The 72,089-nt window shown below is 43.7% G+C and overlaps 3 protein-coding genes across 8 annotated transcripts in view; 1 reads left to right on the forward strand and 2 right to left on the reverse strand.

Moving 5' to 3' along the window:
• The first annotated feature begins 6,648 nt into the window (after nucleotides 1–6,648).
• slc16a4 (solute carrier family 16 member 4) lies at nucleotides 6,649–26,830 on the forward strand. 6 transcript variants are annotated; one of them, XM_042342154.1, is made up of 11 exons: nucleotides 6,649–6,961; nucleotides 12,865–13,020; nucleotides 14,371–14,589; nucleotides 15,811–15,970; nucleotides 16,595–16,727; nucleotides 16,930–17,073; nucleotides 18,200–18,361; nucleotides 19,534–20,079; nucleotides 24,213–24,424; nucleotides 24,877–24,970; nucleotides 25,387–26,830. In XM_042342154.1, exons 4-11 carry the CDS (start codon nucleotides 15,863–15,865, stop codon nucleotides 25,632–25,634), a joined length of 1,647 nt encoding a protein of 548 aa, XP_042198088.1. In that variant the 5' UTR covers nucleotides 6,649–6,961; nucleotides 12,865–13,020; nucleotides 14,371–14,589; nucleotides 15,811–15,862; the 3' UTR covers nucleotides 25,635–26,830. The 6 variants fall into 6 exon arrangements, with proteins under 6 accessions (XP_042198088.1, XP_007897624.1, XP_007897622.1 ...); XM_007899433.2 differs by having other exon boundaries at nucleotides 6,649–6,952; XM_007899431.2 differs by lacking the exon at nucleotides 14,371–14,589 and having other exon boundaries at nucleotides 6,649–6,952; nucleotides 15,789–15,970.
• An 11,061-nt stretch (nucleotides 26,831–37,891) lies between these two features.
• rbm15 (RNA binding motif protein 15) lies at nucleotides 37,892–45,189 on the reverse strand. The gene is made up of 2 exons (XM_007899438.2): nucleotides 42,242–45,189; nucleotides 37,892–38,394 (listed from the first exon to the last, which is right to left on the reverse strand). The coding sequence occupies exons 1-2, from the start codon at nucleotides 44,714–44,716 to the stop codon at nucleotides 38,380–38,382; spliced, it is 2,490 nt and encodes an 829-aa protein (XP_007897629.2). The 5' UTR covers nucleotides 44,717–45,189; the 3' UTR covers nucleotides 37,892–38,379.
• A 26,310-nt stretch (nucleotides 45,190–71,499) lies between these two features.
• kcnc4 (potassium voltage-gated channel, Shaw-related subfamily, member 4) overlaps nucleotides 71,500–72,089 on the reverse strand; it is a 7,718-nt gene continuing 7,128 nt past the window's right edge. The window contains 1 exon segment of the mRNA XM_007899441.2: nucleotides 71,500–71,624. Within this exon segment, the coding sequence (XP_007897632.2) occupies nucleotides 71,563–71,624 (62 nt within the window). The 3' untranslated portion in view covers nucleotides 71,500–71,562.

The following is a 72,089-nucleotide window of genomic DNA, read 5'->3' on the forward strand; positions in this document are numbered from 1 at the left end:
CAGCTTGTTGACACAGTCGCTAAGTGTACATCTCGCTCCGAGCCTCAGTCAGCCCAGGTCTCAAAAGGTCAGCACTGATCTCGTCTGTAACTTGGATAACGCTTATCTGGTGCTGACTTATTAGTTAGGCTTCTGCACAGTTACTGATAACCCACAGTGGCTCAGTCATTGCTCACTCACTGACCAGCTTCAATCAGCTGATAATCACAATCCCCTGATGTACGTTTAAAGGGGAATTAGGGAAGCCTAATTATGTCTCAAAGTACTTTGTTGCAATTATTATCAAGTGTAGTGACTGTTTGTTTGTAGGCAAACAATTTTCAGGTGGGAGGGCTGTCTCAAGACCTTCCTCTTCGCTCGTGCCTTCGGTCATCTTCCTACCTTGACTCCCCCATTGCCCTCCACCTCTCTCTCTGAACTCGGGGGCAAACCCTTGACTGTCCAGTGCCTTGAGACATCGTCCTGATGTGAAAGACGCTGTGTAAATGCAAGTTGCTGCTGTAACAATTGTAGTGTCAAGTAACTGGCCAGACATTCACCCCAACTTCCCAGAACTCCCCTCCAGCCTTGTCTACATCCCGGGAATGGTTGGAGTCCTAACGCGATTTCTGATCATTAAGAAATAACCCATTTTAGAGCCTGATATATATATATATATTTAATATATATATACATATAAAAGTCAATGGTTTTCGAAAATATCTTATTGGAATACGTACTTTGAGCAGAATTTAACAATCCCCTGGATTTAACATCTCCTTTAAAGCGTTTAGAATGTTAGAATTTGAAATATTCAAACAACCAAATCTCAAATGCGAAAAGCTGATACACACAGAAAGAGGGAACGGTTAAAAAGTTACTGGAGCCAAGTCTGTCCATTCAGTCTTTAGCCGTAGAAGGTCTGCATTGGACAGAAACCCTGGGCTCAGCAGCTCAGCTCTGAATGGATTGGAGACTGAGAGGTAAAGATTATCTACTGGAGAGATTCCTTTACGGAGCGCAGAGCCAGCCCAGCTCAGGAACCAAGGGGGGATTTAAACACTTGAGCTTAAAGAGATTTGGAGACGGACCAGTGAGAGAGACAACAGTGGTTGCCCGAGGTCCTTGAGGCAGCCACTTTTCAGGAGGGCTATGGTGTGTGAATCTCCGCTGAGAACACAAACTCCTCTGGTGTGGACAATCATGTGGTAAGTCCAGGAGATTTTCCCTCGTGCAATGTTTTCTTAAGCGGAGTTTTCCTGCCACGAACTGGTTTTGAGGCAAAGTCCCTTAGTACCTAGTTCTGTGGCGTAGTGGTTAGTGCGCTCGCCTTGCAAGCGGGTTTGATTCCCGGTCGGGGAGAAACCTTAGGCAAGTTTCCTTATTCCACACTCATGTCTCTGCTTACAGCAATAGGTGGGAACTCAGTTGTTCGTTGATTGGTGGATCATAATAATCCCTCCAAAAAAATAATTTGGTCACTCAATCCACGACCGTGTGTGGAATTGGCCACATGTACCCACAAAATGCGCAATCACCACACTTTACAATATATTCTGTGAAGCGATTTGAAACGTCCCAACGATGTGGTAAGGCGCTGTATCAAATGCAAAGATTATTTACTATTATAAATTCTTCAGGATTAGGTGAATGGGTCATCTTTCACTAAGGGGTGTGGGGTTAGACGAGACACAGCGAGAGAAACACCAGCGCAGACCGATTGATAATCAGCGTGTGGCACAAGACATACCTGTCAGGAGGGGAGAGGAGAAGATCAGAGGGAGGCGTCATTTTGGAAAGTTTTTAAACCCGGTTTCGATTTGGGGAAGCCATTTTGTCCACAGTTCTTAAAAGCAGGCGGATACCAAATAAAACGTGTGTTTCAGAACCTTCCACGCTTCTGAGAAAAACAGTCCCAGGCTAAGATGGATGAAATTCCTGTAAGGACTTGTTCTGCCCGTCCGCTCATAGGAATTGTGTTGAGAATTCCTAGTAAAATTGGAGACAGAACATTATGTACGAGGAAGCCTTCAGGCCTCCCATGTACAAAAAGCAAGTGATTGGAGTGGGCAGCGATCATTGCGTGCCACATTCCTAGGCTGTGATGAACAGAATTACATCCAGCGCAGTGCTAGAATCACAGCTGATTTATTAAGCTTAGGTCAGTGGGTTCATCTAATGATGGGGTATAGAGTGGCTGAGCTGAGCCTCTGTCTAACACGAGTTGGTGTTATTTCTTGGCTAATAGCCCGGCCTTTATTGACTTGATTAATAACAAACTTCCTCTCATTTAGACGCAGCTTTCTGTTTTGGTTATGGTGTTGCGGGCTTGAAGACTTCACGCAGAATGAGTTTACAAAATCAGTCACTGAGCTGACAGCCCAGGCTGACACTGGGGGGTGGGGGCTGGGGGGAGATTGCTGAATTGTCACCAGTGCTGTCTTTAGGATGTAAATTTTAAAATAAGTTGTGGAGTCCGTAGTGGTTAGAGCACTCACCTCACAAGCGAGAGGACCTGGGTTCAGATTCCCACACACACACCTCTGTTAACCATCAGTAAGTAGGAACCTGGTTGTTTGTCGATTGACGGATCGCTTTTCCGGTGTAATAATCCCTTCAAAAAAAATTTGGTCACTCAGTCCACGACTGTGCGAGGAACACTAATTGGTTGCCATGTTTCACCCACAAAATATACAGTCATTTCACTTTACAGTATATTCTGTGAAGCCCTTTGAGACGTCTCGAAGATGTGGATAATGGGCTATGTCAAATGCAAGGATTATTATCATTCAAGTAAGCAGAAGAGGTAAACACAAACTGTTTTTTAAATAGATTTGCAGGTAAAATAGTGTAATCACAGAGGGAATTTTCTGCCCAGGGCCTTTGACATTAATTTCTGAATTCAGATTGTGCGGTATAATTGCCCACTTTATTTTTAGGATGGGTATTCCTGGCACCTGCTCCTATGTTTGTACACAAATTGCTTTAGCATGTGTGAAAGCACAGGAACCTTGGAAGAGGAGCAGCCAATTGGCAATCAATTCTGTTCCTCTAAGCGTTCCATACCACAATCCTAATCCCACTTTCCCGCTTTCCTGCTACACTCTGATATTCTTACTTCCCGGATACCTTCCCACCTCTCTCTTGAATCTCTCGATCGATTTGGAAAAGATAAGGCAAAGGCTTAACGCAGAGTGTGGCAGAGTGAGGTGGGAACAGAGTGAGGACTTACAGATCAGGAATTAGGTATGTTGGGGGTGGGGGGGGGGAGTTAAACCAATTAACCCTAAATTGAATTGTATAAAACATGCTGTATTTCTGTCGCTTGACAGTGGCGGAGAACATCGCTGAGTCAGGGGGAGGGGGAGGTGACCTTAGGCACGGTCAAAGAGGAAGGTCTTCAGGGGAGATCCGAAGACAGGCAACGAGGGGACGAGGCGGAGGGATAGCGAAAGAGGAATAATGTGATCATTAGCAAATTACACGTGACAATTTCCACCCATGTTATGGAGTCCTGTAGCTCAGTGGTTAGAGCACTCGCTTTGCAAGCGAGAGACCTGGGTTCAGTTCCAGGCAGAGGGCAAAACCTTGAGCAAGTTTCCTTACTCCACACAGCGCCTAATAATAATCCCTCCAAAACAAAGCAATAATAAATTGGTCCCTTCAATCCACGACTGTTTGTGGGACAGACGCTGCTGTGTGCAGTTGGCTGCCGCGTTTCGCCCACAGATATACAGTCAATTCACTTTACAGTCTATTCTGTGAAGCGCTTTGAAACGTCGAGAAGACGTGAAAAGCATTATATCAAATGCAAGGATTATTATTATGACATTTGCTGTACTAAGTTACACTATATAATTTTTGCCTGAATATACAATATAAACTGCTGTTTATAGAGGTAAAATGGGTTCACCGTGCACTGAGGTTCACCTCGGCAACTGGCCGACAAGAGAAGCCAAGGTTTATTCCCAGTTTATACCTGGATGTGGATCCTTTCCCAGCGTACTGCAAATGATTTCCTGGGAATCTCTGATGACCATCTTGTTTAATGATGAGCACAGTTAACTCTGTACAGCCTGTGGCTGCTAAAAGCGTCAGACCATTTGGTCTTAAAATTTAAGATGAGTTCAAGGACTCCACCTCAGAAACGGGGAGGGAGGGAGCTGACACAGACAGGGTAGGTGTTATTGTTTGGCAAATCAGGAGATGTTTGACATGATTGTTTGTGGGACACTGCTGTGTGTGCAATTAACTGCTGCGTTTCGCCCACAAAACACACAATTAGCCCACTTTACCCTGTATTCTGTGTAGCGCTTCGAGACATCTCAATGGCGTGATAAGACACTAAATTAAATGCAAGGATTATTATTATTATATACTCTGTGCCCGGGATTAAATTCTGCCAAATTTACACAAACCCCCAGACGTGCTTTTACTGAGTCCAAGATAAAGGTATTTAATAAAATATCCCTTTGTTTTTCTTTCACTAAATTAATGACCCGGAACTTTGGTCACCTCACCGTCAGCTGAAGGTTTCAGGGACATTAATTGCTGTTAGCTTTGCCCTTTGCTGTAGGGCAGGTGGTGAAGGGCAATGATCTTTTGACACAAAGTGATTCTCTGATCACAAGACTCCCACCTCCAAGGGGTGACTTAGTCTGTGGTTCATACAATAAAATAATAATCGTAATAATAATATGGTTACTTCAATCCACGACTGTTTGTGGGGACGCTGCTGTGTGAAATTGACTGCCTCGTTTCGCCCACAAAATACACAGTCGATTCACTTTACAGTGTATCCTGTGAAGCGCTTTGAGATATCTCGAAGACGTGATAAGGCGCTGTATCGAATGCCAGGATTCTCATTATTATTATCATCCATAGAGCCAGCTGCACTGCCCATTGGCAAGGGGTTTGAGTGTGATTTGTGCTCGTTTAAACCCAAACACATCTCATGCTGACACAAACACAATCACCAGAGAGAGAGAGAGGGAGGCTCAGATGAACCTTTATTTAACCTATTCAATCTCGTTTTCCACAATACTCACCCCATTGTCCTCCCAGAAAAGCATTGAGCTGTTTCTCGGATGTCTCCCATTGTAACTGGTCTCGACCACCCTCCCTGTTAACTCCAGCTGTTGATTCCTCTCTGCGCAAAGCAACACTTGATCTCTGTGTTAATGTTGCTCATAGCACCCCTGAACCTGTGCCCTCCCCCCAACACCCCGACTTGTTAGCTGCTGAACCTAATGTATTACCCTGGGGTTACATTTTCTGTCGCCTGCAGGACAGTCTGTTTCGGAGAATGTTGAGAGGAGTTAAAGTGTGAATTCGAACCCAGTGAGGGCTCTGATCTCTAATCTGTGATGAAGCCATTTCACTTGGAGCTTTATAATAACAATAATAATAATCATCTTTATATTTGGTACACCACCTTTTACATCAGACGGATGACCCAAAGTGCTTCACGGGATTTACTGTAAAGTACAGTGACTTTTTTGTGGGTGAGCATGATATATATATATATTATATGATATTGTTGGAGCATAAATACGTGTGAAATAGCTGGTCTCGTATATACCATCCTCTGGTGCTCATTAAAGGTTCTGTGATGCTGCTGGAAATCAACAACAACAAATTACATTTGTAGGGCTGGACAGTCCAGGATTTCGACCTGAGCTGGAGGTTGAGAATGGGAGAGAAAAGAGAAGGGAGTTTTTCTCTCCTGGTGTCCTGACCAACAATCTCCCCAAATCAATGAACCATTCATTCACTTTGTGATGTGTCGAATATAGAAACCTGCCTCGTTTGTCTACAAGACAATGACTACCTTAAGATAGAGGACTGATGTCTCCCCGGTCGTGTACACATTCTCTGCGCTGCAGCCTCTCCGTCTGAGTCCAGAGATAAGCAGGTAAATTGGTTTTGTTTACGCCTTGGTGTGGAGTGAGCTGTAGTAACAGGTGCGCCTCACTGCCTGGTGACTTGCTGCGAAGAACTAAAGCTCAGTGACATCCGAGACTGAAGCATAACCGGAGTCCTGTTGCGTAGCGGTTAGAACACTTGCCTCGCAAACGAGAGGACCTGGGTTCAATTCCTGGGTCGGGCAAAACCTCAGGCTAGTTTCCTTGCTCTCTGTTTACACGGTAGTAAGTAGGAATCTGGCTGTCAGTCGACTGATGGATCGCTTTCCGGGAGTAATAATCTATCCCAAAAAAATGTAGTCACTCAATCCGCGGCTGTTTATGGGACACTGCTGTGTGCAATTGGCTGCAGTGTTTCACTCACAAAATACAGTCAATTCATTTTACAGTGTATTTTGTGAAGTGCTTTGAGACATCTCAACGACATGCCATTGTTTTCAAATCTCTCGTGCCCTCGCACCTCCTTACCTGGCTGATTGGCTTACCCCCCACTCCACCATCCCCTCCCTCCCTTTCTTTTCCCCTCGCTCGCAATCAGACTCCACCTCTGTCAAGCACTCCGGGACGCTGCCCGCAGTGAAAGACGCTATATAAACCCAAGCTGTTGTTGTGTATCTAACGCAAGGATTATTATTATCATTAGGATAGGGACCGGCCATCGAAAAGGGCATTTATTTATTTACTCAGAATCGTTTTTCTGGAGAAGCAAAGGTGAAGGAGAAGTCTGGGTTTGGTTACTGACGAGGATTGAGGCACTCCCTGGTACATGGGTGAAGGGTTCAATGTATGTAGTGGATTCTAGGAAACGTTTACTGAGTGCTGAGGTCTCTGGGCCACTCTGTCAGCTCTGCAGATGGAGCAATCACATTAGCAGTGGTTTAGCTCATTTGGATCCCAGATTAAATTTATGCATAAGTTTTTTTTACAGTCGGTTTCTGCCTGTCAGTCACATGGCAGCTGTGAGGGCTATGTTTTTGCTGCAAAGCCTCTCTTCTCTTGTGAACTGAACTGCAGTGCTCAGCGTGTGAGAAGGATTTGCATTGAACAAGGTTGGTCAGGTGTGTTTTTTTTAAAAAGAACGGTATACTCTGCTGTGAGATACATCTGTGCAGTCACGACTTGTTGAGGCTTGAATGGGACTGAGCGGTGGGAGACAGGATTTGGGAACTGTTGGGAAAAAGTTGGGAAGAAACTTCCATTGCCATGAACAAACCCCACTGCCAAACAGTCTCCAGAGCTTCACATCTCCAGTGTCAGATTTGTGTGTGTGAATTGTATGGGAAACATCCTAACTCAGTCTGTGTGTCAGTGTTGATCAGTTAGTGTTGTGTACTCCCCACTCCCCCCTCCGCTCAAATCCGTGGAAGAATTGACAAGAATACAGTAATTTTAATGCGAGGGAATTGGAACAGAGTGAGAACTTAAAGGGGTCGATTTTCTTTCGCTCGGACAGTGGAATGGTGTTGTGTGCAAATGAGATTTTTGCACATTAAATCGGGGGGTGGTATGTGTGGGGGGGGGGTATGGGGGGGTGGGGGTGTGTGTGGGGGGGGGGTGTGGGGGGGTGGTGTGTGTGTGGGGGGGGCTGTGTGTGTGGGGGGGTGGGGGTGTGTGTGTGGGGGGGGGTATGGGGGCGGTGTGTGTGTGTGGGGGTATGGGGGGGGTGGGGGTGGTGTGTGTGGGGGGGTGGTGTGTGTGTGGGGGGGGTATGGGGGGGGTGGTGTGTGTGTGGGGGGGGGTATGGGGGGGGTGGTGTGTGTGTGTGGGGGGGGGGGGGTGGGGGGTGGTGTGTGTGTGGGGGGGGTGTGGGGGGGGGGGTGGTGTGTGTGTGGGGGGGGGGGTGTGTGGGGGGGGGTGTGTGTGTGTGGGGGTGTGTGTGTGTGGGGGGGGGGGGGTGGTGTGTGTGTGGGGGGGGGGGTGTGTGGGGGGGGGTGGTGTGTGTGTGGGGGGGGTGGTGTGTGTGTGGGGGGGGGGGTGGTGTGTGTGTGGGGGTGTGTGTGTGTGTGGGGGGGGGTGTGTGGTGGGGGTGGTGTGTGTGTGGGGTGTGTGTGTGTGTGGGGGGGGGGGTGGGGGGGTTCATAAAAATATATATACTCTGTATGTTTAGAAACGGTGTTAGCAGCGCACTGCGCGAGGCAAATAAAAACGTTATTATTTCGGTTTTTTGTTGCTCTCTCTCGTTGAGCTCAGACTTGTGTTGGCACACTGAGGGCAGGTTGGTCATGGACCTGCCCCTCAGGGCGAGGTGCTGTGCCCACTCCTGCCCAGTGTAGGGGTACCTGCCCAGAGAGGCTCAGTGGGTGGCATCTCAATTTCCAGGTGACGCCAATTTGGGGGGAAATCATGGAATTGAGTAATCCAAAATCCTCGAAAGAGTGGCTGACACATATATATATATATATTACTACTGAACTTTGTCAGTGATCAGCCCACGTGTGTATATATATGTGTGTGTGTATATATATTATATATGTGTGTATATAATATGTGTATATATTATATATGTGTGTATATAATATGTGTATATATTATATATGTGTGTATAATATGTGTATATATTATAAATATGTGTATATATATTATATATGCGCGTATGTATATATTATATTTATGTATATATATATTTATGTGTGTATACATATTATATATATGTGTGTGTGTATATTATGTGTGTGTATATATATTATGTGTGTGTGTATATATATTAAATATATGTGTGCATATATATATATATATGTGTGTATATATATACACACACACACCTGGGCTGATCACTGACAAATAAAGTTCAGTGTGGATAATCGCAAGGCACTGATTGTAAGGTACAGCGGAGGGCAGGAGTGGGCAAAATATGGCCTGTGGGCTGTATCCAGCCCGTCATTGTGTCCAGCAATAGAAAAAATTATAGTTCGTTCAGTCTCAGAAAGGATCAGTTTTAAATGAGTCCCTTTACGTTTCTTACTTTTGTCGCAGTGTCGATGTTTAATGGCTAAAGTTGTTCGTTTTTTTCTCCACGACTTTCGTATTTCAATCAGACCGGGAACATCAGCCAATCACACGGTTTAGTTGTGCGCTCACTCCCTTGCGTGTTGAATCAGGTTGACGTCAGAAATTTACGGATCGGCAAATTTTCAAACACGCGCGGCAACCGGAGCTGACTCACAGTGTCAGCCACGGCACGAGCAGCGTAAAGCCTTACCGCGTAAAGTCCATCTCGGTGCTCTGAAAGAAGATGAACGAATTGCTTACAGAGCGTACAAAACTTTTCAAAACAAATCGCCATTAATACTTTTCACCGAAGAGGGCGTTACTGTGATTTATCCGTTTATTACTCATTTGTACTTTTTGTGCGCCAATTTGGTGTTTACGTCACCCATAAAAACCGTGAATGTTAATTCGAAATGATTTTACCAAAGAAGCGGAAAGTGGACGCTGATGGTTGAATATTCCACAAAGAATGGATTTCTAATTTTTTTTGCCACTGTGGGTGGAAAAGCTGCGCTTAATTTGCAAAAGAGGTGTGGAAGTGCTCAAAGACTACAACTTGAATCCCCATTTTGGGAGCAAACACACTTGCAAATATAAGAACGTTTTTGCCGAAGAAAAAGGAAAGAAAGCTGATGAGATGGTTGTTCGAATGCAAAAAGAGCAAAGCATTTTCACAAAACAATTTTGAGCCAGGACGAGATTACAAGAGCGAGATACGTGATTGCACACAAAATCGCCAAGAACAGCAAACCGTTTTCTGAAGGAGAATTTATAAAGGAGTGTATGGTTGACTCTGCCTCGATTTTATGCCAAAACAAGAAAAAACAGATCGAGCTTGTCAAGGCAAACTATTGTGAGATATGTCGAGGATATCCCTGAGAACCTGTATCCGCAGTTAAATAATAATAATAATATTATCTGCAGTTAAAAAATAAAGTAAGCAATTTTGCATGTTTTTCACTGGCACTCGATGAGAGTTGTGATGTCAAAGACTAGTTGATAATTTTTATTCGAGGTATCACCAAACATTTTGAGCTCACACAGAAGAATTGGCATCAATTAAGTCAATGAAAGATAGGACAACTGGAGAAGACTTTCTGGAGGCAGTAAATAAGTGTATCTTAAAATTAGGAGTGGAGTGGAAAAAATTGGTGAATGTGACCACCGATGGAAGCCGAAATCTGACAGGCAAAAATGTTGGATTACTGAAAAGAATTCAAGATCATGTCAAAGAAACAAATCCAGAACAGTCATAATAATAATCCTTTCATTTGATATGGCGCCTTATCATGTCTGTGAGACATCGCAAAGCACAGGATATACTGTAAAGTGCAGTGACAGTGTACTTTATGGGCAAAATACCATGGTCTGATCAGGCTGTGCCTGGAGTGCTGAGTACAGATACCAGTGAGACATAAGGCTGGGGTCCAGACACTTTGAGTCATGCTTTTGTCAGATTGCTTCTCAGCCACATCCTTGTCAGAGATTGATGATGATTCTCGTAGCTTGGAAGCAGAAGGAAAGGGAGTTTGTGGAATCACAGCCAATTCCTTCCCGTGTCAAGCCCACTCACTCTCTGAGCAGACAGTCTGGGGTACAGAGATGGAAATGTAACTCCCCACGTTTTAGGGTAATGAGCCTCCAATAAAGAGGCGCCATGTGTGTCCTTGTCCGATGTCACGATGTGTGTGCTCGCAATGTGTGTGCTCCCCGAGGTTAGATACACAAGCGGTGAGGACTGACTCCATAAGATACAGTTGCTTCCGTCAGTAAAAAAATTAACAAAAATATTGAAGGTAATGAATGCATTCAATGCTTTTAGAAAATGAATAATCGCACATTTCTCTGTTGTTCTATATATAAACTACCTGAACCCTTATATTAAAATCCAGCCTTTACCTCACTCCCAAAGGATCTGCTCAAAGCAGATCCTCAATCTGAAGGAGTTAATCAACACATTGTCAACGCTTTTGCTAAAGCAGTTGGGCCATATACCTTGCGTTTTGGGAAAAACAATTCGTTCTAATCACCAGTCTTGCTTCAGGCTTGTTAATGTTAAACCCATGTCCTCAGTTTCTGTGCTCATATCCAAGTCAAATAGCCTGCTGTTTTAACCTGTCCAAACTAATATTTTAAGAGTTTTGTTAACAGTCACTTTGTGTTGGTTGGAAATCTACGTCAGCTAATCAATGATCACGTTCAAATCCCTTTCCTACTCCACATCTGCTAATGGGCACAAATGTTACCACTGATTTTACCCATTTGCATTTTGTATTTACATTAGAATGGTGCTGTCTTTGCTGTGCAAGGCTGATTGACTTGGGTTCGCCTGGACCCAGAACTAGGTCTCTGGGGAATACCTCAGTACAGAATGGACTCCATGCTTGGCTGGTTAGACTCCAGCAGTTCCCCAATCTTCAGTCTTGTTTCAGGCCTGTTAATATTGTTGCCAGTAATTCTTCAGATGAATTGTTCATTCACTTCATTGGCAGTTTGTGGGGCACCACTGTGCCTGCAGCCAAGTGTAATGCCTACAAATATACAGTCACTACACTTGGCAGAAAGCCCCTTGAAAAGTTTCACAATTATAGATGATCTATAAAATGCAAGCATTGTTGTTTATTATTATCTAGTGAATTGGTCAAATCTTCTTGAATGCTCGGTATCTCTCTTGTAATAGTCAATTCCCAACGTAACTTGATTTCATCATCACTAAATTTGATAGATTTGGATAGTAAGAGACCTGGAATAGGATCTTGTGGTAATTTATTCATCTTCACTACTAGATGGAGCGGTTTGTGTTTGGACTCAACTTTCTTTCACTTATTGCTGAGCTTCACTCCAATAACAACTTACAGTCAATTCTATTGTGTTTTAACCGTCTTCACAATCCTTGGTGTATAGTTAGGCATGCAAACAAGCTCTCAGTTCCCTGGCATTTGAAGGATATATAAAGGTTTCTGATTATGGTTGTAGAAGGAGTCATATTGGGGTCAGGACACTGGAACTCATTCAAGGAACAACTCAATGGTGTCACAGGATGAGAGTAGAGTATGTACAGTATTTGGGATAAGATCAAATAGGTTAAAGGGCAAAATGGTCTTAAGACTAAGCTTGTTCCTACAATATGTTGGAAGACCAGAGGCTGAAAAACAAATTTCCAATTTTAGACTTGTGACAAACCACAGAAACATTCATCTCCAAAAACATACTGTCTGATTGGGCAAGTGGTCCTAGAACAGTTGAGGTCCCAAATTCTTTTGGTTGAGATATCAAATGCAAGGATTATTATTATTATTATCTAAACACATATCAGCGATCAAACCTGGAGCTTCCCAGTCTCCAGGTGGTTCAGTACCACATCACCCAGTATGTTGACACACACAAAGGCACAAAGAAACCACTGAACACCTTTTTGTTGTGAAAAGCAACGGTCTTGCAAAACATTACCAAAAAGTGCTGTGATATTCCTGACCTCCTCCTCATTGTAATCTTTCAATTGAACTCTCAAGGACCATGGACCTCTGACACATTCAGGATTAGGCTTCCAAATGATACTTAATGATAACAATATAAATCTGCTTTCTTCCTGTTTCACGTCCTCCTGATGTGAAAGGTGCTATACACATTTTGTATTGTATTGTTTCTTCTTTAAATGCCCTCATCTTCTTCCTTAAGCGCTCCGAGAGAGCGTCCTGTGTCAAGGGCACTCTATAAATACAATTTGTTGCACTTACAAACGCAAACTGAAATCCCAGGGAGAACTCCACATCCTCCCACCTCCCCATATTGTGCTGGACTGTCGGCCTAGCCTGTAAGATGAAGACCACAAACTTCCAACTCAGAGGTGAGAATGCTGCTAAGCCAAGCCAAGAACAGAAGCCTTTTCATAAAAGGCAAGAGGGTATCCCACCCTTCAAAATGGAAGGCACTCTCCCTGCACACTGCTCACCTTGTTTATCTTGTTGTGCAGGTGTAAGAGGTCTGGGGTCGGTGTCCCTCTCCGAGGTCTGAGGTCCCATGTTGCCTTGTCTTATCTGGAGCATGAAAAATAATGTGCAAAAGGACGGCAAGTCGAGAAGCTTTGATTAAACTCCCAAACGTATCAAGTCTCGTAGAGGTACAGCAGGTGAGTAAAATCTAATCAGGGAGGCCACTGCACACTGGCGGGTACCTGCACAGAGGAAAGCCTGTGGGAATTGCAACCAGGTGATCAATGACTTGGAGAGCAATGTTCTAGTCGAGGGGTTGAATGTCCCATCCAACCCTGAGAGAGACCACAGCTCTAAAGCCAATACCCAACAAGGGAATGACACCCAGCTATGAGATTGCAGAAGCTGGGAATACTGTACTTACCTTGGAGAAGAAAAAATTGAGATGAGATTTTAATGAAGTCATTTGGACCTGAAGGCTGGAGACAAGCTAAACTCCACTTCCTTACCCAGATACTGCGGTAATCCACATAGCAAGTATCATGGCTTTGACCTCTCCATTGTGCTCTCAAGTAATTCAATATCATTGTCTCAAACTCATAGGGGGGGAAACAATTCTAAACCGCAGTATAGACTAAACATATATCTTTCAATAGGCAGCCTTGAAATGAACAACCAAATTTTGGCAGGGGCATTGTTGGCCAGGGCACTTTATTCTGAATGGCCTTACAGTAATCATTCATTGGGGGCCATCTGAACAGGCAGGCGGGGGCAACAGTTTAACATCTCAACTGAAGGACGGAACCTCTGACAATGCAGCACACTCCAATCCCTGGACAGTAAAGCGATCATGTCGACCCCCCCACCCCGCAATATTACTGCTGCAGACAGGTAGCTTTCTGTGCCGTGACTTATGGTTGCCGGAATCACCCAGTGAGACACAACAGAACTTTTAATTTGTACAGAATTTAGGTGGAGCATTGCACCCCATACACCACGCCCAAGACCCAATTGCTTTGGGTGTAGTGGGTGGGGGGGTTTCTGGCAGGAGGAGATAAGAACAGGTCTTGTGAAAAGATCGTGAGGTCTATTGCGTGTCACGTATAAATGTGTGTGCATTTTATTAATTCTATATTTTTATTAAATATAAAACAAAGGAATTAAACAATTAATGGTCCCTGTAAATCCTCTGTGCACCTGCATTTACCTGTGGTTTACATACAGTTTGCACATGGTAAATAACAGACAACAGTGTTGGCTAGCAATCAAGCGCTCTGGGACATTACCCTGCGTGAGGGGCGCTACATCAATGCAAGTTGTCATTGGCCGCTTTCATTCATGCAGAGGCATTCAATATTCCCCAATCGTTTGTTCCAGCAGAAGGAGAATTGTGTGGCTTTTAGGCAATTTTGCCAATTAAGAACACAAGAATTTGCTATAAGTTGAAAGAAGATCAAGGTACATTTAGTTTGCTTTTCACCATCCTGGCGGTGGCTTGACATGTCGTGTCCCAAACTATATACTGATAAGAACATTGATTCCGGCAGGCGATTTGCGGAGAAATTCACTGTTTCAATCTATGTCTTCACCAAATGACGTTGGTGTTCCTTTGTTGAGAAGTAACAAAGCTGGGAGCTCTTTGATCCAGTACATAACAACTCCGATGCAGTGACGCCTACTCACAAGATTAACCACTTATCGTAGAAGGGACAGGATTGGCTTGGAAAATACACAGCACTCGCTGAGCAACCAAGAGGATCCCCAATGTAAGCAATTTAAGTCAAGTAAATTCCGAGGGAGCTAGGCTTATTTATTTTGGCTAAGAAGTAACGATGAGGCATCTGATTGAACTTTGCAGGAATATGGGAGAGATTGACAATGCGCAGGTGGACACATTTTTCACTGTGGTTTAAATACTGGTTGTTAATCAATTCGCGGTTCACTTTCGGGGGGATAATATTCCCTTTAAAAAAATTGTAGAATTTGGTCGCTCAATCCACCACTGTTTGTGGGGACGCTGCTGTGTGCAATTGGCTGCCGCGTTTCGTCCCCAAAATATACAGTCAATTCACTTTACAGTACATTCTGTGATGCTCTTTGAGACATCTCAATGACGTGATAAGGCGCCATATCAAATGCAAGGATTATTATTATTAAATACAAAGTCGGCCCCACACTTGGTATTCACAAATCCAAAAGACCCCAAAGTTTTTTTTTGTGAAGCTCAATCAGAACTCTAGATATTATAACAATAATAATATTTATTCGATGTCTTCTTGGGAGTAGGACCCACATACAGACCAGTAAAGTATCAGCCTGGTTTAGTTGGTTGCACGTTCTCTGAGTCGGGTTCTGCATTGTTGAGTGTGCTGTCCTTTGAATGAGACATTAAACTGAGCTCCCTTCTGCCTGTTCAGGTAGACGTTAAAGACTGCTTATTCAATGGCTCTATTCAAAAAGAGAAGGGAGTCTCTCTCTCCTGGTGTCCTGGCCAACAATCCTTCCACAAAATAGGAGATGCACTCCATGACTGTTTAGGAGGACCCTGATGTGTGCAAATTGGCTGCAGCTTTTATCTACAAAATACAGTCACTGCACTTTACAGTAGATCTTATCAAGCGCTTCGAGATGTTGTTCCAATGTGAAAGGACCATATGAAATACAAGGATTATTATTTCTTATGTTAAATACCAAGATCAGTCACTGCACTTCAGCCACACATTGTAAATTACCTGTGATGTGTTCTGACATTTCTATGAGTCAAGCGCTATTAAAATGTGGGTTCTTTTTAAAGTTCCTTGGCACTGCACTCGCAGAGGGAAATGGGTCTAGTTGTATGTTGTGTGTGTATGTGTGTGTGTGTGTGTATGTGCCAGTTAACACCAGATGATAAAAGGCCAACAACACAAGGCAGTCCCGCGGTTTTGTTATATGCCATATTTTTTCACTTTGCTTCAAATCGGAGAAATTTCCCAAATTAATCCCAGAGCTACAGAAAAGCACCAATTGGCTCTGGCTGTGTCTCGGCCCTCGGGGAACATGGAGCAAACCAAGGAGACGAAGAGATCCGGCAAGGAGAAGGCGCGGAGGTATGTCGATCCACCCGATGGAGGGTGGGGATGGATGATCGTGCTGCATTTCTTTCTGGTAAGGATTCAGGAATGAGTGCTCCTCAGAGACATAACAATATGGTACATTTACAATGTAGTGCGTCTTATAATTTAAAATGGCTTTTTAGTTATTTAAGAGGAAAGATTCACTGAATGAACTAGACCAGCGGTCACCCCACACAGTGACTGACTGACACTACCGGGAGTGGACGGAGCACTTTAAACCCCAGCTCCTGAAATGTATTTTTTTGTGTGAAAGCAGGACAACATTTTTTAATCTGACAGAAACTGGGACAAACCTTTAAAAAAGATTTTATTAGGAAAATCTGCTAACCAGATCCCGCACAGCCCGACACAAGCTGGCACTTAGCAAAGCCAAATGAATCTTTAAAAAGTGTCTTTTTTTAATGATTCTATAGAGTGAAAATTCAGATTTTTTTTATTGTGTTAATCAATCACCGATGGATTGAAAAGTGACTTTATTATAAATGAATACATTGACTGACCTCAGAATTGCTGGAGGGAGACATTCCCCCCCCCCCCAACAACATCTGAAACTCAACAGTAAGAGCAAAGCATTGTGCCTAAATTGAAACCAATGACTGTACTCTCATCCCAGTTCATTTCTTTCCAGTAACTCCTTATTCTTCACTTCTTACAGGTCAATGTGCTGGTGATGGGAACCCTCAAAACCTTTGGGATTTTCTTTGTGGCTTTTCAAGAAGTCTTTGGGGGCTCCTCAGAGCAGATCAGCTGGATGGGGTCCATCATGTCCAGTCTACGACTGTCTGCAGGTAAAGAAAGGGATGTGGACAGGGATGGGAAGTGGTTGAGAGGCAGGAATTAGAGTAGAGTTGAGAGTGGTGAGGTCACCACTTTTGCACTACACACGTGGAGTTGGTTTGAGATTTCCCATATCTATTTCATAAAGATCCAATTAACATTGAGAGGAGTTTTGTTTTGCCAAACAACAATGGGTTTCTTTGCCTTCTCCAGGTCCTCTTGCCTCTGTTGCCTGTGGAAAGCTGGGAGACCGATGGGCCTCAATCCTTGGGGCTGTCCTGGTATCTGCTGGGTTTCTCATGAGCATCTTCGCCACTGGGATCATCTTCCTTTACGTCTCTCTTGGTGTCGTAGTTGGTAAGAGACAGCGGTTCTTCCATTAATAACAGAGACATCGTTCATGTTTGTCACCCTCTCCAATTCGCAAATGTGATTGATCTATTATCTTTGGGCATTCCTCTGCCAACATAACCAGAAATGGCAGTGGGTTTGAGTCAAGAAATTTAGACCTTGTTGAAGGAACGCAAGAAGGATCTCATCACGTAACCAGATGCACTAATTGGGAGCTCTCTCGCATCTGGATTGTTGGTTCGAGTTCCCATATTTGGACTTTGAGCTCACAGTCTACGCAGACTCTCCAGTGCAGAACTGGAAGATGCTGTAAGGGGTCCGAGACGCTACCCCACGTGAAGGATGCTATATAATTGCAAGTTGTTGTTGTATTGTCAGTGGTACTGTCCTTCAGATGAGATATTAAATTGAAGATCTCCATAATGTATTCAGATAGACATTAAGGAGCCTGCAGTTGTGTTACCTATAAAGTGCAAACTCATTTCACAACACAACGCAATATTAGCTGCCAACATGACAATAGAAAAGCTCTGTCTGCTGGGTGAACAATGTCTGGCCCGGATTCAAACCAAAGCATTTGTGCCTGATTGTTCTGATCAACGGATAGAGTTTTCCTGCGTGTATAAAAGAGCAGCAACAATCCTGCCTATTATTACCATATTAATAAAATAAATGTCAATCCATTGATAAAAAAAGAACCCTATGTACTTTAAAATCTTCACAAAGTTTTCTAACAGTGGTGCTTTTCTTGCCCTTTCATCCTTCCCAATTATCTGGTGGATTTAGTGATTTTCCACAATTAGCCTTTACTGGAACGTTGTTTTCCCAGTAAATCTATGATTGAATCCAGAAGTGTTGTGAGATTAAAGTGGGGCACATTTTAGTCAATTCAGCTCAACGTTGCGCAAGATTTTACAGAGGCTGTCAAATCATGCACATAACATGAGGAATGCTAAAGAAATGAGTTTGAGTTCGACCAAATTGAGTGGCTAAATTGGACTGAGCGACCCAATTATGAAAAATAATACTTTGGTTTTAGCACGAGCAGTGGTTCATTCCTGTGAAGCGACATCAACAGTGATACACCAAATGCAAGGGTTGTGATTATTATTTCTTTTCACTTTGACTTCAGGAGTAGGCTTCGCATTTCTGTACCAAGCCGCTACCGTGATGCAGGCAAAGTACTTCAAGAAAAGACTTGCCACAGCCTACGCTATAGCTCGATCTGGAATGGGCCTCACCTTTGCACTTGCCCCTTTCACACAGCTGTTATTGGAGGAGTATGACTGGCAAGGTGAGACACTGCATCTCTGAGCGGCAGAAACGCAAACCTTTAAAAACACCTTGGGCTCAATTTGGTGGGAGATGGGGTGACTTCCCTTGGGTGGGAGGGGTTCAAAACAAGGTGATATCGCGTTACAATTACAATTAAGATGGTCTACGAATTGATTATTAGGTGTAGAGAATTGCGGAAACGTTTCCTCACCCAGAAGGCGGTGAGAATCTGGAATGATCTGTTCCCCAACAAGGCCATCGGGACTTCTGGCTTTTGACTGCTAATTAGCGGAAGAGAAATTAATCTGACTTTTTGTTTAGTAAAAAGCTAAGAGACCCTACTATAATTAGGTGGATTTTTTGGAGGGGTTAATGTTGGATAAAATATTTAGAGGGCTCCATTGACCTACACACCCCCTTCCTCGGGAGAAGGACAAAAAATGGAAGGGGGCGGGGAGAGAGAGAGAATCGGAATAAATGCATTTTAAAACCCTTTCATTGCACAAATGCTGCTTTTGAGGGAATGATTAATGAAACTAAGTACTTTATTGTGCACTAAAAAGTACTGGCCTTGAACAGAAGGACTTTATCTGTCCCCTGAAGCCCTTAGGTCATTCCTTAACACGCTCAAACTGCAGACCTCGCCTGCTACTCTGACCTTGTCGGGCTCTCCTGTTCACACAGTCAAGGAATGTTTTTACTTTTTCAAAATAAGATCCCTATCGGGGTGACAAATTGTCTCAGTCTTAGCCTTAAGAGCACAGTTATAACATTTAAGATTGCCTAGATTTTTGGAATAAGCCATTTAGAGTGAAATCAGGGGCAGTTTTTCAGCCAAAGGGTGGTGGAAATCTGGAACTCTCTCCCTCCTCCAAAAGGCTGTGGATTATGGCTGGATCCATTCACATTTTCAAGACGGATGTGGATGAATGCTAGGTCAGGGCATCAAAAGATACGGAGCAAAGATGGGTAATTGGAGTTATGGTACAGATCAGCCATGATCTTATAGAATGGCAGAACAGGCTTGAGGGGCTGAATGGCCTACTCCTGTTCTTATATATAATACCTATATTTTGAAGCAGCCTTAATTTGTAAGACGATTTTCAATCCCTTTTGTGGATGCTCGCTGATATTGAAACACAGAGAAATGATGACTCAAGAATGTGTGTTTTTTGTGTTTTTAATCCGCAGGTGCTTTGCTTATCCTGGGTGGCATCATGTTGAATCTAATAGCAACTGGTATGTTACTGAGGCCAATCTATCTCCGTGAAAACCAGCCGATGACCACCAATGTGCAGTGCTTGACAAATGCACATGGAGGGTACTGCCAGAATGGGTTGATGAGACCAGTTGCTTTCGAGAACCATTCGGAGGACTGTATACTCACGGTGAACAGCCACATTGGGATGGAGGACAAAGTGAATGACTGCAAGACCAAAGCAGGAATGGAGTCCAACGCTGTGCTCGATGACAGTCATTTCTGGGAGAAAGTAACTTACAAAGCAGCTCAGAATGAGACTGTTGAGTTGGTGAGCAGTGAGGGGGAAAGCCAGAAACATCCACCCACGGAGAAACTGCTGGATTTCTCGCTGCTCAAAGACCCTTTCTTTTGTATATACACCTTCTCAGTGGTGTTCAGCCAACTGGCCTACTTCATTCCTTACTTTCACCTGACAGCAAGGGCCAAGACCCTGGGCATCAACGCCATGGATGCGTCCTTCATCATTTCTGTGGCAGGTGAGCCATGGTTGAGGTAGTTCCAGTCTCCGCTGTTTATTAAATCTCTTTCTTTTATATTCCTCCTACCTCTCAATGGCCCAGAGACAAAGGCCCCAGTGCTAGACTGTGTGTATCTCGAAGGTTCCAATCCCAACACCGTGCACTGCTTGTAGTAGCTGATGTGATGTAATTGACCCTAGCTGCCCTTGGGTTATTATCAGCCAGTGTTTCTGCTCCTAATGACTGTCCAATGTTTTCTCCCCGATCACTGGTAAGTCTATATGGATGTCCCTCTAGGACAAGACACTTGTGCAGAACAGGGCGCTCTTCTGTACTGAAGTACGTAAATAATAGGGTCTAAAATTCTAAATAATAAATCTCATTAGAAGGCCTGCAGATCAGTGAGAACTCCACTCCACTCCAGAAGTAGATTTGAGCAAAGTTCCTATATGTACACCCAAGCACTGCAATTAATCCCAACTGCATGACTCCCATTCCTTCTTAATGGCAGGTTTAAAAAGGAGATAGATAGATAGATGGAGACTTGGGAAGAAAGGGGTTTATGGGTATGGAAAAAAGGGATGAATAGATCTGCCACAATCTGATAAAATGTTGGAATAGATTTGATGTTACTATCCTTAACCAGTATGAAACTCATAAATAAAACTTTAAAAAAATTGGGCTCAGTGATCAACTACAAAATTGTAATCACGTTCACCCAGCTTGTAATTGTAAATAATGTCTTTTGACTAGAATTATGGTTTATATTCCAGGAATTGAATTCCTAAGGGATTCACTTTGGAATGAAGAGCTCATGTAAGTGATTATATGGAACAGACTCCTAACAAAAGCAGTCTGTGCTGTAATCGATTAACTCCTTCAATAAAGAACTGGATAAATATCTGGTTGGGAACGTATATAGAGACAGGCTCAGATTGAGACGGGCACAAATATTCTATGGGAGGCAAATAGTTGTGAAGTGAATGGCCATTTTATCTGGAGGATTGTTGGCCAGGATATCGGGAGAAAGAAACTCCCTTCTCTTTTCCTTTGTTTAAAGGTCTGAAGTACAGCACCTGTGAGAACAGTGTTCCCTACTACTGCGTTGGAGGGTCAGTCAGGCTAAAATATGAGCTCAAATTTCCGATATGGATCTGGAATTCACAACTAAGACACAAAAATGCTCCCAAATAGTAGAGATGTGGGAGTGGACGTTTTTGCTTGATTGACTATGGGATTCCGGTGATCTCTTTGGGAACTTCCAAGGAGATGGACTGGATGGGAGAGAGGTTAATGAAAGAGAGTTGGTTTCCCAGTGTTGGTGGAGAGATGCCTCAATGAATCAGACAGACTTTCTAGTTTCTCTACCTTTTCATGTCATTAATTAAGGTTGCAGCTTCGTCGCTCTCAAAACCAACTCCTTGTAAGGCAGGAGTGAGGGGAGGGGTGGGAGAAATGGGATATAATAGCAGCCAGTTTAACATGGGGAAGGAACCAAGAGTGCCAATTATACATAATGACCATTTACTCTGTTGCAGTTTATGAATAGAAAGCTAGGTTCTCTGTTGTCAATCGCTATCGCACTACACATTTTGAGAGAGGCTGTGCTCTTGTCCCTGGATACAGTTACACCCGGCCCATTGCTGCCAACTCTCAAAGTGCTGTTCTCAAGGAGGGTTGGCACTGTGTGGACCCGAGCCTCTCTATTGAATTGGACTCCCAGCCAAGCTGAAATCGCTGAGCCTGGCTATTTTGGAGTCTTGGACACGAGACAAGTTCCATGCGAATAAGACAGTCCTAGCGAGCCAGAGCCTCCGGGAAGGACGCCAAGTGATCAAACCCATTACAGTAATTCATGAGGGACTCAGCACGAGGTTTTCAGCACCAGGCAACTGTGAAATGAAACGTCGTAGCAATGTTCTTCTCTGACCGTGGGTGGCATACAGACTGTTTACCCCCTGCGATTTTGGTTCCTTTCCAAGGCCAATAATAATAGCAATAATAATCCTTGCATTTGCTATAGCGCCTTATCACATCGTCAGGACATCTCAAAGTGCTTCACATAATGTATTGTAAAATGGATTGACTGTGTATTTGGTGAGCAAACCCCGGCAGCCAGTTTTACGCACAGCAAAGGGTGACAGTTTATTTCACCCTGCACAGATTTAGAAGGTCCCAGGTGCTATTCCCCTCCACACCCAGATCGGGTCATGATAGGATTGGTCTCAGTGTCTCTTGGGTTAGTGGGGTTTGGGAGTTGGGGAGAAAGAAGGGGAATGATGACAGTATTACCAATCTGTGTCCTGGATGACAAAAACAAAGATGTGACACTTGGAGACCTCAACTAAGGTTAGACCAAACATTTGAGCCAATGTCAGGGAGAGAGAGAACATAATTACTTCCAAAATCAAGCCATAAGATGGGTTGGATCTTGCTTTTCAGCAATGTGATAATTTACACTAGAGATAATTCTGAAAACTCTGGAAACTTACCAAGTGCTATAAGATGTTACCCTGTGTGAATGGTACTATATAAATGTAAGTGAATTTGATATAGCTCCTTATCACGTCTTCGAGACGTCTCAAAGCACTTCAAAGTGAATTCACTGTATATTTTGTGGGTGAAACGTGGCAGACAATTGCGCACAACAGTTGTTGTTGTTGAGGGCACTTCAGGCTAAAGCCAGGCTAATTTTACCTAATTGGTAAGTTCAGGATTGTAGCGACAAATGTCAAATGAAAACGACAGACTGGGAAAAATGTCACTTTGTGTGTTTACAGCATTACCCACAAGGTGAGACTCTCCTGTTGATTTCAGAAAGTTCTAAGTACGATCAGCACTTAAAGCAGTTTAAACATAGAAACCCTCATACACGCCTTCATTACATCGAGGCTCGACAATGCAAAGCTCCCCAACTCCTCCCTCCATAGGCTGCAGATCATCCAGAACTCTGCAGCCCGTGTCCTCTCCCGCACCAGGCTCCGTGACCCTATTATCCCCATCCTCGCCCAACTCCACTGGCTTCCCATCACACAGAGGGTACAGTTCACGATCCTGGTCCTCACCTTCAAAGCCCTCCATGGTCTTGCTCCCCCCTACCTCTCCGACCTCCTAACCCTCTACCTTCCTGTTCGCTCCCTCTGCTCAGCGGGCTCCAGCCTGCTTCACATCCCCGCCTCACTCGCCCCACTATTGGCCGACAGGTCTTCTGCCACTCTGTCCCCCACCTGCTGGAATTCTATCCCGCAATCCCTCTGCCTCGCCCCCTCCCTCGCCATCTTCAAGACCCACCTCAAGACCCTCCTCTTCGACCATGCTTTCGATCTTCCTGCTTCCACCCCACCCTCCCCCACCCCGACCCTCAGCTCGGGTCTGAAACTCTGTCTGTCCAGAGCCTTGGGACGTCCTCCCGAAGTGAAAGGCGCTATACAAATGTAATTTTGTTGTTGTTGTTGAAGCGTCTAGCAATTTTAAACTCATTTTATTTAGCTTTGTAAATAGCGCCATCTGGTTAATCAGCAGACCAGCACCATCTAGTGACAGAGCTAGGAACAAGAGAATAATATGTTGAGTCTGTTCCATCAGTTCGTGAAATCCTGAAAGATCTTTTAATCCCATTTCCTTGCCTTTTCCTTCTCAAGTATCTACTGTCTCCATTTAAAACATCCTGATGGATTCTGCCTCTACAGCTTCCTGGGGCAGTCGCTCCACATTCTCCCAAAGCAGTGTTTGGAAAGATTTCCTGTTGCATGTAACATGTCTTTTATAATGAACATACTTGGACTAACTCAGTTTAAATAAATTAAGTAACTTGTTATTAGCAAGGCATTGTGACCAATACTGTATCCCTCTCCTGGTTTGTAAACGGTAACCCTTGCATTTGATTATAGCACCTATAATGTTGGAACACCTCAAAACACTCCACAGGTAAGTTGCTTGTAATTGTACACAAACCTTATCACATCGTTCAACTGTCTCAAAGCGCTTCACAGAATATCCTGTGAAGTGGGTCGACTGTGTAATCGAAAAGCTATACAGAAACAACCAATTTGCACTCTTGTGAAATATCTCCCAATGAAACTATATCAACAGCTGAGGGACAGTGGAATATCATCTTCTCCTCTAACTGTGTGTCTCTTGTGTGTTTACAGGGATAACCGAGACGGTGGCCCAGCTAGCGTCAGGATGGATCGCTGACCAAAACTTCATCAACAAGTACCATTACCACAAGGCCTACCTTCTGCTGTGCGGGCTGTCCAACCTGCTGGCTCCGCTGGCAATAACGTACGGGCAACTGATGGTCTATGCCGTGTCGTTTGCTGTATTCTGTGGTGGATATATGGCTCTACTGCTTCCTGTTCTGGTAAAGACCACCGTCCCATTTCACTGCCGCCCACCTCATGCTAGGACGTTGCTAGCCCAGATTAGCTGCTGCATTTGACAATGCAACATTCACTTTACTTCTATTTAAGCTACTTTGCAAGGCGCTGCCTGGCTTTAACACAAAAGAAGGCATCAGTTTAGCTGGGTATCAAAAACGTGGCATTTGCCCAAAAGCTTTTTTTTTTTTCGGACAGTTTCCTTGGCCAAGAAACTGCTCCAAAAAATGCAACCAACGGTTCAGAAGACAAAAGGCCAGCTTCAGGAAGAATTGTCTTCCCTTTTGATGAATTTGCTAGCAAATTGCACAATTCCTACCTGGAATACAGGGCAGTGGAGCTGCTGGGTCCAAAATAAATAGTATAGCTACTGGCTCTATGTCCCTGGTATCCATCTACCATAGACTAATGTGGTCCCATGTTTATCTCCTTGCAGGTGGACCTGGTTGGGGTGACCAGGGTGCGAAGCTCTTTGGGATTCTCCATGTTCTTTGCTGGTATTGGCTGTCTGACTGGGCCTCCAGCAGCAGGTAATCAACTCCATCCAAGGCCCCAAAATTCTACCTAGTCTTAGCCTGGAAGACTATTTTACCTGATCAATGTAAGATCACACAGGATTGGGGATACTTCAAATTCAGGCAGGCTTCATTTGGAAACTGGACGTCCACACCCCCAACCCCCCTCGCACCCAAAAACTATAGAAGACCCGCTAAGACCAGGTGGAATTTTGTGCCCTAGGTTTCCTTTCCTGAAAATTAAAACTATTGAACCTCATTCACAATGTGACGAGTGAAGCTGAATCAATAGAAACCATTCAAAAGAGAACTGGATAAGCCCCTGACCATTACCGTATCGTAACCTTGATAACCTCGAAGACCTCAGTTCTAGTGAAAGAAGCCGCAAGTTGTCAGTCCTGGTCACTAACGTTTGCTTGTAAACCTCCTAGGTTGGCTGTATGACTACACACTGTCCTATGACTGCTCCTTTTACCTGGCTGGCGGATGCTACATCCTATCGTCGGTCTCAATCTTCTTGGAGCCCACGGCACGAAGGTATAAGGCAAGGAAGCAAGCAGAAACAACGATGGTGAAACCCGAACCCATCCCAAACAAAGGCTACCTAGTCGAATACAATAGGCAACTCATGCCATCCAACACCAACCCTGAAAAGCTGGAACGCATCACCTCAGTATAAAGCAGACTTGCTGAATGTATCTAATAAGGAAATATAATGTCAGATTCATCGGGAATATCATGATGTGTCACAAGATGCACCATGGTGATTTAAAATACGTGTAAACTTGTGAATTTTTGTACTCATCAAAATGAGGAGCTTCAGTGACGGGCATGGAGCCATTTTCTAACTCTTCCACACCAACATTCGGTTGAGATACATCATGGATCCAACGCAGAGCAAAGCTCCCTCTCACTCCTCCCTGCCAACTTGCCTCAATGCCAAATGCAGAAGTTACAGTTGGCAAATGCCAAGCTGCACGAGCCTTATATTTCCACTCACCGCGGAAGTTCCTGTAAGATTGTTCGTGACGTTGCTAATTTCTGTGATAATCTGGGGGTAGGTGTGGGGGGGGGGGGGGTGTTGTGCAAGCGGCTGTGTCTACAAGGAACAAGTTTAAGTCTTCCCGTAACTCATTACATCCAGCAGAGAGAGAGAGACTTTCAATCTATTATTAGCCAGATTCAAGCCCAGACTCCCAAACAAGAACAGTGTGTTCTGCACAGTGGAAACCACAGGAAAAAACTGCTCCAGCAAGAATCTTCCAACACTTTGATAGGGTGGAGTTTGCCTTCCGAATAACATGAAAACCCACGTACGCACAACTTAAAACCATGATAATCAAAACTAGTCAATGAGAATAATCTCTGTAGGGATTTAGTTAACAAGTTACACCTAAAGCCTAGAAAATGGCATTGTCGGGCTCCCCCGTGCATTCTACTTTTTGTTCAATTGGCCTCCGGTTTCTAATATTCCTTAAAGAGCTTGTGGACTGTGCAATAATCAGTAAATACACTTACATTTAATACGAGAAGTTCTCAATCAGTTAATATGAAACTCAAACATCAAATCTGAAACTCGGTTGGTAACAAGAACTTTTCTACTCATCACTACGTGTCAAATGATTGCAGCTGTCAACATTAGATAAGCACCTCTGGCACCAGTGTTTTGCATTTGCCACACGCAAGTTACTACCACTGATAAATTATAACCATTTAAAAAAGCAGCGTTAAACTACTCTTTTTGACAATCAGTAATGCATTGGCCGAGGAAGACGCTTTTAACGTCAAACGAATGTGGCGAATCCGATTTTAAAAAACACATCAATGAGGATTGAGATGGATCTATGATGTACTAGCTTAGTTTAATATCTAATTTAGAACAGAACAGAGATTGCAGTTAAGCTGAAGTTTGCTCCAATTCACTTCACAGCTGCTGCAGGATCTTGTTGTTCGCAAAATGGCTGCCATATTTGCCTACAAAGATACAGTCACTACACTTGACGGCAATTACCTGTGAAGCGCTTTGTGATGTTTAGACATTATAGGCGCTTCATAAAGTGCAAGGGTTATTAAATAAAAAAAGTTATATTTAAACAAGGGTCATTTACTTTATATTGGGGTACCTCACGATTGTGGTGAAACATTTAAGCGTTGGAACGCAAGTTATTCTCTTTCCTGAGAACCAGCTACAAAGAGCCACTTGATTCCTAATTAATTTCATTCTGTAAAGTGCTTTAAAACTATTTTACTTGAGAAGCCTATAAAATGTAAATCTAAGTAAATCAATTTTATCTCCTTATTGATTCAAGAATTTCCAGCTTTCAAGTGCAAAGTACTTACCCATCATTTCTCTACCTCTAGATAACAATTGTCAACAGTGCTTTCTATATGAGCGCAGTCTCTGGTGTAAGGTAGCTTGTAATGGGTGGGTAAAGTGTAAGCCCTTAGCAGCTTTGCATGGGTGGGCTCTACTTGGAGCTTGCCCAGGCTGGTACCACAAGAGTTAGCAGGAGCAAATATTTGTTTTTGTTGTTGAATACAGGTGTTCATTCTCTCACACAGATGATCCAGTGAGTAAATCTAGAGGCAACAGAGCGGCTTCATTCATAAGCAGCATAGCTGTGGAGATTCTCGCTCTATAAAACCAGAGCGAGAATCTCCACAGCAATCTGGAGAGGCTCTGAATCCAGTTGCCAGACATGAAACCCTATCAATAAGCACCAATTGATTATATGTAGAAAAAAACATGCTATATATCGTATTCAGCATAGGATACAAGTCACTGAGAAGAACGGATTGAAAGACTCTTTCATGTATGTAAAGACCTGTAACATGCAAACAATAACCGTGGTGACATTTCACAGGTGTGGACACATTATGAATATTGACAACAGCAGAAAAGACACATGAGCTTCTACAAAAGAAAAACTTTTATTAAAACACATGGAAAACAACAGGACAATTTCTTGAAAATACATCATTTGCTTTATCATAGTCTATTGCTATAAATCCTACCAGCATTGAGCACCTATCACTTATCTCTACAATTACCAATGCATTCTATGATTAGAATCATTAGAACAGATTTGTTTAAACAAAAAAAGGACTACCCTGAAATCAGATATTGCCCAGGTTAACCTGAACACTTGAGTTCAAAGATGTCCCACTTACATGGGGCAAAAGTTTGCTCCTTAGTTGCCAAACAGCTTTGACAACAGTTTACAAGCAGCCGAGTGATTTTGTGTCAATCTTCTGTAAAATAGTCAAACCTTCCTCTTCAACTATGCCCTCCGTCACCACCCCCCCACCCCCCACAGGCACAAACCTCTCCTCTTCAGAATCCAACCCCCAGCTCAGGTGCCTTGGGACATCCTTCCGACATAAAAGCCACCACATACATGCAATTTTTTGTTGTAGCTTTGCTCACCTGTTAATGTAAAGAGCGGGTTGCAATACACAAGATTGAATTGGGATTATGTAGATTGTTCGGCGAAGACTACTCTCTTCACTGCGAGTTTGCAAAAGCGATAGCAACAAAATACAGCATGAACATCAGGGCTTCCCTATAGCAGGCTGAAATGTAAGCCAAAACTCTCCTTACCTGAATATGGTGATGCAATAAAACACAAGGGCCTGTGGATTAACAAGAAGGCAGATGTTACAGAGATACTATTCTTGCAGTGCTCAACAAACTATTGAGTAGCCTTTGTCATCCACATCAAATTGGCATTCCTTCACTATTCCATGAAATGCTTCTTGGCAGCTGCCTACCCTAAACCATCCTCACCCTGTGCCCTCTTATCCTGATAAATTTGTGCATCAGAAAGTATCATTCTAGGTTTACTTAATGATAATAATCCTTGTATTTGATATAGCGCTTTATCACGTCTTCAAGACCCCTCAAAGCGCTTCACAGAATATACTGTAAAGTGAATTTACTGCATATTTTGTGGGTGAAATTTATTCTCAATAAACACTGTAAAGTTCTCTGAGATAGCCCTTTTCAAGGCTAAAGATTCCTGGTTAAACTGATCATTCTTCACAGCTCATAGCTCCTCCAACATTTGGGGATCAGTCCCATTACTCTCTTCTGCTCTTGCTTCCACTCCATGGACACACTCCTGAGATGGCAAACATCAGACTCAAAATACTACCGCGGTGTGATCTAGTGAAGATACTAGCTAATGTCTCCCATCCCCATTCCTCCCAGACCACCATCCTTAACGAAGGATCTCTGCTCTTACCTGAAGTTGCGATTAACGGATTTACTGGTATCTGCCATTAACTTCAACAGGTCAGGTCCCACAACAGCCCAGATGTTTTCCTTCAACAACCTACATCACAGTTACCAGGCAGGAAGCACATCACCTAAGAGTACAACAGCGACTTTGATAACCAGTAAACCTTCCAATCACAGCCATTTTGAACCATGGTTTTAAAATGACAAATTGGGGAGGTTCCATGGAGACTGTGTGATGAGACGTTGGGCAGAGAAGAATCCCACAAGCATCCTCATGTAACATTCCCTGTTTGATCGTGCCTTTAAGAAGTGTTGAGTAAGGCTCCAAACATTCCAATGGACAGGGAGTTGAGCTCATAGCTCCACCACTCCCCAACACTGCCTTATTAAAGTTACTCCACCAGCCCAGACCAGTGAATTGCGTGTGGAAACAATAGGGTAGAAAGAGACAAGAAAAACAAAGATGCATTTACCAGGGTAATCAAGTAGAGTTTAGCAATGCAGTATTGTAGGACCAGGGAAGCCATCGCTGAACGTGAAGGTAAAAGCATAAATGAAAGATTTTAGAAATCACTTACCTGGAAAAGTGTGCTTAAGAGCGGGATATATTCATCCTACCTTTCAGTCTGAGGATCTGAATCTACACAGTGGCTGACACTCCAACATGTAGCCCATTACCTCACAAGTGTTTTCCCCCCTCCCATCGGGTGTTTAGCTATGGCTTAAGGTGTAACCGTCTGATAAAGTAGCAGCTCTTACTGCGGCTTGGGACATCTTCCCGACCTGAAAGAGCTTTACAAATGTAATTTTGTTGTTGTTACAACCAATTTAAACACGCCATTCGCTACAAGGAGAAATTAGACAACACATCATTTCCTTTAAAGACCATAAATTCTCTAGAAACATGGGGGAGTGGGGGAAGGAGAGAAAGAGGCAGCGCATCTTATGCTCATTAATATAAGGGATGCGAGCACTGGAAAATGGAACACTCACTACTATTTATCAATTGGATACTTATATCATGCAGTCTCCAATCATGTACAGAATGCATTAGATGCAGAGTGAAGCTTCCTACTTCAATACAGGCACATGTGCAGGATTTGGTGGGTGAATGGGGGGAAGGAAGGATGGAATCTAACAGTACAATCAGAATTGTGATAAAGGTTATGGTAACCTAACCCTAAAAGCATTACGATTTATAATTGAAACAATTATACAGGTCAGGATTCAAACGCAGCACAATAACTTTTACATACACCAAAGTAGCAGGAAAGAGGAACAGGTTTCAGGAGCGAGAAGGGTCATTTCAGGACAGAAAGGAAGCTGGTACTCATTACCTAGTGCAGGATCACGGGAGAGAAACTAGATGATGAGTGGACACATGTTCGCAAGGGAAACTCACACTTAATCTTTGCTAACTGTCTCCAATAAACACAGTGCAAGTGCACAAACGCTGAGTTCACGCTGTCTGACTGATCAGCTGCCTCATTGGTTTCAAGCCTCTCATCCTGTAGAGAACATTTATTTCTAAACTTGGACAAATTCCACAGAGACAGGGGATATTTTATTATTCGGGACTGGCATCAGACCAGAACACAATAGCTACTGTAAAGGAAAGCCTCACCGTTTCATATGGATAAAGTCTCCATTTATGAGACTGTATAAGACTCCCCAGAGAGCCATAAGGAAAACCAGTATTGCAATAGTATGAAAGCATGTATTCAAGTAATGCTGCAGTTAACGATTTGTCGACAACATTCTACAAGCACACAAGGTAATTAAGTTGCTGTAGCAATTTTACTGCATCCATAAGCAAATCTATACAAACTTTGGTCATAAATAACTCATTTAAAATGCTGAGCAGAGCCCTTTAGATAGTGCATTTATTGCTGAGTACATTGTGGGGAAAAATGGGAGGACATAATAATAATAATCCTTGAATTTGGTATAACGCATTTCACATCAGGACGACGCCGCAAAGTGCTTCACAGGATTTTACTATGTGAGTGATTTGTGCATTTTGTGGGTGAAACGTAGATTTTTGTGTAGTTTTCAAGACAAGACAATTAGAATAAAAAATGCACTTAAATTGGATAGCATCTGTTAATTCTGGAACAATTCAAGATTGGGAACCTAAAGATTTAAAACCGATCATCTTAAGGGAAGTTTTTAGCGATAGCTGATTGTGTCAGCAAAAGAGAGGGTAGGTAAAGAGGTCTAACTTATAGTATTTCTTTCTGTGCTGGCATAACATGCTTTAGATTATCATAGTACTAATTCCAGGAAAACAATTAAGAAATACCCCACATTAGAGACCATGATGTAGGAATTTTAAAATGTAATTTATTTTGGTTTTGCAACCAGTTAGATGTTAATGTTGACCATTAACACCCCAGATCAGTTAGTTAGACTACAATGCTCTTTTCGAGTCCTGAACTCTATGGTATTATAAACATCCTTTGTTCATTTTCTTAACGGGCTTCAACTGCATTAAACACAATTGCAAAGTGCCCATTATGTAAAAGAAACATCTCTTTAACAAGATTTTTACAGAATGATGAATTAGAAATTAAATGAATATTATGTGCCAATTAATTAAACGTTATAACATACACAACTCAATGTGAATGGAGGAAATTAGAGGGGTGTGGGGGGGGGCGGGGAAACAATACTGTATTTAGTCATTGAGTCCAAGGCATGCAATGAAAAACCTCCCAAGCAGGTGGATGAGATGTTAAACTTAGGTTCTGTTGCCCTGTTCAGATGTATGTTAAAAATCTCATGTCGTGAGTTGAAAAGAGAATAGAAAAAAATATTTCCTCTCAGTGTTATGGCCAACAATTCTTCAGACTAATTGTCATTCTAATTTGTGGAGTCCTGTAGCTCAGTGGTTAGAGCACTCGCTTTGCAAGTGAGAGACCTGAGTTCAATTCCAGGCAGAGGGCCAACCTTGGGCAAGTTTCCTTACTCCACACAGAGCCTAATAATAATCCTCCAAAAAACCAAAAACAATAATTAAATTGGTCATTTTCAATCTACGACTGTTTGTGGGACATTGCTGTGCGCAATTGGCTGCCGCGTTCGCCCACAAATATACAGTCAATTCACTTTACAGTGTGTTCTGTGAAGCGCTTTGGGACGTCCACCTGACGTGAAAAGCGCTATATCAAATGCAAGGATTATTATTATTATTATTCACTTCACTGCTGTGCATGGGACCTTGATGTGGTTAAATTGTCTCCCCAATTTGTCAACAAATGATACCACACTTCCGAGACCCATTACCTGCAAAACGCTTTGCTACGTGCCAGGCGCCGTGCCAAATGCAAAGATTATTATCAATAAGATCTCAACTGCAGAGACTCACAGGCAGGTTGATCTCAAGATTCAAAGGTTGGACTTCAGCTCACAATCATTCTGTTCCAATGCAAAGAGAGATTAATTCATGCCAACTGATAACCAATTAGAACACAGGGAAAAAAAACCATAAGGATTTATTAACCCTATTAATTTTGATGTTAGAACTAGACTTGTCCATTTAAGCAAAAAACTGATTCAAGATTTTCTTTCCAAGTGAGTAGCGGCTTGTAGTTACTGTAGTCTAAAAACACAGAAAACCTGAAAAGAATAACTCCTTCCTTCCTCTTCTCCCTTCACACCCATTTGGAATTATTTCTTCTTCTGAAGCACATTAAAATTGAATCTGAGCAATCCCAAACCCTCTTGTTTCGACAAATCATTTTTCAAAATCTTTGTTGAACAGATCATCAAAAACAGGAAGTTCGGACCTCTCTGCATAAACTAACAGTTTATGGGGCACTGTGTAGCACATTGTGCACTTAAACGCTGTGCCAGAACATTTTTCTTCTTTCCCTATCCAAACATTCTCTAGCTCTTGGTGTGATTAATTCATGCTATTAATTACAACATAGAAGAGGGGGGGAAAAAAACAATTGTTTGGAGTTGTATTTCATTGCTTAATCTTTTCCCACAAAAATACAACTTGAGTTAGCACACAATTCCAATCCTTAAAAATAAAATAATCCTCGTATTTCATACAGCACCTTTCACATTAGCAGGGCGTGTCAAAGTACTTTTGGACTGTTAGCAACAACCACAACAAATGATATTTATATAGTACCTAGCACATCAGAAAGATGTCTGAAGGTGCTTGACAGTTAAGGGTTTACACCCAAGTTGGGGATTAGAATCAAGAGGGGCGAAGAGTAGGAAGGCACGATCAAAAAGGAAGGTCTTGAAATGGGCCTTGGGCAAAGCGATGGGATTCCAGGAAGGAGTTCCAAAGGGTGGGAGCAGAAAAGCTTAAGGCCCGACAGCCAATGGTGGGATGGGTAGGGCGGGGGACATTGAGCAAGCCGGTGCCCATCAAGTGGAGGGAGCAGACAGGTTGGTATGCTGTTAATAGGTCGGAGTGGTAAGGGAGGAGAAAAGTAAAAATATTACTTTCTTACCGTAAAATTAGTCAGGAGTGAAGCTAAGCGTTCAATATTTAATAATAATAATCACTACGATGTGATATAGCACCTTATCACATCGTAGTGATGTCTCAAAGCGCTTCACAGGAATATACTGTAAAGTGGAGTAAGTGTATTTTGTGGGCAAAACGCGGAAGCCAGTTATTTGGATCTAAAATAACACAGCTAGTTCCTTATACATAGAAAGATGAAAATCAATTCCCCATTTACACTGTTCCTCACAGCAGGCCTGCTTCACAAACTAATAATACAACGTTCTCCTGCTGGGGTACACTTCAAGTTTGTAGAAATCAGTGGCAGATCTAAGGGGACCTGGATAAATATTTGAAGAAGATATTGTATCTAAAAAGGGGAAAAGAGTAGGGACTTGAGATCAGTATACAATCTCCAAAGAATGCCCTAGCACAGCAAGGTCAAATAGTCTCCCTTGGCTTTGTAAGTGGTTTGATTCCATGATCATCTATTGCAATTTAAGTAAGTTTAAATAAGTTTATGCTTTATATTGGAGGGTCACATGCTTGCAATCCAGTGCAGGATGAAGACTGGAGGACACTTGACAACATAACCGGATATACATTTTTAGCAGATCTGACCCCAGTTTGCAATTATAAAAAAAGTGAGAGAATTCCATAAGGCATCAAACTCACCTTAACAGGAACACAAGAGTGGGTCTGTTCTGTAAAATTCTATAGTACATTGGCATTTTCATTACGAGGCAACTATACAAATACAATATGACCTAAATAAAGTTTGTAAATCTCAACATTTGAAAATGCATGCTTCCTGTATCTTTAACATTATAAAAATACAAATGCAAAGTTAACAGAGTTCATTAAATGCACACACTGAAAGTTTTGGTACAAAAGCTTTCATGGCTTAAAGTGACATTGTTAAAGTGGCATATTTTACCTCCTAAAGAAAGCCCATGATATATCAAATGCATCAATTGAAAATAATCAACGGTACAAGAATGGATAGCTACAGAGCAGATCTATCACCAAAAAGTAGATTAAGTGAGCATCTTGTTGACATTTCATTTAAAAAATGTGAAGCAGATGGCAGTGGATTAGATGCTTGCTTTGCTTTTCACCTCTAGGATCTGGGCTGAACCCAGCTCAGACAGATTCAACAATCTCTTCAGTGTTTTGGCTATAGGAATCTGACGTGAAAGGACTTTGAACAAACTAGTTTCTAGTGGGCAGTATCTTGCAATGCAATTCAGAATTCTCAAATCAGAATATGACCTAGGATTGCTAAGGTGGGAAATGGGAATGTCACATTGTTGGGAGCAGGGCTGAGCACTTTTTAAAACTTTAATCTGAATCCAGTAGTCCACCACATGATTTTTGAGTGCTTGAAAAGGACACTGGGTACACAGGGAGAAAGTGACCAGTCTTCCAGAAATAACACCCTCAATATGAAGAGCACAATATTCATTAAAGAAATTGAGCAAAAAAAAGTCACAAATACATGGATGAAAAAGTGCTGGTAACAATGGTCGGGAATGAGCTTGGTATTAGTGTGCCAAACAATACGAGGAGGGGAATTAATTACATTTGCTACCAATAACTCCTTCCTTTATTCCCAGGTAAGCAACCCCTCCTCCCTATTGATTGCACCCTGCCCCCCATCAACCAGAGAAACAACACTGAATTGCAGCAATGAATGTCAGGAAACTTGAACCAAGACAGCACAATTGGTGCGAATCGAAAAGGTCTTTGATTACAGTTAGAGCAAACCAATTGGCCATTTTCCAACACTGAAACGTTGTAGTTTTAATCTATAGTAACCTTCGTAAAATTAATATGTGCAAACTTTAATAATGCATATCAAATAGAAACTATATCACTGCAGGAAAATGCTTGGAATTATCACCAATATTACAAATGTAAAGGAACTTAATGGAGATTAGTTTCATCTAGTTTCTGCAATCATCCATGTGAACAAAGAAACCAGCAGAGAAACTCCTCCAAGCCAATTCCCTTAAGTTACCAGCACTTAATCCTTAAAATAAGCAGACAAAATACATGCAACAAAAATGCTAATTGTTTTAAATAGTTACTTTGCTTTAGAATGGCTACTCATGGCAAAATTCACCTTTCTCAGCCTGTTGCTGTCCAATTAATTTCCCAATTATTATTAAACCACAAATGGCATATTCCTCAGGAGCGGAAAAGTTAGTTCATAAACATTTCATGCATAGCTGAATCATATTTTGACATCAATTATGCAAGTTGCATTTTTAATGCAATTTTATATCCTGTAGATACGGGGCAGAAAATTGTTGTTTTAAACCAGAAAAAGGCATAAAAGAGCATGAATTATTCACCACATTAAACAGTGCCAGATTTGAGCACTAATACATTATGCAAAATGTTTTTGCAGGCTCCCAAAACAGAATTAGACAATAGGAGCCAAGTTCTATTAAATGCAACAGAATTGCATATACTGCAGAAAAAAAATCAACAAGCTTCCAGGTTAAAAAAAAACCCAGGTGTCAAAAAGCACCAATAAAGTACTGAATAAAGATGCACAAAAGATTACATCAGATTCATTTTCTAACCACTAATGCTACCAAAACATACAACACTCCCACCGCCCATGAACTGAAGTTATTACACATGGATACAGATTATCTGGTTAAGGATCAGAGCCGGGGGGGAGAGGGGGCACTGAAGTTAACAATATCCAGGTCTGCACGTAAGACTGTAAAAAGGAATATTCGCACTCAAACCAAAAAAACATGGTGCACATTGTACTGCAATACAGGATTCTCTAAGATGGGTTGTGTAGACATTTGTAGACAATGGAGGCAAGGTTGCTAAATATTTCCATACCCAACAAGAAAAAAAGGCTCATACTGTTTACATTTACATTAAGATAATATGAATTATCCGATTTCATATTCCTTTTTGGCAACATTGAAATTATACACTAATAATGTACCCAGCAACTGAATCATAAAGAATTAACTGGATCTTAAGGAATTAATGCAATACCATATCAGCTGTCGCACTGACTGGGTTGTTAGCCACCGCACCATCTGCACAAAGTTTATATATTAAGTTCTTTTAAAATGTAAAAACTATTCAGCATCTGTTCACAAAAACAGGAGAGCTGTGTGCAGACAGTCTCCGTGAACATTTAAAGCTGGAATTACCTTCATTTTGTGGTTTTCGTGGGTGTGAGTGGGGTTGGGAAGAGAAAAAAAGGGAAGGGGCATAGCTGAGGTAGTTTTAAGATCTAAACATGATCAGAAAATACAAATCTTAACTTTATCAAAACGTTTTTGTTAACATTAATAATTCATTCCTATTTTAAAAACCTTACCTTGGGTGCACGTGCACGCACACACACAAAATTTTATCAATAATGTAAACACCACTGTAGACTGTCAATCCAGGTTGATCCAACGGTGGTAAATCAAGTGTTGCCTGGCAGACGTCCTCTTGGAAATGCTGGAGCACAAGGACTTTTCCCCATCCTTTACAAAGCGTTTACTTAAGATGCCACACGGAACTCAGACCGGCTGTCTTCCATTAATTAGCAGTGCAGTGCAAGCTTATCAGCTAGTACTAGGCAAATCTATTTTTTTTATGTATAAAGTGGACCTTCTGGTCAAAACATGGAGTCGAAATCTCATTATGATGAGTTGAGAGGCAATAAGGAATAAATGAGTTTGGGCACCTGGGAAACGCATGCACATCCACGGGGCTTGAACCGTTTAAAAGCCACACGTATCCGTCAAAAGTGGCACGGCAACATAGTAAAGAGAGCACATTAGAATTGCTAGCCCTGAAGAATTCTCAGGTGTATAGTAACTTTGCTTCCTTTCCAAATTAAGCATTCACAACTGTACGCTTTTAACGCTCCTGGATTTGGGGGCACAGCCTCAACAATCTGGGCAATGCTCACGGAAAGCAGGATTGGTTTTGGGTCAGGCACGCAACGCCTCAATTATCTGCTTTGATCATGGGCAGTAACATTTTTCACATTCTTCCAAAATAAGGAGGCAATACACTTCATATTTGTCAGGTCAAAACACAAATCAAAACATAACTTGCTCAGCAATTGTGGATCCTCCAAAGAAAACGGCACCAGGACGATCAGACGGCGGATCAATTCTCAAACAATTCAGATCAGGGATTCACTTTTGTTCCTCGAAAGACATGGTTAAAGCAACTGTGAACGCTTCCTCCTCAAATAATGGGGGCTTCAGCAACAAAAGCCCCTTGCAGTGCACACAAAAGGGCGTCATTTTTTTGGCTTCATCAAACTTACTCCAAAGCAGATTTTTTTTCCTCAAAAGAAAACACATTTTATTGATTTTGGATGACAACACAATCAGCTCACAGTGTGTACGTGTGTTTGCGATAGCCAGTATTCAGCAGGTTGAGCCAGAAAATGCCTTTTCTCCTTTTTTTCCTCCCAGTAATCAGCTATAAACAGCACACAGCAAGGAGATCATTTTTTCCCCTCAAAACACAGGACCTGGTTTCACAATAGCAGATACAGGAACTTTTTTTTATATATAAAACTGCCATTCCAGTGAATTATGCAGCCTTTTTTTTAAAAAAACAAACATCAACAAAAATCTTTCTTTCCCCTGCAAACGGCCATCTTATTTCACACAAAAAATTGTCTTCGTTCTAAATTCCAGCCGAATATTTCTTCCTTAGTTTTGCCATTCAAATATTCTGTCCCTTGGGGTTATTTCAGGAAAGAAACATCAATTAGATACAAAAAAAATACATGCAACAGCAGTATTGTCTATAGAACTATTAACAAGAATACAATAATTTTACACATTTCCTCAAAAAAAATTCAGCACTAGAGAAATTCAGTTGGCATGCTACTGAGAAATATTTGCTCTGTCCTAAGGCACCAATCCCTAGCTATTTATTTTTTATAGATAGAAAGCTGTCAAGACACTGTGCAAAAGCTGATTTTTTCCTCACGGTAAAAATAAAGCACTATTTGAAATAATCCTTAAAGAAGATTATCAACATGCAAATCAGAATACAAAGATTCCTTGTAGCTTTACTTAATCCTCTTGACACTTTTGCAAGAACTAATATCAACATTTGTCAGCAGTTTCTGGTCTCTTTGGAATCAAGAGTACAACTAAACATACTAAATTGCAAGGACGACACAAGCAGTACTTATTTTCTGCACCACGGAGTGTCAGGATATTGTTTCTCTCATTTAGAGAGTGAGGCTTGTGGTTGCCTCAGGAAACAGGTTAACACAGTAAAACAAAAATGATGAGTCAGCCGCCTTGCAGCAGTTTTGAGAGGCAATTGTTTAGGCCTGAGACTAGTCTTATCTGCTTGCCACCTCAGCTGAGGAATGACAGGAGAAAATCTAGCCAAATAAGGCTGGGTAATACACAGACAAATAACATAAAAGACACAGTGAAGATCTACATAATCAGCAAAACAAACTTGTTCTTTAGTAGATGCATGTGATTCACAAAAATCAACTCACGAGTCTGTGCTTAAAGAGGGAAGAAACAATCTACCCATCACCATTCATTCATAAATAGCCCAATTTGACAGATTAGAAAAAAAATCAGCTTTTGCACACTTCGAATTTAGAACAGCCTGCTGACATCTTAATATCGGCTACAGATTGATACCCCATATATTGTACACCCTAGTTTCCTTAGGGTCAAGGGACTATGACAGATTGGGAATAAACCAACACAAGAGTGTCATTTTACATGTTTCACTTCACCACTATTAAAATTATTCAAAATACTCGAGTGCATACTGACTTGCTCCAATAAATTTACATTACTTAATCGCCAAAATTAGGAGGTTTTATAATAATACTTGCATTTGTAATGTCTTCGAGAATATACTGTAAAGTGAATTGACTGTATATTTTATGGGCCAAACACGGCAGCCAATTGCGCTTAGATATTAGTGTGTCAATTAGAGGCCCATAGATCTTAGCAATAGCTAGTGACACCTATTATGGGATTGCATTCACTTCCTACTATAATCAAAACAAAAGCTCCATACATGGACTGAAGAACTCATTTATCGCGCTTGAATCGAACTTCAGTAAAGAAAATAAACGTTTGCACCATTTTTGGCCCAAATTGAATGAAGTAAAATTTAAACTTCCCATTTACTAGCTTGAGCTAAATTAACCGCAGTGGAGTGCAACTAAGCCAAACATCCCAGTACTTTACAATGGAAACTTGTTCATTGTGCTAAACTCAAATGTACAAGAAACACCTTGTGCACTTTTTGCAGTCTGCAGATATATATATATATAAATAAATGAAAGAGCACATCTTTAGTTTCCAGAATATGAGCAGATCAGTTGCAGTCTGAAAGTGTTGTTCAGTGGCTTTAATAGTAAGCTCTAAACCACTCGCGCACAAACTGGAGTAGATTATGATACTCATCTAGCTGTCATCTCATCGACATCCTAGAAATAATTCTTGCAGGTTGGAGTGGGGCGCAGGGAATACAGTCACCATCTAAGCAGCAGTCAGTGTGCACTTGTATTTTAAAAATATTTCCTCATCGAAAGGGAGAAGTTAAAATACATTTCTTTGTACCATACTTTTCCTTTAATATTAAAAAATGCCCATTTACTTGTTCAAGCAGCATCTCCTTTGAGCACCAGATCACTGCTGTGCAAATCAACTCAACTGCTCACCGAATAGTGAAGTACTGTACATTAACGGCTGTTTGTGGCACCATATTAAGGGAACTATTGGTTTGGGGTTGCCCTTAAGAGAAACTGCAAAAATGATCCCAGAAATTGAAGGGAAACAAATGGTGGAATTAGACAAGGCAAGAAAAAAACACACCTTAATGCTAGTTTCACTCTACACATTAGTTTGCACCTCCACCAATCCATACGCTCGAGTTAAAAGAGATGCTGGGTTTTGAGCTCCCAGCCTCTGAGATTCTGTTAGCACAGTACATCTTCCTATCACAGGGCTAGCTCCAGTGTTCCTCTCTTCAAGCAGTTTTAGACAATTTAAGTACTGCCAAACTAAAATGAAAGTCATATGACTTTATTTAGGCTTTACATTTCAACTAGAGAAAAGTTCAGAACACAAGAAATGTGCCCATGGTTGAAACCGTTTCCCCGAAAAGCTTTGGGAAACAATTAACTATATTTAGAAAAAACAGCTGGGCCAAAACAACTTATATTATTGTGAGGCAATAGGATTTTTCCAAGCCATTTCTTCTCCCTGACTGAAGAGTTAGCCCTCTAAAGAACAAGTACACAGGCATCTTTCAGCCCCTTTTGACCCAGGAATCTTAAAATCTTAAGACTTCTGATTAGTCTAAATATTGAATTTACTGCCCAGATTACTTGCTTAATAAAGCAGATTAAATGAACCAGATTATGGATATATTTAACATCACATTTATACAATAGATGTATCCATTCACTCTATTTTACAATCTGGGATTTAAACCAGTTTCAGACTAGCGTCCAAATCATTCAAGAGTACTTCTGGATTGTCTGGGCAGTAAAGACAAGAAGTTCTACTTAACATAAGCTCCATTTCTACTTTAGAGTTAGTTTAAGAAGGATTTCTGGTGCCTAACAAAAGGTATTAAGTGCAAAATCATAAGATATGCCTACAACTCTTACAGCACATTACATAAAATGGGTTGTAAGGTGTCTGTATTCCAGTAGCTATTACCTTATTTACAAGAAGACTATAAAACAAATTGCTGATTCTGAAATAATCATTCTGTCCTTCAGTAATACTAATTTTAAGGAGTTGTATGACCCTAGAGCTGGATCTGTGTTTCTGATAAGGAAATTGCTTAAAGAAAATGTCCTGGCTTTATCCCCTATTGGTATGCGCTACCTTAAAACAATGCAAGGATGATAAAGCTTTGTACAAAAATTCTGGTTTATACTCAATGCTGACACACAGCATGTGTATTGTTATACAGTATTGGATACTTGGGGGGGGGGGGGGGGGGGGGGGAGTGAAGCTAACAGGGAACAGAAATTAAGGACTCAATCAACAGCAGAATTTCCAGCCGGAATTCCTTTTAACAAACAGAGAGAGGGTTTAGAGTGACCATGTGTACCCACCAAAACGAGATGGTGAACATAGTTCAATGTAGTTTAAAATAAGGCTGCCACTCTGTCTTTTCAAACACTAACGTTTCTCACTTCTGCATTAATTGGGTGAGACATATCAGATCGTTGCTGTCGCCGACCGCTTTACAATCTATCCAGAGTTGGCACTGCGTTTTCAAGGAGACACTCCCATCAAGACAGCCAGCCAGATCAGTGGACCTTGCTTTCACTGGCGGGTCAGTTGAGTGACAGACAATTCCTGGGACTCAACCCTTTTGACAGCCTTATAAAATTACAAAACACACATTGGAGGGGGGTGGGGTGGGGCACAAAGTAAAATATGACGCTTACAAAAATTATTTAAAAAAACATTCTGAATATTTACACCTCCCTCACTTTCTGTATCCCCAGATCACAATACACATACTGTTATCACTGCTATCAGTACCACTTCAATGTTTAAGCTGTACCACGTACAATTATTATAACCAGACAGTCTTCTTCAGATTTGGCCAGCGCTCGAGCAGAGGTTTCCAGATACTGCTGAGAGAAACCACAAGGGGGGAAAGCATGCAGCACACCCATGTTGTCCTTCTCTTTGCTTCCGCCGACTGGCAGGCTGATAACGCCAGCAGCCTGCTTTTGTTTTAGATAGGATACCAAGTTCCTCAATGGTCGTTGTGGTGATGTGGCCTGCTCAAAGGCCCCTTCCACATTTTCTACGCTGTTTGATGCGGGTACGGCCAAAAGAACGCAGTAGCCATTAGAACCCGATGCCTTGATGCGTCTGGTTACTTCATCTAACTTAGGCTGATCCAGTCGGAGGCGTTGAGTAATTTTTAACTGTGCTACTTTTCCACCAGTCGAGAGGTCCACAAGCAAGTTGGTCGCCACAGTCAAGTCGCCCTCAAGGAAGTGCATGTTTGTTGAGAAAGAACTGTTTTTCAGAACCAGCATTCCATGCCAGGCAATGATGAGTTTGTGATCGTATTGCTGGAAGTTACTAGGTGCTTTGGTATTGGTGGAGTCTGATTTGGATTTGCTTCGAAGAGGGCTCTCGCTTTCCATAGTTCTGTGTTTGCGGTCTTTATCCTTTTCGATAAGACTCAAGAGACTTCGCACCTCGTGTTTGCTGCTAGCACCTTTTTCTGTGCTGTTCCGGCGATCCCTGCCAGGGGAATATCGTTCATTCTTGGCTTCTGAGTCACTATGCCGGCCACCGTCCCGACTGCTGTTACCTGGACTGCGCTCTGGTGAAAGACAGCGACGCTTTCGCTGCCGATCGTTGCTGGGGGAACGGTCTAAAGTCCGTCCTTCAAGCGGAACTCTCCTTTTTCTTCTTTGGTCCCAATTTTGCAAGACATGCTCTCGCCCACGCTCAAGAGACCAGGTATCTCGGATTTCACGTTCAATGGGATCAAACTGTTCATGAGCATTTCGGGTTCTCTCCCGCACAGAAAGGATGTGCCAGTCAGTGGCTGGATAAATCTCCCTTTCTCTAAAAGGCAGAGGAGGTGAATTTCTCTCTCGGGCCCTTAAACATTCAGCACCACGAGGTACAAGGCCATCTCCAACCAATTCAAAGGGAGGCAAAGGTAAGGCCTGCAGAAATTGCTGTGGATAGCGGTGCTCTGTATCGGCAAAGTCAACTCTCAATCTGCGATCGGGACCGCCCAAAGGAAAACCACGCATTTGAGTACAAGCGGCTTGTGCAGCATCCAAACTTTCGTACTGAATGTAAGCCCAGCTGTCACCCTTTCTGTAGTCGATCGACCGAATGGTCCCAAAGCGGTCAAATTCCCTGGCTAGACCAGCTACAGGGACCCAGGCACCCAGTCCTCCAACCCACAAGCGGGTGGTCGGAGTTGCCTTTCCATAACCAATTTTAATCGGATTTCTCCCAATCACTTTGCCAGACATCGCAATCTTGGCTCTGTGGGCCATATCCAAGTTTTCAAACTTCAGGAAACCATAGGAATTGCCTTGCCCACGAGCCGGCCTTTTGATATCTACCTCTAAGATAACTCCAAACCTTTCGAAAGCAAGCAGAAGGTCATTCTGTAACACCGATGGGTCCAAGTTACCAATAAACAACGTCCTATTAGCTCGTTTATCGTCTTCAGGCAACTTTTCCTCCTCCCTGAATGTAGTTCTATCAATTGTATAAGCAGCACGTCCCCGTCCTTCATAAAAGGCATAATCCCTCTCCCTTTCTAGTTCTCGCTGGGCGAGCGGTGGGGGAGGTGGGGGTGGTGGAATTTGACGTCCCAAAGAACTGCGTTGCTGTACCCGATGTTCTCTGTAGCCGAGTCCTCCGGGGGACAGAGACCTCTGCCTGTGACGGTTTCCCTGAACGCTTGCTGCTGAATAGCCATCCAGTTCGGGCGAGTAACTCCTCCCTTTTGGAGGAGGATAATAAACCTCAATTTTCAGAGGCCGATCATACAGCACCAGCCGGCCTTTCGCATGGCGGGCAGCCTTGGCATCCTCTGAGTGTCTGAAATTCACCAGGGCCACCCTCTCATCGCCGTCCCGGGAAATCTTTACGCTCACGTCTCCGAACTTCTTAAACTCGTGGAACAGCCCGTCCTCGATGGCCCCGTCACTGAGCTGGGAGCCCAAGTCGCTGATTTTCAGAGCTTTGTAATCAGTCGCGTGGCGGTCATTCCTACTAGTCCTTGAGGAGACGGAAGAAACACTTAAATTATTGCTAGTCCTGTTGGGCTGATAGACCTCGTAATCGCGACTGTTGGTCCTTTTCGCGCTGATATTGCGGGTTCTCTTGACGTTGTGGGCTTTGTTATTCCTGTTGATGGTGTTGTTGTGACTGTTCGTCCCCATTTTCCTCTGCTGCTGCTGCTGCTGCTGTTGCTGCTGGTGGTGGTGGCCTCCTCTTCGGTCTTCCCCGCGTTTCCCACTCGACTTGGGGGAGGACACGTCCTTCTCCTTCATAGCTCGGGCTGGTTACGGGTTTCTTTTTTTAAAAAAAAACCCACAGCCCCGAAACTGCTGAATGGATCTCAAAGTAAATATCAAACTCTCTCTCTCTCTCTCTGTGTGTCCAGACTGGCGGTGCCGATGCGATCAGATCAGATAGTCAGTCACTCTCTCTCTCTCTCTCTGCCCTCCACCGCCGCTCCTTTTCATTCACACCCTCTTCTTCTCCTTCTTCTTCTTCTTCTTCTTCGGCCGCTTCTGGGAGTGACAAATCGCTTCCCCGCAACACACTTTACCTCATCAAATCAACGGCTCGGCCGAGTAAGTCGACTTCCGAGCGGTTTTCGTTCCAATTTTTCTCCCCCTCTCCCCCTCCTCCTCCTCCTCCTCTCTCTCGCGCTCTCGGCCTCTCGTGACAAAACGCCAGAAGACTCTCTCACTCCGCCGGCGCCATTTTGTGCTGACTAAGCCCCGCCCTTTCCCCCACGGTTCCCATTGGCCGAGGTCCCGGGCACCCGCCGCCCCGATTGGCTCTGCCCGGACGTCACTCAAACCGCATGACGTCAGAACGCTGCCCCAAGAGATAGGCGGGAGGGGGGGAGAGAGGGGGTGCGAGGTGATGGGGGGGGGAGAGGGGCTGTGGGGGGAGAGAGGGTGTGGGGGGAGGTGATGGTGGGGGGAGAGGGGGTGCGGGGGGGGGGGGGAGGTGATGGGGGGAGAGGAGGGGTAACCGTTTGAAAAAAAAACCAAACAGAAATCATCAAATAAGTGAGTTTTAATCAGAAATGAATGGTTTTAAAAAAAGAAGCTTCAGGTACGCGATTGTTGGGGCTGTTTTGTTTGGGTATTCTTCTTCTGCTTTGTACTTTGCTTTTGATGAAGGGAGAGGGGGGGGTGTGTGGGGGGGTGTGGGGGTGTGTGTGTGGGGGGTGTGGGTGTGGGGGGTGTGTGAGGGGGTGTGGGGGGGGGGGGGGGGGGAGAGCAGCGATTGGTTTTACTTTATTTTGAACCAAAGTTCAGGCCTTTTATTGGCTGTTTGTCTGTTTGTTTTGGGAGCGCTGATCTACAGCTTCGTTTTGTTTGCGGAAATTCCGCGCGACGGAATCGTTCGCTCGTTTGCGTCTGTGTGTGTATGTATGTGTGTGGGGGGGTTGTGTCTGGGTGTGTGTGTGGGTGTGTGTGTGAGGGGGGGGGTGTCTGTGTGTGGGTGTGTGTGTGGGGGGGGGAGGGACACAGGGATTCAAACTGCAACGGTTCTCCCCAAGGAGAGAGACCTGAGGCCTACAGGCGATGCCCCGCCCCCATCTTTCTCTCCTATTGGTCCACCCGCTCCACGTCCCGCCCTCCGTCGCCCTCTGATTGGCCAACCGGCGTGTCGATCACACCCACCCACCTCAAGCCACGCCCCCTCTTGCCAAGTGACCATTCCCACCCAAATAGTCATTTTCACCCCTTTGCGCAAAAACTACTGCGGATTTGCTGGAAATCTCAAACACACGAACAAACAAACTAACTAACGGGGGGGGAGAAAAAAAAGGGCACGCAGCGAGTCCTTCGTCAGAACCCCAGGGTCGCGGCCCCGAAGCCTCGACTCGCTTGCCCCTTTCTCCCGACGGGAGACGCTGCCCGACCCGCCGAGCGTTCCCGGCGGCTTCCGTTTGTGTGGAGTGCAATCGGTGCATTCGATACCAGCGCCCCCGTCACGTCTTCGAGACGTATCGAAGCTCTCCGCAGAATACACTGTGGCCGTATATTTTGTAGGCGAAGCGCGGCGGCCGGTGGGGCACTGCAGGGTCCCACGAACACGTCGTGGATTGACTGACCAAATTATTATTAAATGCGCCTTTTTATCTTAAAATCCCACCCTTTTGACCTAAGATTTTAACCATTTGCCTCATCAACGTATTTTCCTATACTTTCTCCTTCCCCTGAAAGAGCTGCCCTGCAGTGTGTTAAGTTTGTCTCAGTTGTTCGAGCTCTCGCCCAAGAGTGGGCACCAAGTTGGGTCTTTGAGCTCATATAGTCTAAGCTGACGCTCCATTTGCAACGTTGGGGGGGTGGCGGGGGAGAGCGTTGCACTCAAGGTGCTGCTATCCTTCAAACCGAGGGCCCATCTACCTCTTTAAGTGGACTTTAATGATCCCACAACACTGATGGAATGAGAAGGGAGTTTCTCCGGGTACCCTGCAGTACAATGCTTCAGATATATCGTCATGATTATTTGTGAGACATTTGGAGCTGCATTCACCTACAAATACAGGACACAGTCATTGCACTCAACAGTAATTACTTGAGAGTTGATTTGGGGTGTGTTAATGTCATACCTTGATTGTGAGATACGAGAGAATAGTTATTTAAAACAACAACATTTTTCTTCCTCCATCTGAATTGATAAAGGCTGTGCTTTTGTAATTTTTCCACTGGATGGTGCTGTGAATCCACACACAGTAAGCTGAGAGACGATGGGGTGGAAATTACAAGGTGTTTATGTGATAATTGTCACTTTGGTGAAAATTACATTGAGACAGTCAATAATTATTGACTGTACGTGGGTGTGACTCCTGTCCTTGATTTGTGCATCATGCTTGGGCTTGAAGCCAGCATTAGAGTTGCCAGCTGCCTTGAAATCTCACCTTCCTGTTGAATTAAACAGGTATCCCAGGAACATTCTGGCACACAGTGAAGTGTTAATGAAGCATTAATGAAACGAAGATTACAGAGTGACCCTGCACATGGAACACAACTAGAAACAGCAAAGATAACAGTCATTGGGTTGGTTTAGTTCAGACACTAGGAACTAATAAAGAACCCCCCCACCCACCAAGTAATTGCCATCAAATGTAGTGAATATGTACCTGTCAGCCAGTTTAACATCTACTGGAACAGTTTGGTACATCTGTTTGATGGCTCATCCAAACGACAGATATGCAGGTAGCATACATATGTGGAACTCTGTCTAGTTGGGACACTCTTATTGAAACATATTGATGGGTTTCTGCATGTATCAGACACCCAGCTGACCACAAATATTCAGAAGGATGGCTCCTTTGTCAATGCAACAACAACAACTTGCATTAGATATAATGAATGCCCTCCACGCCAGGCGGTTTCTCAGAACATCTCAACAACGCGCCTCCACAACTGCACTAGAACAACAGACTGGATTGTAAGCTTAAAATGCTAATTGAAAGCTTAAACCCACAGCCTTCTGATCCAGAGGAATGACTGAGTCAAGCTGACAATATTTCTTTACAAAGAGAGGAATCAACAAAGCCTTTCATTCCTTCAGTCAGTGAGCTCCCAGACTTTGTGTGTCTACCGCAAGCATGAAAAACATTAAATGCACCCTGTGTATATACTAATCTAACACCCCTCTGGCATCTGTGTTTGCGGTTAATTTGATATGGATTATATTTGTCACAACCAACTCAAAGGCAGAGTCTTGCTGTGATGTTCATTCATCCTTTCCACTGAATTTCATTAGGGTTTTCTCATCCCCACTGATCAAAACCTTTGCATTTTTCAGTTCTCTCTGTCTACAGTATGTTTTCTCTTGATCTCTGTCTATCGTTTGACCTGTCTATCTTTGTGTCCGTTTCTGAATATTTCATGGCTGTTTGAGGGACGTGGCTTTGCACAAATTGGCTACAAATTCACAGTCACTACACATTACTGAAAACTTGTCATATCCTTTAAGATGGTTTGATGTGATATGGCACTATATCAAATATAAGCATTATTATTATCTCTAAATTGCACTCTCTTCTGTTTCTCTCACCTTCTCTGCCTCTCACTGGTTCTTTATCTCTTGAGTTTTCTGTGTCTCACTCTCTGTTTCTCACATTTTCTGTGTCTTTTCTCCCTCTCTCTCTGACTCTCCCTTTGCTTCTCCAATGCTTATTCATGGGGAATGATCCCAAACCTGACTGAAAGCCAGCACTGTCAATTTTGTTTCCTGCACAGTTTCCTTCACTCAACTCTGCTCTCTGCTTATTCAAAACGTCCTGAATGACTTGATAGCCATGTTTAATAAAAGCCGAGCAGTTCAGATAAAAAAAAAACGTTTTGTTCACATTAACAGTTCTAGAAGGTTGGGCTATGAGTTGCCCTCGTGGGAGTGTTAAGAGTTGCTGAGAAAGTTCACAATAGCCTCAGCTTTTAAAGTTGGTATGGGTGTATTGGGGGGCAGGGGTGATTGGGCCAATAATGGCTGGCATTCTGAAAATAAAATCTAGTGCTGACTACCTTTGTTTATTTAAATATTGAGCGTATTAAACTGTTCCTGAGAAACAAAATTAATTGTTTTTATACAGAGGGCCAGTTCCAGGGGCACTGGATGCACTCTTCTCTTCAGGGCAGGTGATGTTGAGATATCTTGACGCGACAAGATGCATAACACTACAATTAGGGCGCAGGCTAAAATTCCTGTGATTGATGACCTGTCGGATGATCCCCATTGAAGCAATTTTGTCCCCAAACTGGAAGGACACAGAGATACCAGGGAAATCATTGGCAATAATAGCAGTAAATTGTAGAGGATGAGTGTGGCGCATTCACAATCAAGTTTTACTACACTGTGGCCAAGCTGGTGACTAGGCTGTCTCCTTATCATAAGAACCAAGGTCAATGGTTAGCTTCCAATCCTCTGCTCTCGTCTTTCAACAGGCTTGGGTAGTCTTAACATCAACAGCAACAAATTACATTTGTATCGCACCTTTCACATCGGGATGATATCCCAAGGAGCTGGACAGTCAGGGATTTGGACCCAAGATGGGGATTGGGATTAGGAGGGGTGGAGGGCAGGAAGGTTAGAGTTAGGAGGTGGCCAAAGGAGTGGTCGAAGAAGAGTCTTCAGACATGCCTTGAACGAGTTAAGGGAGGGAGCGAGGTGAAGGACTGTAGGATGGACTTCCAAAGGGTGGGAGCAGGGAAGCTGAAGGCCTGACCACTGACGGTGGGGTGGGTTGGGCGGGATTGTGGAGAAGGCTGGAGTCTGCGGAGCGGAGGGATCAGTGCAGTGTTTGAATTGGTTTTGGGGGTGGCGATGGAAATGTAATAGGGGAAGTGCTTTCTGTTGTACATAGAGGATTCTAAATAAATAATAATTGTTGCACTTGATGTAGGGCCTTATCACATCATCCAAAACATCTCAAAGTACTTCACAGGAGTGGCTGACAAGTGATTGAACAGAAAGATCTTACACACACAGCCAGGATGTGAATGATTAGTTCATCTGAAGGATTGTCAGCCACGACACTAGGAGAAACTCTCTTCTGTTTTCCAATAGCGCTGCGGGATCCTTGAGGTCCACCTGAACAGGGCACAGATGGGACATCAGTCTAAAATTGCACCCAAAGGATAATAATAATAATCCTTGCATTTGATATAGCGTTTTTCACATCTTATCGACGTCTCAAAGCGCTTCTCAGAATAGACTAAAGTGAATTGTCCGTATATTTGTGGGCGAACGCGGCAGCCAATTGCACACAGCAGCGTCTGTCCCACAAACAGTCGTAGATTGAAAATGATCAATTTCTTATTGTTTTGTTTTGGAGGGATTATTATTAGGCTCTGTGTGGAGTAAGGAAACTTGCCCAAGGTTTCGCCCTCTGCCTGGAATTGAACCCAGGTGTCTCGCTTGCAAGGTGAGTGCTCTAACCACTGAGCTACAGGACTCCACGACACCATGCCTCCAGAGGATGACACCTCTGACAATGCTGCGTTCACCCCCAGTACTGAACAGGAGTATCAGCTTGAACAGTGAGCTCAAGTCCCCGATGTGGGCAACAACATACAACAACAAGATTACATTTGTATAGCACCTTTCACGTCGGGAGGACGTCCCAAGGTGCTGGACAGTGCCTGTTTGTAATGTCACCACAGAGTCTCAAACCTCACAGTGACAGGAGTTATCTAGGAAGGTCAAAATGTGTGCACTTCCCGACAGAACAGTAAAGGAGTGCACTGAAATATTAATTCCCCCCATCACTCACTTCAGTGACCAATATTGCCCTCTTTAAATTTTTAATGATCTTGTGAGTTTGGAGTGTGGCAGTACATTGCGGTTAGTAAATCCCTTTTACCTTCATGAGTGACATTTCCATAGATTGGTCAGGAAACGCCAGACATCCATTCATCCTGGCACCAGAGCCTTCAGACTGCAAACAGCACCATGTGCCTCCAGCAACTGATTGATTATTAATGAACGGATTATTATTAAAGAAGGCTGAGGAACCAGGGTGGAAGCGCTGGGCTCCTGAAACTTCGACTGGTTTTAACCTTAAGACCATTGTCTCAAAATTTAACTCGCTCTCAACACCCTTTGTGAAAAAAACGCTATATAAAATGCAAGTTGTTGTTTATTTATTATGGACAATGCTGTGAAAGGCATTGTGAGCGCCCCTCACGCAGGGTAGCAGTGGAGAACACTTACCTCCACCATTGATCAGTGTCCTGGCCAACAAGCATCCAGATTAATGGATTGTTTATCTCCTGACTCTCCGTGGAGCTTTGCAACACGTGCATAACGGCTGCTGTGTTTGCCTGACAAAAACAATCACTAAACATGACAGTAATGACCATGACGCACTTTGAAACATTTTGACCTGATGGGTGATTCAAAATGCTAATTCTCTTTCTGAATGAAAGGCACTTTCTCTCCAGGGAGCTCTTTGGAAGTTCCTGGTTGGAGAGAAGGGAAGATAATGCCATAGCACGTCAAACAGTAATGGAACAAGATTCTATGATATCTTGCTATCTTGAGGTCTTCCCCAATCTTCCCCACTGTATTCTGCTGCTCCCCTCCCCAACCACCCCAGATCTCTCCCCATCACCACCACCACTACCAACAGCTTGCATTTATATTGCACCCCTCGCATAGGGTAGCGTCTCAGAGCGCTTCTATCTCTCACACGAGAACTCTGTATGAAACAGCCAAACCGGAAATTCAGCAAACATTCTTCTTAATCTCCTTGCCGACATGTCTGGTCTTTGTCGGTCTCTAATTGCATCTAACATTCCATTAATTCCATCAATTCTACATCCAAATTGCTTTTTAATCCTATCAGTCTTCATGTACTTCTACGCTCACCTCTTCATCATGACTTCAATTAGTACAACGTTTCTGTGTGTTTTCCCATTAAAAAGTGGCAGCCTGTTCTCACACTGACGGAGTACATATGCACTCTCCGACCACACCACTCCAAGCGTGGACAGCGAGGTGTCAGCTTGGCTCAGTTGGTATCACTCTTACTTCTGGGTCACAAGGTTGTGGTTTCAAGCCCCCCGAATTAGCTCACAGTCCAGGCTGACACTCCAGTGCAGCATCAGTGGAATGGAGCGCCACATTGCCCTTCAGATTGGCAGATCGCTTTCCAGGGGTAATAATCCTTCACAAAACAAAAATGTGGTCACTCACTCACGCCACTGCAGTTTGTGGGACACTGCTGTGCTCAAGTGGGCTGCACCCACAAAACACACAGTCAATTCGCTTTACAGCATATGATGTGAAGCGCCTTGAGACGTCTCGAAGACACGATAAGACGCTATTTCAAATGCGAGGATTATTATTATTACTGTGTTATTATGTTGAGGATGCACCTCACTGAGTCGCCACAGGATGGCAGGGGTGCTCGAAACTTCAAAGCTATATTTTGGAATGACTACTGTGTAATTGAAGGTTTAATCTGTATTGAATGATAGCATTTGTGTGTCTATTTCCCATGCTGGAGGGCAACCCTTATATTTTGGGCACAACTTTACATGGCACAGAGGGGAATTAATGCCTGGATCAGTTTCCGGGAAGGATGGCAGGTGTCAAGGCTGCTGGAGTCATGCACAGGAACAGCTGGATGGTGTAATGAAAGATGGCAGGGTGATGGTTCAGAAAGGGTGAGATAAAATGGGTTACAGGACCTGTCTTGTGGTGACTGGGAAAGTGTAGAGTTGGGTGAGGGCAGAATTGTTCTTGACTGAAATCCCTCCTATGCGTGTACATACCTTATCCAGCCACGCACTCTATTCCAGGGGGCTCATACCACTGGGTGGGATACATGGGCTGTAACCTAACATGGGAGTGGGGGGGGAGGGGGAGGGGGGTTGTGGGGGATAAAAATTGTAGGGGAAGGGGGCAAAGAAGGCAGCTTCATGATTTGCATTTATGCGCTGATCTCATTTCCCTATAATTGCAAACCATTAAAAATAACAGCAGGTGAGCACAGGAGAGACACTGGTACATGGAAATAAACACAGGCAGATGGAAAACAAACTCATTAACCCTTAGCCTGCTGTCTGTCTGTCTGTCTGTCTGTCTGTCTGTCTGCCAGATGTTCTTTCACTTGTTCTGTGCCGTTACGTATTACTGTACGATGAAGATCCTGGCTATTGAACGCAGCACTTATTTCCTAAATGAACAAGTTCAATAATTCATCAGCACATGAGGAACAAATAATGGGTGTGGACCCCACTAAGCAAAGCAATTTTTTTTGGTGTCTGACATACGCGGAAACCCAGGACCGTGCTTAAGAGTATCCAAACCAAGCTGAGATTTCCATACATTTCACCTACACGTGGAAATCCCAGAAATGGATTGTTGGAATGGAATGGAATGCGCACTCTCCCTGGAGCTTTCCTAATTCCGGAAAGTATTAGGCGCAGATTGGCAAGTCTGCGTCTACCAATGCAATAAATCTCGTATGTCGCTGGGTCACTCTGGGTAGAGAATTTGATTTACACAACAAGACCCAAAATTCCATCTAGTCTCAGGTGCCGTGACCAAAAAATATAAAAAATAGCATTGTGTAGAGTTGAGCAGATGGCTTAACTTGGAAGCCTTTTGGGCAGTTATTAAGAACCAGTTTCCAAATTAAAATTGGTTCAAATGATTTTCTGCATAATCTTAAAATTTAAAGACAAAAGGCCTTAAAGGCCAAGAGTAGGTGAAGTTTTGGGTGTCAGCTCTGCCATTTAATATATAGTATCCCGTTCAATGTTATCTTATCACAATATTAATTGGCGTTTCAGTCTTTCCCTTTGGATCTGGTACCAGAATAAATTCTTAACCGAAGCCATCAAGTGTTACCGTCTCTGCTAATGAATTAAAGTAATTATTTAAGAGCAAATGAACCAATTTACACTGCCGCTGGTAATGTGCATTATGGTCAGGCGCTTTGGGAAACGTTCTATCAGCTGAGCAGCCGGTCACTGGGATCAATGGCTTCAGCAGGTGAAGCACAGTTAATGCCAGATACATTGCTGTGGGACAGATGGAGGTCAGTCTGCCTATTCTGGCTGTTCAGATGGAAGTCTTAGCTTTAAGTCCACAAAAGCATTAATATTTCACCAACAAAATATACAGTCAATTCACTTTACAGTATATTCTGTGAAGTGCTTTGAGACGTCTCGAGGACATGATAAGGCAGTATTATTATTTAAGAACATGTATAATTTTGGAAACTTCTTAAATTGATCATTGGGAAGCTGGTTTTCCATAGTTCTTTTCCATAAAACAACAACTAGCATTTATATAGTGTCCCTCACGCAGAGTAGTGTCCCAGGGCCCTTGAAACAGAGCTGGCATCCAAATTACGGCTGGGTTTAAGAATTTTCCCAAATTCTGCACAATCTTAAACTTTAAGACGCAGGTTGTACGGCCAAGTCCATGAGAGATCTAGACCTTTCTCTCTCTCGCTGACAAAGCCTGTCATACACTGCACGTTGATTGGATGGCAAACTTCCCTTGTGGGAGTCTGACTGATGCCAGTCTTGTTCAAGACACTACCCTGGAGCCCCCGGACACCAGCAGAGGTAACGCACCGTCTGTTAAATGCTGACAGATGCCTTGCTGCAAGTGTGGCGGTTAGCTTTGGGATTTCATTTCTCCTCTGGGTGGATTTTAAATGTTTTAGGATCTGTCAACGCCTGCTCATTAACTGTCACCAGAGACTTGGGAACTCGGCTCAGTAACACCTGTTAATTTTCCCCGCTGGTTGGCTTATGTGGACAGCAACACTCCTGCTTGGCAAGTGGCAGTGACTGGCTCCCTCTGACGGACACATAAGGAATCACACAGCATTATTATTCCTTATATAGAATAATAATCCTGGCATTTGATACAGCGCCTTATCACATCGTCGCGACGTCTCAAAGCCCTTTACAGAATATATTGTAAAATGAATTGACTGTATATCTTGTGGGCAAAACGCAGCACCCAATTGCACACAGCAGTTTCCCGCACACAGTCGTGGATTGGGTGACCAAATTATATTTTTGGGAGGCATTATTATCCCCGGAAAGCGATCCGCCAGTTGACTAACAACCTGGTTCCTGTTTACTACTAGGTAAACAGAGGCGTGCGTGTGGAGTAAGAAAATTTGCCTGAAGGTAATTGCATTCTTATACTGTAGTGCTTTATTACTGAAAACATCTGAAAGATGTGCAATAGGCCGAGTTTGCGAGGAGAAGGGAGTGGAGCTGGAGGAGATGTGACATCTTTGTCAGTCACTTAGTAGGGCTGCGGGGGTTGGGGGGGCGGGGAAGAGAACAGAGGAAGAGGGTTTCTGTGTAAACAGTCTACATTGCTTCACTCCATTTGTTCATTTAGTGCCCATCAGGCTCTGTCATTATGATAACCATTTCGAATACTTTTAACATTAATATTTAATATTAAACTTTAGGTCTTGGTTTTAAAAATTCATACATATTCAAAATGATAGTCCAATAAAAAAACTGCTTCTACTTTACACCCAGGAGTGAAGGAGTGAATTTTCCCTAAATGTTGTCCCAGCCTCAATTGTTTAATCCACACACTATTACAGATGTAAAGAACAGCACACATCACAGCAAATGTTCAGCATACAAACAGTTGTCATAGCAACTAACAGCTATTTTCCCTAGGAGTTAGTGTTTCTCTTCATTTTAAAAAAAATCAATAAATCTCGTTGCACCTCTTCCTATGAGACAATTTGCACTGACGAGGGACCTGGAGATATTGGGCAATTGAATGAGATCAGAAATGATAGGAAACGCATTATACCTTTCTGAAACTCAATCTTGTGTGGAGGAACTGTGCTGTTAATGGCGGGTAATTGTAGGGAATTGTGGCTAAAGCCAGAGGTGATGTTTGTGCTTCCTGTAAGTGGAGCTTCCCAAAACTTGAAAGCTGTTTTGTTTAATAATCCTTGCACTTGATACAAGGCCTAATCATTGTCGAGGGTAAGCTACAGGACTCCTTGTGGAGTGCTCCAGGTTAATCTGGAGACCTGGTAATTTAGTGGTTAGAGCACTCACATCTGCAAGCAAGAGACCTGGGTTGACTCCCCCCCACCCCGGCAGAACGAAACGTTGGTCAAGTTTCCTTACTCCACACGCCTCTGTTTACCCAGCAGTAAGTAACTCAATGGTAGCTCAGTGGTTAGAGCACTCACCTCGCAAGCGAGAGACCTGGGTTCGATTCCCGGCAGGGCGAAACCTTGGACAAGTTTCCTTACTCCACACGCCTGATAATAATACCTAAAAAAAACAATAATAATTTGGTCACTTCAATCCATGGCTGTTTGTGGGACACTGCTGTGCGCAATTGGCTGCTGCATTTCGCCCATAAATATACAGTCAATTCACTTTACAGTATATTCTGTGAAGCACTTTGAGATGTCTAGAAGACGTAAAAAGCGCTATATCAAATGCAAGGATTATTATTATTATTAAGTTGGAATCCGGTTGTTAGTTGATTGTTGGATTGCTTTCCAGGGGTAATAATCCCTTCAAGAAACAAATAAATAATTTGGTCACTCAATCCACGACTGTTTGTGGAACACTGCTGTGCACAATTGGCTGCCACGTTTCGTCCACAAAATATACTTTACAGTATATTCTGTGAAGTGCTTTGAGATGTCTTGAAGAAGTGATAAGGTGCTATATCAAATGCAAAGATTATTATTATCATCATGTTAAAACGTCTCAAAGTACCTTACAGTTTCCTGCAATGGCTAGACACTATTATGTAGGGAGCACAGTGGCCAAATTGCAAACAATGATGTCTCACAAACAGGTTGGACCAATTGGCTATAGGATTGTTGGTCAATACAGTAACAAGCCCATACTGTGTTGAAGTGTCAGCCTGCACTGGGAGCTCAAGACCCAACATGGATCTTGAATCTGCATCTTTCTCACTTGGGTGTGAGATTGCGACCAACTGAGCCACTACAGTCACTACAATCCTTCATTCCAACAAACATAAAGAAAAACAAATTGATCTTCAGATACATAGTGTGGCTGAGCTCCCAACGTTCAGGAGATACGTTATCAAAGGCAGGACATTATTTTACATGACTCAAAATCAACCTCTTTAATTCCTTTACTCTCGCTCTGAAGGTCAATCCTGTCATTAAAAGCTACACTGCCAATGCTTTTGAGGCCCCAGAAAGCGATTAAGCAGAGTTCCGTCAGTCAGAGTTTGTGCAGAGATGAGAGCTACACGTAACCAGAACGATTTGCAGATTCAAGAGGGTACAGGGTCAGTGGAGCAAGCGAGAAGTTTAGGACAGACACCGGGAAGTATCTCTCTACACAGAGCAGGAATAAATCACTGGAGCGCACCTGCTGGGAAGGATGCTTGAAACCAGGATGTTGGAACACGTTTAAGAGATAGCTCAATGCTATAATGTACGGTGGGTTATTCTGGAGGGAAGAGATCAAATTTGAACAAACCTGTCTTGTGATCTGTTTGCTTGGGTTTCTCACAAAATCAGAGGAATAGAAGGAAATGAGTCATTAGTAATGGCTGATAGAACAAAGATTGACTTGCACTTATTGGCCAGAGATCTCTAATGGCCCAGAAATGGCTCCACTCAATGTAGCTTTATGGATAGTCTATCATCATCATCATCAATCCAAAGTGTGTTTCACATTGTTCATTCAGACATTGGCTCTCTTACTAATGCCTCTTAACTTTGAAAGTTTAATCCTTTTTAAAGCTATAAAAACAAATTAAGCTTGAATTGCTTGCTCTCATGGGCTTCGGTGTTGAGCCTATCAAGTGCCAGAAGGAAACAGCAGGGATGCTTTGCCATGTAGCTCAGCTTGGCTGTTCTTTTTCCAACTGTGATCTTCTCGGGCCTGTTGGGACATAACTAAATGGATTTTTCTTGTTTTCTGGATGTCTCGAGTGGCCAGTTACATTGCAGCCTGCATATAAGGGTGACAGGAAGTCTATGAAATATTCACAGCTATTGATTGTGGGTAAAGCGGTTTGTTCTCCAGAAAGAAGGAACACTTGATGTATCAGGAGCAAGGCTTTGTGTGACCTTAAACTCTCCTTTGCTGTGGGCACGCCCTACTCTGGTATGAATACACTGGTGTACACTGTGATCTCCTCCATCCTGTTGAGATGCTATTGAATGGATTTTTCTTATTTTCAGATGTCTCAAGTGGCCACTGTGATCAGGGCCACAATTGACAATGAATGAACTGGCCACTGACTGATAGGAAAGCTTGAACTCACCAACAACACAACAATCTCAAAGTCAACCACATGGCAAGCAGTTACAATATCCCTTTAGTGGGACTGTTAATAAAAGCAAGGGAGGGTGGGTATTCTGGAGGACTGGATACAATGGGACAAAGCAAAATCTTGATTCAAGATCCTCTTGTGAAGACTATGACCCTAAAATATCAATAGGGAACCAGTCATTCTAGCACATGGCACAGTCCCCTGCTCCCTCAGAAAGCCCTCGTTGGGTATCGAACTCACTCACACTCTTTGCTTCTGTCACCTTCCCTGGTCATTTGTCCCACAACTGTCGCCGGATCAAATGAAAGACATTGGATGAAGAAAGCCCGAGGCCCATTTGATTTCCAGAATACCAGGCAAACAGCGCGGGAACCGTTGAAAATTTGAATGGATTCAGCATCCACCGTCTTTTGGGGGAGGGCGAGAGTTCCAGATTTCCACTCCCCTTTGTATGAAAAAGTATCAGTTTTAGTCTCAGTGCAGAAAAGAGATGGGGAGGAGAGGATGTCTAACATATTGATCTCCACTGTATTGATCTCTTAATTGTTTTTCAAAATCTACTTAATCTCTCATTGGGCAGAGTCGAATTTCTGCCGTTACTAGACGTAAATTACCCAAAACTGGATGATTGGGAACGAGTAAAATGCTGTAATTTAATTTGGGGGATCACAAGACTTCAAAATTGTGGCTCATTTGATTAAATGAGAACCTTTTTACTGTTTCTGCCCAGCCAGAATTCTGTCACTTATTACAGAAACCATCCTGTAAATCATCAAGTTCTTTCCACCCATTAGCATGTCACAGAACCAATGTAATTCAATACGCTTCTTGAATTCATACTGCTTTCCTAGATTTTATGATTCTGAATCAAATATACAGGTGTGAACAATGTACTCGCTTCCCCCTCCACAACCTCCACTGGAGCTCTCTACTTTAAACCCATTCCCCTGCTCTCTCCCTATCGTGTCTGTGCTGGAGCTCGCTCCCCCATTGGAGCTCTCTACTCTAATCCTAATTTATTTTATATTCTTCCTCTTCAGATGTTTAATCAAATTCATTTTTAAGTGCTGGTCTGGTCTCAGCCTTAACAGCCACATGAAAGCATTCCATATTCTGATAATCCTACACTGGAAAACATTTCTGCAATCCTCACATAACTCTTCCCGTCACGAACTGGAGTTTCTATTCCCCAAGGTACAACAAACAGGAATAATCTTTCACTATCCATGTTCAAAACCTTTGAGCAACTCTATTGGCTCCCTTCATAACCTTCTACATTCCAAAGGAAACAGATCCTATTTCTTGAGCCGATTTTTATAGCCATCGCTTTCCCCCCATGTATCCCATCTTCCGTCTGTCTCCCCTCCCCCTCCCACCATCCTTGGTATCAACAACAACTTGCATTTCTATAGTGCCCTTCACCCGGGGCAGCGTCTCGGAGCGCTTACTCAACCTACACCACCCCTAACCCCTACCCCACCTCTCCCCCATGCTCGGGCCGCGACAACTGACTGTTCAGCACTTTGGGACGTCCTACCGACGTGAAAGGCGCTCTATAGATGTAATTTTGTGGTTGTTGTTGTTGAGGACATCCCAAGGCGCTGGACAGTATTATGGGGTATGGGGAAAGAGCAAATAATTGGAGTTGAGATACAGATCAGCCATGATCTTATAGAATGGCGGAACAGGCTCGAAGGGCTGAATGGCCTACTCCTCTCCCTATGTTCCTATAGACCCCAGCTCGTCAGCAGCACAGGTTAACCTGAGGCTTGCTTGGACTCTAGGTTCTTCAAGCAGCGAGCCATAATTTGATTTTCATCAGCAAGACAGACAGACATTAGAGTTACAAGACAGCTGTTCAATTTACCCCAATTAAAAACAATCTCAGAGACAGAGAGAGACATTCACAGGCACAATATATGGCTCGTTATCTTAACATCAAAAACCACTAATAGAATCCCACACATCAGACAAGCAATCCTGAAAAGTGCACAGGAGGTTTGGCTATTCGTGAGAGACAGAATTAAATGTGGGGCAATCAATACAGATCACAATCCCGTTCTGAATGAAACCAGTTTATAGCTTCATCATTTCAAATCAAACACTACATCTTTCAGCATCCAGGATGTCTTGGGCAATTTAGGAGGCTTTTTTGTGTCTTATTTATTCTTGGCATCTCATTCGACTTGAGACCACGGTTGGATTGTCACCCCAATCTTCTTGTCTAGGTTTCTGAGAGTTTTGTAAATGTTCTAATCTCTACTCGAACTTCACTTTAGTTAAAATTTCTCTAAAGAATTTTGTGAGGAGGCCTGGAGCTATCTACTCTAATCCCATTCCCTGCTCCTGAATTGATCGGAATACTTGAAAGGAAGATAGACAGGTGCTTTGAGATCTAGTTTTGGTCTTTCCCAGTAATAATAATAATAATCATTGCATTTGATACAGCCCCTTATCACATCTTCGCGACGTCTCAGAACGCTTCACACGATACACCGTAAAGTGAATTGACTGTATATATTGTGGGCGAAATGCGGCAGCCAATTGCGCACAGCAGCGTCCCCACAAACAGTCGTGGATTGAGTGCCGTGTAAGGCACTATACAAATGTAATTTGGTCTGGTATTGTTTTGTATCATCATTATCAACCAAGAGTCAGCTTAACTGACCTGCATCCCACCGTTTGACAGAAGTCTTTTCTCACAAGGAATGCCGGTTAATAATTGAATGAAGTTGAAGTAAGGCAGGGACAGTCATTTTATGGAACATTATCGTGCGTTTGTCTTAACATCAGAAAAACCTCCACGTAGTTTATAATAATGATTCATCGTTTCAATGACAGTGAGGCTCAGCACCCTGTCATGTAGAGATGTGACTGTCAGATCACTTGCTGGTGGGATTATTCAGATAATTCCCGAAACACATCATTACCACTTAGCGCTTGTAAATCTTCAATACCTAGAGCAAGGAGTTCACTGAGAAAAAAAAATCTCCATCTTATTCAACCAAAAAACTAAGAACAGATGGTCTATTAGACCTCATCCCGTGCCATTTACTCCGAGAGGAGAAGGGGACGGAGGAGATGAGGACAGGGAGGGAGGGAGAGAGGGAGGGAGGAGAGGAGAGGACAAACGTAAAGCAAAGGAAGCTACTGGTCATCACAGGAAACGTAGTAACAGGAGGAGGTCATTCAGACCAACACGCCTGCTCACCATTTTATCGATCGTGGCAGATTTTTTAATTCCATTTTCTAAACCACGTAATATCTCTACTTACCCAGTGCCTGTCAGTCTGTCTCCGTTTAAATAGCCCCCGATGGATTCTGCGACTCATCTTCGGAAAGTTTCTGGAACCTGGCTCAGGCAAGACAACGAGGCATCTGGAGCAAAGGCAAACATCACTGGGGTTGAAGGATTTTTCTGTGCTCCAATAAATACAATACAATAAATTACAAAGCAGTTTTGATGGGTTGAATGGCCTCCAACCATTCCTATATTGCTGCTCCATCAGCGATATGGAATGGAGAGGACAGTGGAGGGTGAGGGCTTACCACTGACTAGCTTTTGCTTTTCCACACTTCCCTCTGTTCCTCTACTGACCACAGCCACAGTGGGAGGGGCGTAATATTGTTAGAGCGCTCGCCTCACAAGCGAGAGGACCCGGGTTCAGTTCCCGGACAGTGTGGAGCAAAACCTTAGGCAAGTTTCCTTACCGTACACACACACACCTCTGTTTACCAGCAGTAAGTAGGAATCTGGCTGTTAGTCGATTGGTGGATTGCTTTGCTGAGGCAGATAATAATCCCTCCAAAAAAAAGAATAATAATTTGGTCACTCAATCCACGACTGTTTCTGGGACGCCGCTGAGTGCAATTGGCTGAGGTGTTTCGCCCACAAAATATACAGTCTATAATATATTCTGAGAAGTGCTTTGAGACGTCTCAATGACGTGTTCAGCCACTTTATCAAATGCAAGGATTATTATTATTATTCTGTATTTGAACGTGCACGTTCTTGCTGTGGACTGTGTGACCAGGGAAATATGGTGTGTCTACGTGCTGACTCTGTGCTGCCTGTGGCACAGTGTATAGGCAAGGGCAACGTTCAAGCTGCCACTGAGCACAGCTTCAAGTTCCAGACGAAACGTCTGCGTTTACAAGAGAACGAGAGATGTGAGGCTATAAATAACTGCGGCACAGAGTGTAACTCGGCCCCTGGAGTGAGCACATCAATTCAGCATGAAACCTGCCGTCAACTGGAGCTCACAGCAAAGGCTGGGCTGCGTCTGTGTTTATCATGATCTGAACTCCAACTACTGACAAAAATCACCATTTATTATTGTATTATATTAAAGCCAGCTGGAGCAGGTCACTGGGCGTCAGGCAGGTACGGTTGGTTAGCTGGGCACACGGTTACTGTTTGTGGGACGCTGCTGTGTGCAAATGGCTGCCACGTTTCGCCCACAAAATATACAGTCACTACACTTTACAGTATACCCTGTGAAGCGCTCCGAGTCATCTTGAAGGCCTGATAAGGCGTTATATCAAATGTAAGGATTATATTATACAGTCAATTCACTTTACAGTATACTCTGTGAAGCGCTTTGGGACGTCTAGATCAAATGCAATGATTATTGTTAGTAGTAGTAGTATTATTTGTGAATACAGTGTAGACCCATCCCCTCCCACTTTGTGTTAGCCTCTCTCCTTCTGTTTTCTCTCCACCTATACACATTTTGTACAATGTTTGTGTGTGTGTCTCTCTCTTTTCATCCACCACTCTCTTTTATCCCTAACTTCCCTACTTATGAACACATCAAATAACTTATAAATTATGGATTGAAAACAGCTCGTCTCTCTTTGTTTGACTCTTTGTCTGACTAACATGAGTGTCTTCTACTTTGCATCTCCCCTTGCGTGCGTGTCTCTCTTTGTGAGTGTGTCTCTCTCTTTGTGAGTGTGTGTGTGTTTGTCTGTCTGTCTCTCCCTGTGCAAGTGTACGTGTGTGTGTGTCTCTCTCTCGCGCACCCCCCCACCCCCCGGAACCGGGCTCTTGTGTGTGGTGTCTCGCTCCCTTTATCCTGTTAAATGTATATTTCTCTCTCCATATCATTATCTTTCACAGTGTCATATACGAGACGCGAGTGGAAGTGTTTGTCTGAACACAGATCAATCGTGGCTTCTCATGAATGTGAATCACAGAGAGCAGTGAGCGCTGGGAGATGCAGGTCTGGTTCTCCCTCACAGCTCCCTTATCTCAGCAAACACACTCCTCTTGTTGCTAGGGGACTAATTTCCTGGCGCTACCATTGGGCCGGGACCAGGCAATGCCATCAGTTCAGCCCTGAGAGAGACATGGGCACAAACGATCGCGCAGCAGGCATTATGTTTAAGGTTTACCTAGTTTTAAATATAAACTTAAACCTACTTATTGCCTTCGCTCGAGTCATCTGCACCTTACATTAGCCCCAAGACACAAAGCTGGAGCCTATCTGGATCAGTTTGCCAACACCTTAGCCAAAGAGCACAACTCAGGTTGACCTGTATGCTTTGCCATTACACTTTCCTTTTAAAAATAATAATAATAATTTGGTCACTTCAGTCCCACGGCTGTTTGTGGGGACGGATGCTGCTGAGCGCAACTGGCTGCTCCGTTTCGCCCACAGAATATACAGTCACTACACTTTACAGTATATTCTGCGAAGCGCTTTGAGACATTTTGAAGGAGTGATAAAACGCTGCATCAAATGCAAGAATTATTATTATTATTATTATTGCTCATCCTGGGTGTCAGTCTCTGGGTCACAGATTGCTGGTTCGAGCCCCCCCAAGTTTGTGTGTATGGAGGCTGACAGCGTGATGTGTGCTGCACTGATGGAGCTAATGGCATCTCGATCGTGTCCCTGTAATAACATGTCAGTCTGGAACTGTGCGATTGCACTACAGGGAGCGAGGAGGCTTTACGTAGAGACTGCTTTTCACGTCACAACCCATTTGCTTTCCTGACAGAGACGTCTAAATAACGGCAATAGTGTTGTTCGAGCCGAACAGCAATACTGTACCTGCCTCCAGACATTGAAGAGATGAGCATCACCTCCAACCCTCTGGCCAATACGCTTCCAGTTCCTCGTCCCAGCCTTCAAGCCCCCACCCCAACCCCAACCCGGTGACCCTGCTCCAGTCATCAATTGCCCACTGTGTAAAGATACACTTCCTGGTTCCTGTGTTAAACTTGTTTTGTTTGGAGTTGTTGCAGAGTGCTGGGTGTGGCCTGGGAGCATCACGTTTGAAATTAATTGGCTAAGTAATTGGGGGGTGGGGGGCAGCGCGGGGTGGGGTGGGAGGGGGGGGATGTTGACCTGGGGTCTTATTTAGGCTAGAGTTTTACAGTAAAGATATTCCCGCTGACACATTCAAGATTCAACTCGCAAACACGTGTAAATTCAGTCTCAATATTATTCTGACCTGGAACTAACGGCTCCCCGCCTCCACCGGCACGTCAGTTTGTAGCTCAGCTCCTCGGTGGATGGTGTCAGCCTCCAGCCCACCCCCGCAACCCCCCGCACCCCCACCCCGGAGTGGTCGCAGGCCTCTATGTCAGTGCAGTGTAGGTAAACGACACGGACGCTACCCATTAACTTGCGGAGATTCCGGGTTTGAATCCCGATGGAGCCACACAGCTATCTGGAGATCAATAAAGTGCGGATCGAGTCAATAAGTAAACCTTCCTGAGGGAGGAAGAGGCAGGGGGCAGGGACGAAAAGACACAGCGAATCTCCATCAGGAAGACGGGTCACTGGCTGGGCCGCCCATCAGGCTTTGAGATGAGGAAGGAAAATGGAAAGGAATGGTCACAAGGAAACTGTAAGAGTTTTGCTTCTTACAGATACACAAGTGTATTTAGCCTCATATTCCACATTAAGGACCCCTTGAGATGGCTCTTTTCACAGCTGTAAAGCCCTGAGGCTTATCTACTTGTTCCTCCTGACGTCAGCCTTTGTTCTCATCCCCTTTAAGCCCGATGTCCTACAACTCGATGATTATTTTGTCAGTTCTGTTCTGTCTGACGCCAGTTAATTAGCATCACAGCAAAAAGACATTGGTGCACACGCCCAAGTCTGTTTAATTTAGGTTCCAGCCGGCACACAGAGGCAGGAAGCCTTCCTTTAACTCCTCTCCCTCATCCCCTCAACATGAAAGGTGCTATATCAACAACAACAACTTGAAAGTGCAAGCATTCATTAATTATATTAGGACATATCCACAGGTTGGAATCTAATCAAGGGATTCAGGGAGTGTGCGAGTGTTTGTGTGTGTGTGGGTGGGGGGGGGGGGGGGGGGGGGTTGGGGGTTATATATATGATCACAATTATTATAGTCAAATGTAGTGACTGTTTTTGCCATGAACAGACAATCACAGGAAGGGAGACCAAAGAAAGAGGGAGACCAAAGGAGCTGGACTTTCAAACTCGGAATGGAAAGCAGGTTATGCAAGGGTTAACGCCCTCTTTAACTAACGGGCCTCGGCACCTGCTCAAAGGGGAAGGCATTGCGAGTTAGAGTGAGCGAGTGAGTGAGCGAGCGGAAGGGAACATGTTGACAAAGAGAACGCCCCTCTCAGTGAACAGGTGCTGTTACTTTTCATTGCACAAAACTCATCACTTCACTGGGAGCCCTAATGAGCTGCAGCCGACAAACCAGAGTTACATTAATAATTCACAAAGACAACTTTCAATACACAGTCACTACGCTTCACAGCGTATCCAGATAAGCCACTGTATCCAATGCGAGGATTATTATTATTACTATGACAATGTTGCTTTAATGCTGTTCTGAGCTCAGGGCCTCGGGTTACATTTTGTGCGTTTTTCTTAAAATGCTCACGGCCCCTGCGTTTCTCCCCCCACCCCCTGCCCCCTCTGCCCCCCAGGGTAAGTGTGAGACGGAGACGGAGGCAGTCAAGTGGAGGGGATTGGAGTTCAGAAGGAGGGGAACTGAGATGCAACGATTTTCTTAAGAAGCTATTTATAGAGATTTATAAATAGAATCACCAGTTTACTAACTTGTGGGTAAGAGGCTCTGCTCCCTCCCAGGGTAGACAGGGCAGAAGCTAAACAACGCCAGGCAATGGACGGCAGCTGAATGAAGACCTCACTGTCTGACCCGGCTAATGTGGGCTTATTGTCTCCCTCTGCTCAATGCCGGCCTTGAAATGCGCAGAGCTTCAGGGGAGATTGAATCCTTTTGTTCAGCTGCGTTTCATTAGGACTCAGAAACATCCCATCGGATTTAAAGATCGTTCTTCGAGCTTCCCTGGCCAGCGATCTCCACACACAGAGCGCTTGGCTCAGGCACACGCTATCGTGCTCATGTCTAATACTGAAAACCTCTTGCAGGGAACTGTATTCAAGTGTAGTGACTGAGTACTTGTAAGCAAGACCGCACTCACACAGCGGTTAAGTGAACCACCATTTTATCTGGGGGATTGTCAATTTACCCCCAACATGAAAGGCACAGTTATGTATTAATCCAAGCTATTTCCTCCCCCTTTTTTTTACCTACACAACTTAAACTAAAGTTTACATTGTGAAAAATGACCTGGTTTTGTGTGTGAAGCAGAGGAGAGCTGGTCTCCAGCCCCAATTATTATTGTTGTTAAAGTGCCCTAGAGAAGACTTGACACAATACCCCAAGGAGGGAGTTATCACAAAACACTATCCTAGAAGGAAACTTCAAATATACAGTGTTTTCTCATCTGCAGTGAGAGTGAGTGAAGGTCACTTTGTGCTGTGGATCAATGCATTTGATTTAATCTGTTTGAACTGAAACCCTCTCCTGAGAAGCTTTTCCCTCTTGAGAGGGATTGCGAATCCCCTCCAGTCGCCACAGGCAAATCCTCTTCCCACAAGCGGCGTCTGATTCATTGAGATTATGTGATATGGCTACAGTCAAGATACTCACTGTTTATTTATGGTCTGGGGGTGAGACGGAGCTGGAAATCAATCAATTGATCAATTGATCAGCCGATCGATCAATAAACCATCCCCGGATATTTCCTCTACAAGAGATGTATTAGGGCAACTTTCAGCTGCTTCCTAATCCCTTATCAAAATAGTATGTGGTCACTCAATCCACGGCTGTTGGTGGGACACTGCCTGTTTCACCCGCAAAATACACAATCACTTCACTTTACAGTGTATTCTGTGAAGCGCTTCGAGACGTCTCGAAGACGTGATAAGGCTCGGTATCAAATGCAAGGATTATTATTATTATTGTGGACATATTAATCATACACTGGGGTCAACATAACAGTACATGTGCTACCCAACGAATCGGAGTGGGGAAAGGGGTGGGGAAGAGGCTCTGTGGAGGGGAGGAGAGGGGGAAGCTGTAGCGGGTTGAAAGACACCTTTGTGAGATTAACACTGACCATTGCTGGATCGGTTCTCCATGTCACTGTCTCTTATCTTGTTCGGGACGAGCTGGCAATACCTCTTCACTGTGCACCGACTATACGAGAGCCGCCTTATCTTCTCACACAGCCTCCCCGTCGGCTCAGCGGTTGTTGGTGCGGTGACTGGGGCTACACGGGATGGGTCACTCCAGTTGCTGACATTCCTGCTGGGAGCCGGAGCTCCTGTGTGTGTGTCCGATCATAATCCTGGCAGTTGATACAGCACCTGATCACGTCATTGAAACGTCTCAAAGCGCTTCAAGAGATACACTGTAAAGTGAATTTTATGGGCAAAACCCAGCAGCCAATTGCACACAGCAGCCACTCACAAACAGTCGTGGATTGAGAGACCAAATTCTTATTTAACCAAACATTTTTTGATTTTTTCTTTAAAGAGTTTATTACCCCCGAAAAGCGATCCGCCAATAGACCAACAACCGAGTTCCTCCTGACTGCTGGTAAACAGAGGCGTGTGTGCGCGCAGTAAGGAATTGATAATGTAATGTGGAGCATCAGAGCAGGAAGGCGTCCATTTGCTTTGATCGGCTGAACACTCCCAGTTCTCCTGCTGTTTGCCGCTCGCCTGTGAGCTGGGATATTTGTCACTGGAAGAGAATCAACATTACTGCGAGGACGAATGAGCAGAATAATTGGAACCAGCAACGACTGACTCAATTTCTGATCCATCAACTGGAACTGTCATTGCTTCCTGCTACCCAAATTAAAGAAATCTGGACATTTTGGTGTCAATTTAGTTTTCACCAGCCAGACTGTTCTTTCATCGTGTGTCTCTCTCTCTCCTCTGAGCCCCATCTCCCTCTCTCTACCTACCACAACCTTTCCTGTCTTACTCCACTTCATCAAGACTATTATAGTCTTTGTTTCATTTCTCTTCTGTTCCCATCAAGATCCAAATCACGCCATGAATAATAATATTTGCATTTGATTCAGCTCCTTATCACGTCGTTGAGACGTCTCAATGAGATTCACAGAATATACTGTAAAGTGAATTGACTGTACTTTGTGGCTGAAACGGGGCAGCCAACTGCGCACAGCCACGTCCCACAAACAGTCGTGGATTGAGTGACCAAATAATTTTTTGGATGGGGAGTGCAGGGAATTATTACCTCCAGAAAGCGATCCACCAATTGTCTAACAAGCGGGTTCCTACTTACGGTCAGGTAAACAGGAGTGTGGCGTAATGAAACTTGGCACTTGTATGCACACTTCCCTGAAATCAATGCACATCACAACTCTTAGTTTGACTCTGTCACTCGCCCTGCGGCTTCTGGGTCAGAGGGTTGAACACTATTAAAATGCAAAACACAGTCAATTCACTTTGCAATGTATCCTGTGAAGCGTTTTGAGATGTCTCAAAGACGTGATAAGGCGCTGTATCAAATGCCAGGAATATTATTATTATTATTAACTTGTTATTTCATTCGTCAGACATCAGGCCTATCGAACCTCCTCTGTCTGTCCCTTGTCCCTCCTACAGGATTCCAATTCACAAGTGCCGTGCTCCCAACCGTGACCTCTCTCTCGTCTCATCATCTCGTCTCATCAAACCTTGCTGCTGTACTCCTGGTGTTGTCAGTATTCAGACCATAGCTGCGTCCGAGCGAGTGAGCTCAGGTTGTCTGCTCTCAGGCTCTCACTCATTCACCTCAATTACAGCGAGAGAGAGAGAGAGGGAGAGAGAATGTCTGAGACGCAGATGTGCCCCAATAGCCTGTGGCTGGTGTGAGGTTACTCTTAAATATGAATTAATCTTTCCCCTTACTTTACAATAGTAAGAATGCTAATTAATTGATGTTTGGCGTCTCCTGAAATCATCATCGTATCAAAACATTTGAGGTTTACGGCGAAGAATTCTTTCCAAAACCTGGTTCAATTGTCGAGCTTTGTGAATCACCGAAGATTAAAACAAGACATACCTCATCCACAGTCGCTTTCGCACAAAAGAAATGTCATGAAGCACATCGCAAAACACAGATAATTAGAAATGAAATGAGTGTTGTTATTGCAGGAAAAGCCAGCGGCTGATTTACACCAGAATCACGAGACACTCATGAGCTCTGAGCAAGTCGTTAATCAGAGCTTGTGGCTGGGGAGAGAGGATAGGCGGGAGAAAAACTCAATGCCTTCTTTGGAATAGTAACTAATACAAGATGCTCGTTCTTCACACAGAGGGTGGTGAGAAGGTGGGCTCATGCTCCCTGGAGTCCTGTAGCTCAGCGGTTAGAGCACTCACCTTGCGGGAGGACCTGGGTTCAATTTCCGTGCAGAGCGAAACTCTGGACAAGCTTCCTTACTCCACACACACGCCTCTGTTTACCTCGCAAGTAGAAACCTGGTTGCTAGTCGATTGGCGGATCGCTTTTCCCGGGGGTAACAGTTCCTTCAAAATAATTAAATCAATAAACAGTGAATAATTCGGTCACTCAATCGACAACTGTTTGTGGGACGCTGCTGTGCGCAATTGGCTGCCCCGTATTTCCCACAAGATATAGTCAAGTCACGCTACAATAGATTCTGTGAAACTCTTTGAGACGACTTGAAGACATGATAAGGCGCTGTACCAAATGCAAGGATTATTATTAATAATAATATATACAGAAACCGAATGAAATGTGCAAAAAGGGAGAGATTTGGTCAGTAAAGGGATTAAAGGAGGAAATAGAGTCAAAGTGAGATGAAAGTGTCTAATAAAATGGTGGAATTCCCCCAAAGGGCCGAATGGCCTCCTGCTGTCCCTAATTCCTTCTAACGGCAAAGAAAAGATACAAAGGAAGAAAATAGCGACAGCGATTGAAAAAGAAGAATCCTTTATTTCCAGCCCAGTTAGTTGACACTCAATGACGTACAGATACGGAATCAGACTGCAAGTGGCATTGCCAGAGGACAGACAGAACACAGCACGGAATTAGAAAGAACAGTAAAGCCTCCAGCCCTCCCCAACCCCCGCCCAGCCCCCACCCTCGCCCAGCCCCCACCCTCGCCCAGCCCCCACCCTCGCCCAGCCCCCCACCCTCGCCCAGCCCAGCCCCCACCCTCGCCCAGCCCCACCCCCCCGCCCAGCCCCACCCCGCCCACCAGCCCCCACCCTCGCCCAGCCCAGCCCCCACCCCTAAACAATGCCCTCACACCCTCAGCCTCCCAAACCATCAATCTCAGAAGCTCACAGTTTTGCACAGGATTTCATGTGTAGACACAACAGTTTGTAAACAGAGCAAATTCATTTCAACCAAATGAAGCAGATTCTTATCACCTTCCCCCTCGACACCCACCGTCTAAACTCAACCCCCAGCACAGAAAACTTGGGGTACACCCACTGAACTCGTCACTGAGCGAGGCACATCTCTGATTGATGTCTGTGGTCTTCACAAAGATACACTGATGGATGGAAGACTCACTCACTAAACCGAGATTAGACTAGCCACACTGGAAACACCCGAGTATTAGTATAAAACATTGGACAACAGTACAATGAGAATCCAAATTGATATTGCTGGAGTCAAGAGTATTTATTTGCACAATATTCTCTAGATATTAATCACTCTGAAGTCCATATATAGAGAGAGATTTGTATATATACTATATTATATATATTATATATATTTTCTACATGATACATATTTTACATAACAGCCATGCAGTCACTGTTTAATACCCCAGATAGATATTTGTTACAATAAATTTACGAGGTTATGAGCACGGATTATTCAAGAGATTATGACGGTCATGTCGTTACCCCACTTCTATCTCTCTCGCGCCCCCCCCCCCCCCCCCCCCCACCCCCAGAACCCCATCACCACCGAGTGAAGTCTTGGTCCCCTTGGCTTCTCTCCGCAGGATTGATCCCGGGGAGCAGAGATCGCATCCCTCGGCCGACCGTCACCATTACGACAGAGTTACCACCTCAGCTGGGGAGTAATTAGTAGCGAGGACATCTTTGCAGCTCTCTGCATGTAAAGAATATAATAGAAACAAAAAAAAACAGACCAGTGCACGCAAACACACACATTGACACGCGCGTACACACACACCGGCACAAACACATGTGCAGACACACGCGCCCATGCGCACACATGGACATGTGCACACACACACACACAGAGAAACCAACTGCAATCAACAAGCCTCGAGGTTTCCACAAAGGTTATGTTGGGAGGCAACGTGCAGAGAGCAAGCGAGGAGCGATGGGACATGGGTTGAAGTGATATGTGCAGTGTGGCCAAGTGAGTGGGCATATAGATGAAGGACACTTAAAGTAGGGGTTTGGGCCAGGCCAATCTTGCACCATGTTAGTTGCCCTTCTCACCCCTAACTGTCCACAATTCCCACTGTTTATACCACAGATGAAATGGTTCAACACAAAATACAGCTTACAATGGATTTCAAACAATGAGAGGCTTTTATTCGTCTCG

The sequence above is a fragment of the Callorhinchus milii genome, unplaced genomic scaffold (assembly GCF_018977255.1).
Source record: "Callorhinchus milii isolate IMCB2004 unplaced genomic scaffold, IMCB_Cmil_1.0 Scaffold19, whole genome shotgun sequence".
NCBI lineage: Eukaryota > Metazoa > Chordata > Chondrichthyes > Chimaeriformes > Callorhinchidae > Callorhinchus > Callorhinchus milii.

Bases quoted from the DNA above. Each gene is read 5' to 3' on its own strand.
- slc16a4 (XM_007899430.2), top strand. From the start codon at position 15,710: ATGATAAAAGGCCAACAACACAAGGCAGTCCCGCGGTTTTGTTATATG. The intron at 18,362-19,533 runs GTGAGACACTGC...TTTAATCCGCAG, and splicing joins GGAGGAGTATGACTGGCAAG to GTGCTTTGCTTATCCTGGGT. The intron at 20,080-24,212 runs GTGAGCCATGGT...GTGTGTTTACAG, and splicing joins CTTCATCATTTCTGTGGCAG to GGATAACCGAGACGGTGGCC.
- rbm15 (XM_007899438.2), bottom strand. From the start codon at position 44,716: ATGAAGGAGAAGGACGTGTCCTCCCCCAAGTCGAGTGGGAAACGCGGG.